Source organism: Gossypium hirsutum, chromosome A01 (genome assembly GCF_007990345.1).
Source record: "Gossypium hirsutum isolate 1008001.06 chromosome A01, Gossypium_hirsutum_v2.1, whole genome shotgun sequence".
Lineage (NCBI taxonomy): Eukaryota > Viridiplantae > Streptophyta > Magnoliopsida > Malvales > Malvaceae > Gossypium > Gossypium hirsutum.
The window spans coordinates 90171875-90243963 of record NC_053424.1 but is presented as its reverse complement, the minus strand read 5'-3'; positions in this window follow the sequence as shown (position 1 = coordinate 90243963).

The window sequence follows — 72089 nt, the reverse complement described above, 5'->3', positions numbered from 1 at the left end:
GTACAGTTTATTAGTCAAATTCTCCCATGTTACTGGGGTCGACTACACTGACCTTTGCGCATTACGACCTAGATATCTCCCTGTACAGAACTTCCATACTGATGCCGTTTGTTTCTATAGAAACTAGACTCAGAGAGAAATCTATACATATATGGTATGACTCCTAATTATCTCTGGTTAATTTATAATGAATTTCCAAAGTCGGAGCAGGGAATCCAGAAACCGTTCTGGCCCTGTCCCACGAGAACCTGATTATCTCTTAACATACTGTCCATATGATCCTTTCGTTACTTCTATATGAAAATAGACTCATCGAACTTCGATTACATAATTTATTCATCAATTAATTCCACTCCTACTATTTTTAGTGATTTTTCAATCTCATGTCACTGGTGCTGCCAGCATCTGTTACGAAAGCAACTATGCCCACTTCGTGTTTACTCCTTGATCTAACTAATAATTCATCATGCATATCACAAATTATGATCATGACTAACCATGCCAAAGGCTAATCATTGTCAAACTTCCCCCTACTACACTATTGCCATATCATGAATTTTAACACCAAAATAATCAACCATGACGTATGGCATAAAAAGGTCGAATTATCAAGATTTGCGACCTAACGTATGAATCCAAACCCAACCGAACATTTATGCCATTTTCGCATGGCTAAAAGGTTACATACCAAAGTTCAAACACAACATAATAGCCTATACATGCCGAAATGTTCTCCTAAGCCAACTAAGAAGAAAGTACCAAAACTTGCTATCCGGTGTGATGACTTCGATGACGGCCCGACCACGCAAAAAGAGACGAGTCCAAGAAACCTAGTATGGGTGACAAGGAAACACCGAGTGAGTTTATAACTCAGTAAGTCATAAGCAATACACTACCATCCATTAATAACATTATCACAAGAGGAAACAAAATGGAACGAGGCTAGTTACTCCATCCACACCGAACCATACCATAGTTCCTCCGACCTATCGGTTCAATCTCATACCAAATCATGCATTCACATTCCATATACTCATCAATAGGATATTCGAGGCATTTTCATAAATCATTTTATTCTCGTTACAATCATACAACTAAACGGCCTTTCACCCATTCCACGATAAATCTTATGTACGTGACTTCAAGTATATTCGTCACATAGGTTCAAACTTACCAAGCTCAACTCCAAATATAGACATAGCACCTATTAGCCATGAGCTCAAGATACTTACCCGATCCGCTGTCCGTGATCGACTCAATAGTGTCGCACACTTAGTGTCCATAATTATTCAAGAACATATTAAGTCCGCACACTCATTGCTATATAATCAACTCGCACACTTAGTGCTACATAATCATACTCGCACACTTAGTGCTACATAGTCAACTCGCACACTTAGTGCTACATAGTCAAACTCGCACACTTAGTGCTACATATTCAATTCGCACACTTAGTGCTGCACAATTTAAACCCGCACACTTAGCGCCAATCTCATGGTCATAAATGTTTATACCCGCACATTTAGTGCCAAGATCAACAACTCAATACATCTCACCTCTTTTCTTTTCATTCAACACTTTCATCACCACATACGTACATGCATATATATATTTATTCATTCCATTCAGCATCATTACATAAACGTTATGACCATTTGAATTAATACCAACTATATGCTTAATGACTTACTTTATGTTGGGTAAAATAATTCCGAGTCGGCTACTCGATGACCTTCGATTTCCCCTTGTTGGACGCCTCTCCTTTAGGTTCTTGAGCTTAAATAATACAAATAAGAGTATTCAATATTTAACCCAATAACATGAATTTATTTATCACATTCGGCAATCACATATCATTAAATTTTCAAACCAAAATGTCATTATATGACCACATATACACATATCCATATACTTAAGCTCAATAATTATAATGTAATATCATGTACCCACTTTAAGTATATTGCCGAATATACTTAATCATACATACACCTAACCAAAACAATTTCCTAAAATCTTTATATCATTTATACACTAAGCCGAATACTCTCACCAAGTTCACCTATATTCTTCAACAATTCCTTCATTGATCAAACACATATTCGGCTAAAGAAATGGCAATTTTAGCAACCTTCGATTTAGTACTTAACTTTTACCACATATCAAATAACTCATTTCCTTACTCATGTGACCACGTATATTCGGTCATGCATACACACATAAAATCAATTTGGAGACTCTATCAATCCAACATACATTCGGCACCTTCATCCACCATTCTACCAAGCATGTAATATTCAAACACAACCAAACTCACATTCGGCCCTAGCTCATAACAAGGTAGCCGATTCTTTTTATAGTTCAAACACTCCTCTATCATCATTCACCTAACTTTAACATGAAACAACAAAACTCACCATTTCTCATCCAAATAACATGAACAACAACCATTTCTTGAACACTTTCTCATGACCGATTGCTCATGTTACCAACAAGATTCAAGATTTGAACATGGGCTATTTAGAACTCAAGTCAATTACTAAAACATGCATGCATCTCAAGGACAACATCAAACATACCTTAGTCTAGCAAACCACCATAGCCGATTTTCTCAAGCTTTTCCCCTTCCTTTCTTTCCTCTATTCGGCCAAAGATGTTCAAGAATGAACACTTTTTTTTTGTTTTCTTTCTTCAATTCACGGCAACAAGGGGGTATGGATGAGACCATATTATTTTTTTTTCATCACCCTTCCTTTCATTATTTAATCACCATGCTCATTATTTTATTTTTCTTAACATACATCACTAGCATAACATGTTGGAGACATGTTTCCACCCATAGCATGGCCGGCCACTATGCTTTAGTTTGGCTAATTTGACATGCAAGGACAACACTTTCCCACTTTAATACTATTTGGTCCTTACTTATTTGCCTATCATAATTTTCCAAGTCTTTCAACTAGATCCTTTCAAGCAAAATTCACATTCCTAATATAAAATTAAAACATCAAATTTTTGTACAAGTACTATCACACATATAAGATATGCAAATAAAATTTTAACTAAATTTTATGACTCGGTTTTGTGGTCCCGAATCCACATTCCGACTAGGGTCGAATTAGGGCTGTTACAACTCTCCCCCACTTAAGAAATTTTCGTCCCCGAAAATCTTACCGGTAAATAGGTTTGGGTATCGTTCTTTCATCGAGCTCTCGGTTTCCCAAGTAGCTTTCTCGATCCCATGTTTGAGCCATAACACCTTCACTAACGGAACCTTTTTGTTTCGCAACTCCTTCACTTCACGAGCTAGGATACGTATCGGTTCTTCTTCATAACTCATATCGGCTTGAATTTCAACCTCTGATGGGCTAATTATGTGCGATGGATCAGATCGATAGCGTCGAAGCATCGAAACATGAAAGACGTCGTGAATCTTTTCAAGCTCAGGGGGCAAAATTAATCGGTATGCAACTGGTCCAACTCGTTCGGATACTTCGTACGGGCCGATGAATCTCGGACTCAATTTGCCCTTACGACCAAATCTAAGCACCTTCTTCCAGGGTGAAACTTTGAGAAATACTTTATCTCCAACCTGATATTCAATGTCTTTTCTTTTCAAATCCGCATACGACTTTTGACGATCCGAAGCGGCTTTCAAACTTTCGCGAATTACTCGGACTTTCTGGTCGGCATCCTTAATCAAATCAACCCCAAAGATTTTACTTTCACTAAGTTCAGTCCAAAATAATGGGGTACGGCACTTGCGACCGTATAAAGCCTCGTAAGGTGCCATCTTAATGCTTGATTGAAAGCTATTGTTATAAGAAAATTCAATCAAAGGCAAATATCTTTCCCATGAACCACAGAACTCTAAGACGCAACATCTCAACATATCCTCGAGTATCTGAATTGTTCGTTCAGATTGACCATCGGTTTGGGGGTGAAAAGCAGTGCTAAAATGCAGCTTGGTACCCAAAGCTTCTTGCAATTTCTTCCAAAATCGCGATGTAAATCTTGGGTCTCTATCTGACACAATAGAAATAGGTACTCCATGTAATCTCACAATCTGAGAAACGTACAATTCAGCTAGTTTATCCAATGAAAAATCCGTACGCACGGGGATAAAGTGAGCTGACTTAGTCAGTCGATCGACAACAACCCAAATCGCATCCTTCTTACTTGCTGACAATGACAGCCCGGACACAAAGTCCATTGTGACTCGATCCCATTTCCACTCGGGTATCATGATCGGCTGAAGTAATCCTGAAGGCACTTGATGTTCTGCTTTCACTTGTTGACATATTAAGCATCTCGAAACAAAGTCAGAGATGTCTCGTTTCATACCATGCCACCAAAACTGACGTTTCAGATCGTTGTACATTTTAGTACTACCCGGGTGGATAGACATTCGGCCACTATGAGCCTCATTCAAAATCATCGAAATAAGTTCCGAATTCCTTGGAACACACAAACGACTTCTAAACCTCAAACAATCATCATCATCCATTCGAAACTCCGATTCCTTGTTCAGAACACACTCAACCCATTTTGCAACCAATTCATCATCAACTTTCTGGGCTTCACGAATTTGATGAATCAACAATGGTTTGGCTTTTAATTTAGCTACTAACACATTGTCGGGTAGAACAGACAAGTACACATTCATCGCTCGTAAAGCAAACAATGATTTCCGGCTTAAGGCGTCCGCAACCACATTAGCCTTTCCCGGATGGTAATCAATGACAAGCTCGTAATCTTTCAACAATTCAAGCCAACGTCTTTGTCGCAAATTCAAGTCTCGCTGAGTCATCAAATATTTGAGACTTTTGTGATCCGAAAATACATGGCACTTCTCACCAAATAAATAATGTCGCCATATTTTTAAAGCAAATACGATGGCAGCTAGTTCGAGGTCGTGGGTCGGATAATTTCTCTCGTGTGGCTTCAATTGTCTCGACGCATAGGCCACAACTCGACCTTCTTGCATCAACACGCAACCCAACCCAAGTAGGGATGCGTCACTATAAATGACAAACTCTTTGCCTGATTCGGGTTGCACTAAAATTGGTGCTTCAGTCAAATGAGTTTTCAGTTGATCGAAACTTTTCTGACATTTATCCGTCCATTCGAACTTAACATCCTTTTGAAGTAGCTTCGTCATTGGTGTGGCTATCATCGAGAAACCTTTGACAAATCGTCGGTAATAACCGGTGAGCCCTAGGAAGCTCCGAACTTCGGTAACATTTCTCGGAGGCTTCCAGTTAAGTTTGGCTGAAATTTTGCTCGGGTCAACTCGAATACCCGATGCGGATACCACATGACCCAAGAAGCTAACCTCTCTTAACCAGAACTCACACTTACTGAACTTAGCATATAACTGCTTATCCCGTAAAACTTGCAACATTAATCTCAGGTGTTCAGCATGTTCGATCTCATCTCTTGAATAGACCAAGATGTCATCAATGAACACAACTACGAACCGATCCAAATATGGTCTGAAGATCCGATTGATCAAATCCATAAATACTGCAGGGGCATTAGTGAGCCCAAACGGCATCACTAAGAACTCATAGTGACCGTACCTCGTTCTGAAAGCAGTTTTGGGTATGTCCGAATCTCGAATTCGCAACTAATAATAGCCCGATCTCAAATCTATTTTTGAGAACACTGAGGCTCCCTTCAGTTGGTCGAACAAATCATCGATGCGCAGCAACGGATATTTGTTCTTTATCGTCACTTTATTCAGTTGACGATAGTCAATGCACAACCTCATGGTTCCGTCCTTCTTTTTCACGAACAATACTGGTGCACCCCAAGGTGAGAAACTTGGTCGAGCAAAACCTCTATCCGTCAATTCTTGCAACTGAGCTTTTAACTCTTTTAACTCGGTTGGTGCCATATGATACGGAGCTATCGAAATCGGCGTTGTCCCAGGTACAAGCTCAATACCAAACTCTACCTCCCGAACAGGTGGTAAACCCGGTAATCCTTCAGGAAAAACATCCGGGTATTCACAAATCACCGGCACAGATTCGGGTTTCTTTTCTAACTCTTTGTCATCAAGTACATACGCAAGGTATGCTTCGCACCCTTTTCTCACATATTTCTGGGCCAACATTGCTGATATTACAGCTGGCAACCCCCTTAAGTCCGCAGACTCAACTCGGATTATCTCGTTATTTGCGCACCTCAAATCAATAGTCTTGCTTTTGCAATTCACAACCGCATCATGCGCGGTCAACCAATCCAAACCAAGAATAACATCAAATTCGTCAAACGGCAAAAGCATCAAATCGGCCGGAAAACAGGATTCTCGGATTATTAGAGGGCATCTCTTACACACTTTATCAACAAATACGCATTGACCCAAAGGGTTTGACACTCGAATTACGAACTCAGTAGACTCAACAGGTAGAGTCTTACTGGATGCTAAGGTTTCGCATACATATGAATGAGTAGAGCCAGGGTCAATCAATGCAATCACATTAGTATCAAAGAGAGTGAAGGTACCAGTGATGACGTCAGGGGAGGATGCCTCCTATCGTGCGCGGATGGCATAAGCTCTAGCAGGAGTACGGTTCTCGGCTCGAACAGCCGTATCAGAGGCCCCTCTCTGACTACCACCCCTACCTCCCAAAATTCTCGGTGGTCTACCTCTAGTTGTCACTCCACTAGGTCTTGCACCTTGAATCTTATTCTTCTCATCAAGCTCCGTGCAATCTCTAATGAAGTGGTCCTTCGAACCGCATCCGTAACAGGCCCTGTTAATAGACTTACCCCAACATTCACCTAGGTGTCGTCTTCCGCATTGGGGACATTCAGGTTTCTCTAGACGATTATTGCCCACACTAGCTACCGAAGTAGCTCGGGAGTCCGTCGATGGTCTTGCTCTGATGGAAATTCCCGTAGTCGTCCTCGACTTATTAGTGTCCTCCCTGAACTTCTTTACGGCTGAGAACGGAGCTTTACCCGTCGATCTTTTACGATAGTCTCTAGCTTCAACTTCAGCCTTCTTCTTCTCCTTTCCAAGTTCTTCCGCCTTGTAGGCTCGTTCGACTAGTGTTACGAATTCTTTTATTTCCAAAATACCCATTAGTAGCTTTAAATCTTCATTCAATCCTTCTTCGAATCTTTTGCACATAGCAACCTCATCAGCTACACACTCTCGAGCATACCTACTGAGTCTTACGAATTCATGTTCGTATTCAGATACTGTCATACGGCCTTGCTTGAGTTCCAAGAATTCCTTACGCTTTTGATCAATGAACCGTTGACTAATATATTTCTTTCGAAATTCCGTCTGAAAGAAGTCCCAAGTTACTCGTTCGTTTGGGACTATGGAAATCAGGGTCCTCCACCAATAGTAGGCTGAGTCCCGCAACAAGGATATAGCACACTTTAGACATTCATCGGTTGTGCATGACAGTTCATCAAACACCCGAATGGTGTTATCAAGCCAGAACTCGGCCCTTTCAGCATCATCAGTAACTATGGCCCTGAACTCCTCATCCCCGCGCTTCCTAATCAAGTCTACAGGTGGCTTACTCAGCCTCACAGGATCAGTAACTGATGGCATTACTGGCTCCGGGGGTGGATTATTCAAATTTAGGAATTGTTGGACTGCCGGATTGGTTCGGGCATACTGCGCGACCCATTCATTCATCATGGTAAAGAAGGCTTGTTTAGCCCCCTCACCTTGATTATTCGCAGATGACTGAGGTTCAACAGGCGGCGTCCCTTGTGCAGGAGCAGCCGCTACGCTCTCAACGTCATCCGCTAAGGTTCCTTCTACACCGGGGTCCATTTACTAATCAAAACAAAAACATTTTAACCGTTAGAAGTCATCACACATTTAAACATTAACATTAAGGCATGTATAGCTAGACTCATACGTGCTATGGTAGTCCTAGAACCGACTAAACCATAGCTCTGATACCAATCAAATGTAACACCCCGAACCCGAGGCCGTCGCCGGAGTTGAACACGAGGTGTTAACAGACTTCAAACCACTTATTAAAATTTTTCCAGACAAGCTGTCAATCTGCGTACTAGTCGCTTTAAAAATCATATCTTGAGCTCTGGGACTCAAAATCCAGTTCCGTGAATTTTCCCTGAAACTAGACTCATATTCTCATCTACATATTTTTTTCTAGAATTTTTGGTCGGGCCAATTAGTACCGTTTATTAGTCAAAGTCTCCCATGTTACTGGGGTCGACTACACTGACCTTTGTGCATTACGACCTGGATATCTCCCTGTACAGAACTTCCATACTGATGCCGTTTGTTTCTATAGAAACTAGACTCAGAGAGGAATCTATACATATATGGTATGACTCCTAATTATCTTTGGTTAATTTATAATGAATTTCCAAAGTCGGAGCAGGGAATCCAGAAACCGTTCTGGCCCTGTCCCACGAGAACCTGATTATCTCTTAACATACTGTCCATATGATCCTTTCGTTACTTCTATATGAAAATAGACTCATCGAACTTCAATTACATAATTTATTCATCAATTAATTCCACTCCTACTATTTTTAGTGATTTTTCAATCTCATGTCAATGCTGCTGCCAGCATCTGTTACGAAAGCAACTATGCCCACTTCGTGTTTACTCCTTGATCTAACTAATAATTCATCATGCATATCACAAATTATGATCATGACTAACCATGCCAAAGGCTAATCATTGTCAAACTTCCCCCTACTACACTATTGCCATATCATGAATTTTAACACCAAAATAATCAACCATGACGTATGGCATAAAAAGGTCGAATTATCAAGATTTGCGACCTAACGTATGAATCCAAACCCAACCGAACATTTATGCCATTTTCGCATGGCTAAAAGGTTACATACCAAAGTTCAAACATAACATAATAGCCTATACATGCCGAAATGTTCTCCTAAGCCAACTAAGAAGAAAGTACCAAAACTTGCTATCCGGTGTGATGACTTCGATGACGGCCCGACCACGCAAAAAGAGACGAGTCCAAGAAACCTAGTATGGGTGACAAGGAAACACCGAGTGAGTTTATAACTCAGTAAGTCATAAGCAATACACTACCATCCATTAATAACATTATCACAAGAGGAAACAAAATGGAACGAGGCTAGTTACTCCATCCATACCGAACCATACCATAGTTCCTCCGACCTATCGGTTCAATCTCATACCAAATCATGCATTCACATTCCATATACTCATCAATAGGATATTCGAGGCATTTTCATAAATCATTTTATTTTCGTTACAATCATACAACTAAATGGCCTTTCACCCATTCCACGATAAATCTTATGTACGTGACTTCAAGTATATTCGTCACATGGGTTCAAACTTACCAAGCTCAACTCCAAATATAGACATAGCACCTATTAGCCATGAGCTCAAGATACTTACCCGATCCGCTGTCCGTGATCGACTCAATAGTGTCGCACACTTAGTGTCCATAATGATTCAAGAACATATTAAGTCCGCACACTCAGTGCTATATAATCAACTCGCACACTTAGTGCTACATAATCATACTCGCACACTTAGTGCTACATAGTCAACTCGCACACTTAGTGCTACATAGTCAAACTCGCACACTTAGTGCTACATATTCAATTCGCACACTTAGTGCTGCACAATTTAAACCCGCACACTTAGCGCCAATCTCATGGTCATAAATGTTTATACCCGCACATTTAGTGCCAAGATCAACAACTCAATACATCTCACCTCTTTTCTTTTCATTCAACACTTTCATCACCACATACGTACATGCATATATATATTTATTCATTCCATTCAGCATCATTACATAAACGTTATGACCATTTGAATTAATACCAACTATATGCTTAATGACTTACTTTATGTTGGGTAAAATAATTCCGAGTCGGCTACTCGATGACCTTCGATTTCCCCTTGTTGGACGCCTCTCCTTTAGGTTCTTGAGCTTAAATAATACAAATAAGAGTATTCAATATTTAACCCAATAACATGAATTTATTTATCACATTCGGCAATCACATATCATTAAATTTTCAAACCAAAATGTCATTATATGACCACATATACACATATCCATATACTTAAGCTCAATAATTATAATGTAATATCATGTACCCACTTTAAGTATATTGCCGAATATACTTAATCATACATACACCTAACCAAAACAATTTCCTAAAATCTTTATATCATTTATACACTAAGCCGAATACTCTCACCAAGTTCACCTATATTCTTCAACAATTCCTTCATTGATCAAACACATATTCGGCTAAAGAAATGGCAATTTTAGCAACCTTCGATTTAGTACTTAACTTTTACCACATATCAAATAACTCATTTCCTTACTCATGTGACCACGTATATTCGGTCATGCATACACACATAAAATCAATTTGGAGACTCTATCAATCCAACATACATTCGGCACCTTCATCCACCATTCTACCAAGCATGTAATATTCAAACACTACCAAACTCACATTCGGCCCTAGCTCATAACAAGGTAGCCGATTCTTTTTATAGTTCAAACACTCCTCTATCATAATTCACCTAACTTTAACATGAAACAACAAAACTCACCATTTCTCATCCAAATAACATGAACAACAACCATTTCTTGAACACTTTCTCATGACCGATTGCTCATGTTACCAACAAGATTCAAGATTTGAACATGGGCTATTTAGAACTCAAGTCAATTACTAAAACATGCATGCATCTCAAGGACAACATCAAACATACCTTAGTCTAGCAAACCACCATAGCCGATTTTCTCAAGCTTTTCCCCTTCCTTTCTTTCCTCTATTCGGCCAAAGATGTTCAAGAATGAACACTTTTTTTTTGTTTTCTTTCTTCAATTCACGGCAACAAGGGGGTATGGATGAGACCATATTATTTTTTTTTCATCACCCTTCCTTTCATTATTTAATCACCATGCTCATTATTTTATTTTTCTTAACATACATCACTAGCATAACTCGCATTTATTGTACTTAGTGTTTAGTTGTTTCTCCATCAGAATCTGTAGTACAACTCGGAGATGTGCATCGTGTTCATCTTCAATTCTCAAATACACCAGGATGTCATCTATAAAAACCACTACGAGCCGATCCAAATAGGGCTGGAACACTCAGTTCACCAGATCCATAAAAGCCGTCGATGGATTCGTCAGTCCAAACGACATCACTAGGAACTCGTAACGACCATAATGAGTCCAAAATGCTGTCTTGTACACATTAGTTTCATTAACCCTCAGTTGATGGTACCCAGATCGGAGATCAATCTTAGAGAAAACTGAAGCTCCTCAAAACTGATCGAATAGATCATCAACTCTCGATAGGGGGTACTTATTCTCTTAACAGATAGTTTTTTCAGTTGTCGGTAGTCAATGCACATACGCATGGATCCATCCTTCTTTTTCACAAATAAAATCAATGCTCACCACAGAGACACACTAGGGCAAATGAACCCTCGATCCAATAACTCTTGAAACTGAGATTTTAGCTCCACAAGCTCCTTCGATGCCATTCTATAAGGGGCAATAGACACCAGAGCTGTACCAAGTAGGAGCTCTATCCCAAATTCAACTTCACGGGTTGGAGGTAACCCAACATCAAGAAAAACATCTGGAAAGTCTTTGACTATTCTGATATCTTCAACAGAAGAAACATCAGAATTTGGAACACTGATGTAGGCTAGGTACGCCTCACAACCCTTACAAACCAATTTCTCGGTCCCCAGTGCAGAAATCACATTTGACAAATAATGTCGACGCTCCCCAATTACCACTACCTCATCACCATTCATAGTTTTCAGTATCACCCGTTTAGTAGTACAATCCAAATTCACTTGATGCTTAACCATCCAGTTAATACCCAGTATTAAGTCAAATTCTCCAAAATGGAGTTTCATTAGATCCGCCAAAAAGATCATTCCTTGTACCTCCAAAGGTACATCCTTAAACAGTTCATTTAATCTCATTGAAAGCCCTAATGGACTCAACCCAGTAACCTCACTTGCAGTGTTTTCAACCATTATACCTAAAGTCTCAGACACAGTGCACGCAATATAAGAATGCGTAGACCCAAGTTCAATTAGTGTAGTATAAGGTACATTATGGATAAAGAACATACCCATAATAACATCTGAGGCGTCTCTATCCTGTCGGCGACATACAGCATAAACCAGAGCTGGTTACCTCGCCTTAGTATGACCGGCACCTCTACCCGGTGCTCCATGACCACGGCCCATACGATTTCCACCTCGGGCCTGACCACGACCCCTCAGTGGCTGCTAAACACCTCTCGGCAGCTGAACAGTACCCATACCAATTGCTTACATCTGATCGTGCTTCAGTGGACAATCTTTGATATGGTGCTTTAATGATCTGCAACTCAAACATGCCCCAATCTTTTTCCAGCATTCGCCCTGATGGCATCTCCAATAATCCACATAGGCTGCGGTCCAATAACAGCAGCAGGGGCCCCAACTCTGACTGGCCCATTAACTCTGGCCCTTTTCTTAAGCCTTACAAATGAACTTGAGGCCTCTGAATCCCTCTTATTCCTACCTCTTTCCTTTTCATGGTTTTGGTGCTCAGAGTACTTCATATCCTCTGCGATCTTCTCCTTATCCATTAATGCAACAAAATCTCGCTACCTCTATGCAGCTATCAGAACCCTTAAACCATCCCTGAGGCCGTCCTCGAATCGAACACAAAGCTCATATTCAACTGCTACCATCCTACGCGCATAGCGACTAAGTCGTAAAAATTTAGCCTCATATTCAGCCACAGATTTATCCCACTGAGCCAAATTTAGAAACTCCCTCCTCTGGGCATCCACATAACTAGCACCCATATATTTCTCTTGGAATACAGTCTTGAAAAATTCCCAGGTCAGCCGATCGGGCTGAGTACCCTCTTTAACTGAAGCCACCACTGATAGGCTTCATCTCGCAACAGTGACACTGCACCCTTCATCTCGTAACAGTGGCCTCAATCTAATATTCATCCACATTAGAGGCAAATCTAGCGATACCCCTAAAAATCTCAACCCCATTAGACCAGAGTTGTTCCATAACCAACCCACAGCCCATAGTACCAGTATGGGCCCAACGACCCTCTCCAGAATTTGCAACATAGCTTGGGATAGTACTTTGCCCCCAGTCGCACGATCATAAGACCCAGTCTCAGTTACAAGTGAAGCCTTTGCCTCTATAGCTTCAACGTTAGCCATGTGACCAGATGCCAAAGACCCAGCTCGAGCACCTCCACGGCCTCCACTGTGGCCTCTTGTACCCCTTCCACGAGTACCTTTAGTGCTCATTATCAATTTGCATATTATCTGTTTTAACAATTTATGTATTAGTTTACATTTCTAGTGTTTATTAACAAATATCTTATGGAGAACAATATCATAAGAGTTCGTTTTTGCAGTGCGCAGTCTTACAACAGTTTTTCAGTACAGTCTACTACCTATAGTAGTCTCAGTATTTCAATTTAAATAGATAGTAGTTTCAGAGGACTTACAGAATCGATGCCGGAGACTAGGTGTACGACACATTCGGTAAAACATTTCCAAGTATTTCAAATCATTTGAAACCGTTCTTTTTCAAAATTCCAAGTTTTAAAAGAAACCCAAATCCACAGCTGAGTTTTGTAACCTGACTCTGATACCACTAAATATAACACCCCAAACCCGTCCTAGACGTTATGACCAAATCTAGTGATGCCAAATTGAAATGTTTTTCACAAACGTGATATCGAAAGAAAACCCATTTACATATTTACCTTTGTTACATGTTCTTAATGATGATTTCAAAACATTTCGTTTATCATGGATACTCATGTTAAAACGTCTTTAATTTTGAAAACGTTGTCTCTTGCGGAAGCTCTTAAATATTTACGTATTCTTTATATTTTTGGAAAACATTTATCTTTTGAAAAATCGCGTCTTATCCTATTGCTAGCAGTTATAAATCAAAATAATTAAAAACTCAAATTAAAGATTAAAAATTTATACAGGCCTTATTACCTAAAAAGATACCCAAATTAAAATACTTATAATTTAAAATCTAATAAGAAAATCCATGCAATTGTGTGGCCATCTTTGAGTCCCTCGCAGCACCGACCTACCTAAGACTGGGGATTACTTGCGCAGATAAACAAAAGGGTGAGTTTATGAAAACTCAGTGTGTTATCCTTTAAAAATATACAGTCAATCATACAGTAGGCAAACATAGTCTGGGCCAAAGACCGTATCAATAACAGTTCAGTTTCAGTTAGGGCCTTAGCCCATTATAGTAACAGTATTAGTGTGGGCCTTAGCCCTATTCAGTGACAGTAATAGTACAGATATGCAATCAGAAATCCTACTCAACCAGCCTCTACCCTCCACTCTGTCCAGCCTTACACTCCATGTGGGGATAAAATCAACCCACCCATCCCAACACTCCATAATTAGTACTGGTTACGGCACTAGACATTATTTGTAGCGGAGCTTCCAGTATAGTGCACTTCCACCAATCATAATAAACCCATCCCTATGCATTATATCATAATATCATACATGTATGCAACATATATATATGGCATGCGCGAATACAGTCACACATCTCATAAGGGAATAATAGTCATTTATCAATTTAGGGTCTAGGCATACTTACTGACCCAACAGAAGGTCCACAATCGTGTCGGGCGACCCGTGCAACCTTAATAGTGAAACAGTAAAATGGGCCCAAGGACCATATTGCAGGCCCATGTAGACCCACACGCCCGTGTGGCCCACAAAGCCCATAAACCCCCTTGGCCTTGTGAATTACACAGCCTGGCCCAATATTCTCCACACGTCTATGTTGTTTACTCGTGTGGGGCCCTCAAACCCGTGCGGCCCACACCGCTTATTTTGGCCCAACATGGCCTAAAAACGGCCTAAGCCTATGAAATCGCTCATGGTGACCTCTACGATCAAACGCCCACGTTTATGCGATCGGGCTACCACACGAGCGAGCGCACGCCAATGTGGCACTAATGGACACATTATCTGCTTTTGCTGATTTACGATTTAAGCAGTGTTTACACACCTGTTTGCGATAGTGTGCACCCCACTCTAGACTACTCCAACCTAAAGTCAAACATAACGTACCGTTAGTCCCTTCATGATAGGGTTACAAGACCCCTCATAATTAACTTATCTCAAAAGAATAAATTAACACTTGCCTTAATCAACTGATTTAGGTTTACACCCCTCCACCGTTGTAGGAAACTGTTTACAGGCCCTTCAAAAACTCCTGGATACCAACTGAAAATCTATTAACCTTAAACTTTAATGTTTGGACAAAACTTTTGGATGAACGCATGCCACTTACCAAAATACAAAGCCGGATATCGAGAAGGGAAACAATCGGCCTATTACCCTCTTAAAAGACAAAAGCTCGGCACAACACACCTTAGCATTTAATGGCAGCAAAAAGAGATTTTAAAAGAAAACTATTAGTACAATAGAAAGAGAAGGACTAAAATAGTAATAGAAAAGTTGTAGTTACCACCAAAGTCTACAGAGAGCAGTGAGGATTCGACACAGTGAGGGTGAAAGAAATAGTAGTTTTCAGTCAACCAGAAACCGATTTAGGGTGAGGGTGAGAAGGAGGATTCGGTCAAGGAATGACCATTTAATAGAGAGGGGAGAGAAGAGAAAAGAAAGAAGAGGAGAGGAGACAAGATATTCCACCAAGGAGCCACAACCGAAGAAAGGTCACAAAAATAACAAAACCCGAGAGAGAAAATTGACAAAATCGAAAGTGTGAGAGTAAAAGAGAGGGAGAACAGAGTCGTATAAGGCAGAAAAAGAGATACTCGAAAGAACCTTAGGTACCACTTGGCTTATAGAGAATAACAAGAAATAACCAAAAATGCTCATAAAAAACATGAAATAGAATACTAAAACTCACCAAAGTAAAAATTCCTGAGTACTCGCTGTTCAAAATTGACACTCTACTCCTTCTTACCACACTTCCCTTCATTTCCTCCTAAAATTTTTCCTCAAATCCCTCAACTGATCACTCCTCCCTCAACTACTTAGTGTTTCAGTCAACTTCTGCTACTCACACGACATGAGCAGCAAAATAAATCACTCTTTTTGCAATGCCAAGTCGCGAACCTCAAACCCCAAGGACACTCCACACGCCACCTATCCCTTAGACCAGCAGGCCCTTTTCTGCCATGTTTTACCCATATTTATTTAAGAAACCTACTGACTAGAGATAGGTTTAATTCATGTAAAAAAAATTTGCACAAGTTAAGGCTTGAACCCAAGACTTCTCAAACACTTCCCAGAACACTTAACCACTGAAATAGATACACAATTGTGTCAAAACCATTCAAAAATAATTATTTAAGATTTTGGGGCGTTACAACGCCCATGTCCTAAGTTCGCGTCCTCTACACAGCTGAGACACACGGTCCTGTCGTTGCCCGTGTGTTTACTACCATGCATACTGACTTGTGAAATTAGGGTGTAAGGGACACACGTCTAGACTACATGCCCATGGGGCTGAACGTGTGTCTACCCGTGTGGACAAATTTTGAGGCTAATTTCCAAGCACTCTTGTCACCCACAACAACACAAAAATTCTTGCATGCCATTGGTAATAAATTAGGCATTGGTTGGGTTACTTATACCTCTAAAACTTTACTTCATGCATGACATTCACATATCAAAGTATACATGTTTAAAACTCTCCACTTGACAAGTTCAATCATTTCATTTCTTTACCTTTGTTTATATTATGACTATGCTAATTGGTATCATTTATCTATCAAGCATGAATTCCACCTTTTATCAATCGTTATTCGCAACCAATTTAGCACAGACCACATGAATAATAACATATCCCATGCATATATCAATATTTAGGGATTTCAACCCAATAATCAACATGAGCCATGTTTTATGGCCATATACAAAATGGAATAATATACCAAAAGGGGCCATCACTTTGGCTAACAATATGACACATATAACTAAATGCTAAGTCCCCAATACATGCCTTACTTGAAAGCATTAAACCATATATACCCCAAAGGATTTGTTAATAGTGTGACTCGAGCTCCTACTTCCACGATCCCCTAGCTAGCTTGGCGATGCTAAGAAAAAAAGGAAAAAGAGAGAAGTGTAAGCACAATGTTTAGTAAGTGGCATGTAAATAATAAACAACATAAGTCAAGATATTCATGAATTAAACAAGTTATTACTTATCACCATAATATCATATTACACACATGAACATAGTCAAAATTGACATTAAACGTCATTAAACATCACGCTTAACTTACTCCATTCTACTCATGCTAAATTTCCCATCATGAATTGAGTTCAGTACTCATGGGATTCACGTACATACCTGTACTTTACATTCTTACTCATATCACTCCATTTCTTAACCCAAAATCTTGAATGGCTCGTTGAACCACCCAGAATACTAAAGGACACTCAGGATTAATGTACACCAAATAAAGTACCAATGTTATGTCCAAGAGATGGTCTTACATGAATCCACATATCATCACCAATTCCATGTCCCAGACATGGTTTTACAATGGTACATATATCATCGCCGATGCCATGTCCTAGACATGGTCTTACACAGGCACATATATCAACGTCGATGCCATGCCCCAAACATAGTCTTACACAGGCACATATATCATCACCGATGCCATATGCCAGATGTGGTCTTACACTGGCACATAACTCGGATGCCAATTCCATGTCCCAAACATGGTTTTACACGAAATCTCATTTAGCATGGTGTTACGAGATCCGAGTCCTAAGTATTCCTTTGGGTCACTCGGGACTTCTGAGATACAAGGCTTTCATCAAACTTCCATTATATCATCACAAGTTAATTTCATTAGAGTATACATACATGTATCATACAATGTCAAATATTAAATATGTAATATTGAAATTGTTGAATTACTTACACACAGTTTACCTCGGCACAAAATATGACTATTTGCAGTTTAATCCACAACCTTCCCTTTTCCACGATTAAGGTTTATTCCTCGTCCCTTTTGATATATAATAGCACATTTAGTTAGTTTAATATACACATTATTAAATTCAGTCCAAAAATAACAATACGGTAAAATTATAATTTTGCCCCTAAAGTTCACATAATTACGAAATTACCCCTAGGCTCATAAAATGAGATGTATCCCATTTTCTCATTACCCGAGCCTAGCTAAATCATTTATTCTCTTATACCATACCAAAATTTTCATTCATTCACACATTTACACATAGTTTTACAAATTTTACAATTAGGTCTTTTTTTATCAATTTTCACCAAAAACCAATTATTTATCACACATCAAACCTTCATCTTCTTCCACTAGACATCAAAACACAAGCATGCCATTCATGGGTATACTTTTGGACATGAACCCTAGCTCAAATTAAAGGTATAAATAGCTAAATTGAGTTATGAGGATTTCAAAAGTACAAAGAACATTAAAAACGAGGCTAGGATGCACTTACTTTATGCTTAAAAGATGAAAGAAACCCTAGCTATGGCTCCTTATGAAATTCAGCCGAAGATGGAGAAGATAGACTCAATTTTTGGCTATTTTTCCCTTTTAATTCTTTTAAATACCAATGGACCAAAATGCACCTCCATTAAAACTTTCATATATTATCCCTCTTATGTCCATTTTAATGACATATAATGGTCTATTTACTAAATAAGGACTTCAAATTTCAAATCCCATTACATTTAAGTCCCTAAATCAACTAGAACATATATTTTTCACTTATTGCAATTTAGTCCTAATGGTTCAATTGGACACTTTATCGCTAAAATTTCTCGTCAATATTTTTACACAGTTATTTAATCATACAATAGACCTCAAAACTTTATCAATATAAATATTTCTACCTCAGATTTATGGTTTCAAAACCATTGTTCCGTTTAGGCCCTGATTCAGGATGTTACAATTCTCCCCCTTAGGAATTTTCATTCTCAAAAATCTTACTGGTAAACAAGTGCAGGTATTGATTTCTCATGGCCTCCTCAAGCTCCCACATAGCCTCTTCTAACCCATGTCTATACCATAGCACTTTTATTAATGCGATATTCTTGTTTCTCAACTATTTGACTTCCCGAGCCAAGATCTTGATCGGCTCTTCACCATAAGTCATGTCTAGTTAAATCTCAACCCCTGTTGGTGAAATCACATGTGAGGGGTCTGATCTATAACGGCGCAACATAGACATGTGAAATATATCATGGATCTTTTTGAACTCAGACAGCAAGGATAGCCGATAAGCCAACGGTCCTATCCTTTTGGTGATTTCATAAGGTCCTATGAAATGAGGACTCAACTTTCCCTTCTTACTGAATCTCAGACCCTTTTTCCATGGGGATACTTTCAAAAGTACTTTATCACCTACTTGATACTCAATCTCATTTCTTTTCAAATCCGCATAAGACTTTTGCCTATCCGATACCGTTTTCAAACAATCTTTAATTACTTTTACTTTGTCCTCGGTTTCCTTGACCAAGTCAACCCCGTGCAACTGATTTTCATTGAGCTCTGTCCAATACAAGGGAGACTGACACTTCCAGCCATACAATGCCTTATAAGTTGCCATTTTTAAACTCATCTGAAAACTGTTGTTATAGGCAAAATCAACCAAAGGTAAGTATTTTTCCCAACTACCTTGGAATTCTAATACACAACATCTCAACATGTCTTCCAAGGTTTGTATCACCCTTTCGAATTGACCGTCGGTTTGTGGATGAAAAGTAGTACTAAAATTCAATCTCGTACCCAAAACTTCTTGCAACTTTTTCCAAAACTGTAAGGTAAACCTCGGATCTCTATTTGATATAATCGATAAAGGTATTCTGTAAAGTCTCACAATTTCAGAAATATACAACTCAGCAAATTTATCGAGTGAGTATTCGGTACGTACCAGGATAAAATGAGCCGACTTAGTCAATCAATCAACTACGACCCATACTGTGTCATTCTTACTCGGTGTCAAGGGTAAGCCCGTTACAAAATCCATAGTAATACGGTCCTATTTCCACTCGGGAACCATGATAAGCTGTAGCAATCCTGAAGGTACTTGGTGCTTAGCTTTCACTTGTCGACAAATTAGGCACCTTGCAATGAACTCATTAATATCTCTCTTCATACCATTCCACCAATATATTTTCTTCAAGTCGTGGTACATTTTCGTACTACCGGGGTGTACTGACAGATAACCATTGTGTGCCTCTTTCAAAATCTTACGAATCAACTCAGTATCCTTAAGAACACAAATCCTATCTCGGAACATCAAGCAACCATCAGAATCTACTCAAAAATCAGATTCAGAACCTAACTCACACTGAGTTCTCTTAGCTTGCAATTCATTATCATTTCTCCAGGCTTCACAAATTTCTTGTAGGAATATCGACCTAGCTCTCAATTCTACTATGGCCATACCATTATCTAACAAAGTCAAGCGAGCATCCATGGCTCTCAAAGCAAACATAGATTTTCTATTTAAGGCATCGGTAACTACATTCGCCTTTCCCAGATGGTAGTCAATTACTAACTTATAATCTTTTATCAACTCTAACCATTTTCATTGCCTTAGATTTAAGTCCTTTTGAGTTATCAGGAATTTCAAGCTCTTGTGATAAGTGAATATTCAACATGTCTCACAATACAAATGGTGTCTCCAAATCTTCAATGCAAACAAAATGGCAGCCAGCTCCAAGTCATGTGTCAGGTAATTTTTCTAATGTGGTTTCAATTGTCTAGATGCATAGGCTATCACTTTGCCTTCCTACATAAGTACACACCCTAAACCAATCAAGGATGCATCACTAGAAATTACAAACTTCATTCTCGGCTCAGGCTGGACTAGCACCGAAGCCTCAGTCAACAACGCTTTTACTTTTTTGGAACTCTTCTGGCACTTCTCCGTCTATTCGAACTTAACATCCTTTTGCAATAACCTTATCATTGCAGTAGCAATCATTGAAAGGCCTTTAACAAACTTTATGCAATAACCTGTCAAACCTAAAAAGCTTCTAACCTTTGTCACATTCCTCGACAGTTTCTAATCAACAATGGCCGAAATCTTATTCGAGTCAACTATAATACCGTCTCCCGAAATAATGTGTCCTAAAAATCTAACTTCTCGAAGCAAAAATTCACTTTTACTAAACTTGGCATACAATTGTTAATCCCTCAAAGTCTGCAAAACGGTTCTCAAGTGCTCGGCATGCTCTGCTTCATCTATTGAGTAAATCAGAATGTCATCGATAAACACTACAACAAACTTGTCCAAATATGGCCGAAATATTTGGTTCATTAAATCCATAAACACGACAGGGGCGTTCGTTAACCCAAACGACATAACAAGGGACTTGTAGTGGCCATACCTCGTTCTGAACACAGTCTTAGGCACATCTGACTCGTTAACTCACAACTGATAGTAGCCGAACCGTGGCTCCCTTCAATTGATCAAATAGATCATCAATCTTTGGCAAAGGATATTTGTTCTTTATTGTCACCTTGTTAAGCTGTCGATAATCTATGCACAGCCTCATCGAACCATCCTTCTTTTTCACAAATAGTACAGTAGCGCCCCAAGGGGAAAAGGTCAGCTGTGCAAAACCATTGTCAATCAAATCCTGTAACTGAGATTTCAACTCTTTCAATTCCGTTGGGGCCATCCTATACGGAAAAATCAAAATAGGCATAGTATTGGGAGTTAAATCAATGCCAAACTCTACTTCCCTAATAGGAGGTAACCTAGGCAATTCCTCCAAGAACACATCTGATACTCACATACTACCGGTACAGATTCAATCTTTAATTCATACTCTTTCGTGTTCAATACAAAGGCAAGGTAAGCTTCATACCCCTTTCTTACACATTTCTGAGTAGACATAGAAGAAATCACTACTGGCATACCATTTAATTAATCTGATTCAACCCGAAGAACATTACCATTCTCATATTTTAGTTTAATAAACTTTCTTCCACAATTCACTACCACATCATGAGCGGTCAACCAATCCATACCAAGAATTACATCAAATTCATCAAATGGTAATAGCATAACATTAGCAGGGAAATAATGACCCCTAATCAACAAAGGGAAATTCTTACACACCTTATCTACTAACACATACTTACCTAACGAGTTTGACACTTTTATTACGAATTTAGTAGATTCAACAAGTAAGTTCATATCAGACACCAATTTCATGCAAACATACGAATGGGTAGACCCCGAATCAATCAAAGCAACAATAGTAGTATCATAGATAGAAAATGTACCCGTGATCACATAAGGATATGAGGCCCCTTCGCAAGGGCGAATGGTGTGGGTCCTCACAGGTGCCCTACCCTCAGGTCTCACAGTAGACTCCCTAGTGCACCCTTACTATTCATCCCACTACTTGGGTTTCTCTGAGGTCTTCCCTTAGTAGTAGTGTTATCTAATCTTTTTCATTGAAAATTTCTTTTCTCCATCCTCTCGGGACATTCCCTAACAAAGTGATTAGGAGAACCACACTTAAAACAAGTTCTATCGCCCCTTCGGCACTCACCGGGGTAATGTCTCCCACACTGGAAACATCCTGTGTAACAGCCTGATTTAGACCCTATTTGGAATAGTGGTTTCGAGACCACAAATCCAAGTCAAAAAAATATTTAAAAATTATTTTATGTGTTTATTATGTGTGAATTTATATCTATGACATTTCCGTGTTTTAATTTTACTGTTTGAGTGTCGATTTAATAAAAATGGCTTAATCGCGTAAAGTGAAAATTTGATGGTTAATTGAAAAAGGGTCAAATTGATGTTGTCTTAATGGCATGAGGTATTTAAGTTGCAAATAGGCCAATAATTAGTAACATGGATGGTAGTGGACAACTATAATAAGATTTTATATTATTTATAAAGGTTAATAAGGTAATTTAGTAATAAAATGATAATAAAATAAAACATAACATGCATTTTGTCCATCCTTTCTTTTATTGTCGAATCTTAAAGGTGAAAGACACCATTTTTAAGCAAGATAGATATGACTCTTATCTTCTTTAATTAAGGTATGGATTTTGGTCAATTTTTGATAATTTTTATGTTTTTGAGATCGTTGCTCCGAATACTAGCTAGCCCATGCTTGAATTTTTTAATTGCTTGTGTATTTTGTGATTTTCCATTGATGAGAGCTTTTTTTTATGATGAAAAATAAATATTTGATGTTAGATTATCATGTTTTATTAAGTGATTTTTGATAAAAATTCTTATTAAGGACTAAATTATGAAATTTGTAAATTGAGGGGTCCAAATGTAAAATAAATGAAAATAATAGGCTACTAGGGACCTACTGTAAATTTGGCCTAAATAGGGTATGTTGAAATTTTGAATATTTTGAGTTGTTTTGAAATAGGGACTAAATTGAGAAAATTTGAAATGTTAGGGGCAAAAGTGTAATTTGCTCATTTATGTGTTTTTGGATTAATTTGATTGATTAAATGATTAAATAAGTTGAATTTTTATTGAATTAGATCAAGAAATGAGAAAAATATTATTGGATCGGGGAAAGTAAAAAATTATCGAATAGTCATTCCAGTCCATTCGTGTCCGTACGAGGTAAGTTCATAAGTAAATAAATATTGTTAAATTTGATTGTATATGTATTATATGTGCTGAATTGAATTACAATAAATATGTATATATCGAAATAATTTAAGCATTGAAGAATTAATTACGAGCTTGAACCAATCGAGTTACGACGTTTGAAAGCCCCGGATGAACCCTAGGAATAGCTAGGATACATATGTCATGACATAAGATTCTGATATGTGATGTGCAAGTAAGACCATGGCGTCGATATATGTGTGCAAGTAAGACCACGTTTAATATGTTGGCATGATATGTGATTTTGATATATGTGTGCGAGTAAGACCACATCTAATACGTTGGCTTCGGTATATGTGGTTACGAGTAAGACCATGTCTGGGACATCGGCATCGTATTTATTTTGTGTAAGACCTTGTCTAGGATAGTGGCATCGATATGTGATTAAATGTAAGACCACGTCTGGGACGTTGGCATTGTGCAATATGTGTGATTATCCGAGTGTCCTATCCAATTCTGAATGGCTCAACAGGCATTCCGAAAAATGAATTAAAATGTGAAATTGTATCTGATTCAGGTACATATTACTTGTTATGAAATTCAGAAATGAAAGGTAAGTATGTATCATATGACTATATGTGAAATATATGATAAAGAATTGTATGAATGTATATAAATGAATGATGTGTTATACATATGTTCATTATATGAAATTATGGTTCTATGTTTCGGACATAAGAATTATGAAATAAGAAACCTGGCTTTACTATATGATCTCTAGTTCAAAACTTAAATAGATAGTGATATTGAAATGGTTGAGTTGGTGTATGTTTTATATGTAATATATATTTAGTAAAATAAAGTTGATCTTGGTTAACTATATGATTCAAGTATACAAATTTGGTTTATGTGAATTTGGTTTATGCAAATTTGGTTTATGGATTTTCGACTTTGGAAGTGCTTATAAAGAAATTGATATAACTTTATGTATGATTTTTAATAAATGACTATGTTTGGTTGGCGATATAATGAATACGTGCGAGTTTGATTTATATAGTTGAGCTAATAGTTGTTACTCGAATTTGAAAGCATGATTATACGTTTATTGATAAATAAGATAAGTGGAGTTATTTAATGTAGTTATATAAACCTACGAGTACAATGAATGTTTGTATATGATTTAGATTTGTTAAATTCAGTTTAGTGATATTGGTTTATAAATATCATTGAAATGATTTATTTGCTTATGGCTTACTAAGCTTTCAAAGCTTACTCTGTGTGTTTTTCCTATGTCTATAGAATTTCAGGGACAGCTTGGGTTGGAAGCTGTTGGAGATGTCATCACACTATCCGATTATCATTTTGATAAATAATGTTTTGAGATTTGGTTAAGTGGCATGTATAGGCCAGTTTCAATTTGGTTCTTTTTTATTTGTATGTATATTTTGCCATGCAAAAATGGCAATAATGTTGTTATTGGTTGAATACTTTTGGCTATAAGTAGTTCATTTTGGAAGTATGATATGTGGTATATCTTAGTTGATGAATGTGTTTTTGCTTCATTGTATATATTCTTATAAGACAAGTTATGAGATGATATTGCTATGGCTTGTGAATTTGGCTATTTGGTGTGGTTTAATAATGACCTAATTCTTGATGTATAATTGCTATGTGAATTGAATCGAAAAATACTATGATTGATAAATTTGATTCAGTCATATTATGAGACAAACTAGGTTTATAATGAGTATATGCATTCAACTTTGTGCTAGGTATATATATGCATTTTAATTATATGCATATGTTATTGATTTAGGGATAGATATTTTAGAGACTATGGTGGTTGGTTTAATGCTCGAATTTGATATGTGTCATATATGCAGATTAAAGTCTTGATAAGGAATGGATGTGTTTTTAATTGCTAATTTGTTAGTTACTTTAGTGCATAAGTAATGGTCATATGGTTATTTTATAATGTGTTATATTTCAAAATTTGATAGTTGAATAAGTGAGAAATGATTTGGTAGAGTATATGACATTTTGGAACGAAGCATAAAATATGCAATTGACATATTTTGATTTGGCAAATACATTTAGAAAAGGACAAATGAAGTTCATGTTTTATGATGGTTGGATTTGATAATTGGAGGCCAAATTGATGACGAAAATAGGGATAATGGATTTGTTATGTTTATGTGATATTTAGCATACAAATTAGGTGTACCTAAAATATAGTTGGTCATGTATAAAGTTGTCTAATGTTTTATGTGCAAATGATTATTGAGTTGTGTGATATGGCCAAATTCATTTATATAATGTTTATTAAATATTATGTTTTTTATTTAGTTAAAGGCATGGATTGAAATGGCTTAGATGGTTTAAATCCTATAAATACGGAACATGTGTAAATTGGTTTTGTTGTATAATAACTTAGTTCTAATAATTGGAATTGATCAATAATATTGAAGTAATTGAATTGATGAAGCATGGTTCGTATATGATTTTTACTAATAAAACTTGAATGATTTCATTAGTTATGTGTTTTATATGTGATTTGATTAGTAATTTATAAATGAATCAAATGCATACATACGATTGGCTTGGAGTATACTCGATTCAGAAATGTGAAAAACATGTGGTTCGAACTATGCTTTGTAAAGGACATGTATTATAATTTTGTAAATGTTAAAATTGAAAGACTATTCTAAGTTTTGTTTTTTTCGATAATGCCTTAGAACCCTAATCTGATGACAGATATGGGTTAGGGTGTTACATCCTGGTCAATCGGGTCGAGCATTCCCAACGCTAGCAATTGAGGTAGTCTGAGCTTTCGAAAATGAGTACTGTTTCTTGCTCAAATACCCAGTAGAGATATTAGGTCGAGTAGTATACTCTCTCAACTTCTTAGATGAAGATTGAAAAGATTTGCTCAGTTGCCTCTTCTTCAAGTCTCGGGACACGAAATCAGCTTTTTGCTTTTCTTTGGCCCATTCTTCAACCTTGCATGCTCTTTTGACGAAGACTACAAATTCTTTCAACTCAAGGATGCCAACAAAAAATTAGATGTCTTCATTCAACCCATCCTCAAATCTTTTACGCATGATAGCTTCAGTAGACACACACTCTCGAGCATATTTGCTAAGCCTCACAAATTCACCCTCATACTCGATAATTATCATTTTACCCTGTTTCAGCTCGAGGAACTCCTTCCTCTTTTGATCCATAAACCTTGACTGATATACTTCTTGCGAAATTCCTCTTGGAAAAACTCCCAAGTCACTTTCTCCCTCGGCATAACCGACACAAGAGTGTTCCATCACTGATAGGCCGAATCTCACAGAAGTGATACAACGCATTTCATGCACTCTTCCGGTGTGCACGACAACTCATTAAAGACCCAGATGGTGTTCTCCAGCCAAAACTCTGCTCTTTCCGAATCATCATCTATGTTAGCTCAGAACATTTCAGCTCCTTGCATTCTAATCCGTCAACCAGAGGCCTTTCCCTTCTCAACATCTCAACACTTTGAGGAGCTACAGGGGTAGGCTGAGGAATAGGCGGGGTGGAGGAGGTTGAACACCCAGGTTTGTCCGAACAAACTCGGTGTACCAATTATTCATCATGTAGAGAAAGGCTTCTTTACCTCCTTCTCCTCTACTAACTGTCTCGGGTCTACTATTTGATGGCACTACTCCTTCAGCAGGAGCAAGGGCGTTGCGTTCTACATCGTCAGCAAATGCTCGTTCAAGATCCATTTACTATATAAAACACAATTTACATTGTCAGAAGCTGTTACACTATCATCATATACGTATGGCATGTATAGATAGGCTTCCACACTCCCTACATAGTCTTAGAACTGACTAAACTGTAGCTCTGATACCGATAAATGCATGTCCAACGCTGAGACAGTATACTAGGCATTACCAGACTTAAACATACACTACTATGTAAAATCGGCCATAAAATTTCATTCCAATTTAAAATTTATTCAAGAACATGCATGTTGTCCCTTATATTGGCCAATGAGGCCCAAAACATACATCAGGGGTGGTTCGGGACTAAACTGTGAACTTTAGAAAAATTTTCATAAAATAGGGTCAGACGCTCGTGTGCCCTTGACACGCCCATGTCCCCAGGCCGTGTAACTCTTTGTTTATGACGTCAGTATCAATTAAGGATCACACAGCCAAGTCACAAGCTCGTGTCCTAGACCATGTGGTGAATTTAATTTTCATATTTAAGGAGTAGACTTCACACGGCCTGGGCACACGCCCATGTCCTAAAACCATGTCCTCCACGCGGCTGAGACACACGATCGTGTCTCTACCCGTGTGTTTACTACCATGCATACTGACTTGTGAAATTAAGGTGCAGGGGACACTCGGACAGACTACATGCCCATGGGACTGACCGTGTGTCATACACGGTCCAGACACACGCACGTGTGTCTACCCGTGTGGACCAATTTTTAGGCTAATTTCCAAGCCCTCTTGTCACCCACAACAACACAAACACACTTGCATGCCATTGATGATAAATTAGGCAATGGTTAGGTTACTTAGACCTCCAAAACTTTACATCATTCATGACATTCACATATCAAAGTATACATGTTTAAAACTCCCCACTTGGAAAGTTCAATCATTTCATTTCTTTACCTTTGTTTATATTATGACCATACTAATTGGTATAATTTATCCATCAAGCATGAACTCCACCTTTTATCATTCATTATTCGCAACCAATTTAGCACACAACACACGAATAATGTAATATCCTAAATTAGGGCTTAATCGAAATAGTGGTTTCGTGACCACAAATCCGAGATAGAAATAATTATTTTACAATGATTTTGATGTTTATGATATGATTGCATGATTGTGTGAAAATTTCGTGATGAAATTCTATGCCTAGAGTGCTTAAATTGAAAGTAGGGACTAAATCGAATAAGTTGCAAAACTTGCATTCTAGAAGTTTTTAGTATGAAATTGTTTTGGAATATTAATGAGGAGGTCTTAAATAGAAATTTGACCAATTTTAAGTTCATGGACAAAATTAGGACATGGAAGGAATTTTTGGAAAGTTTAGTAGTGGGTATTTTGGTCATTTAGTTATTAAAATGAATTAAAAACAAAATTAAAAGCCAATTTTTGTCCATCTTCTTCATTAGGCCGAAATTTCAAGGATTCTCCATAGCTAGGGTTTGTTTCAAGCTTCCAAGCTCCATAGTAAGTGATTCCAAGCCCTGTTTTTAATGTTCTTTACGTTTTTGGAATCCCGGAAGCTCGATTAAGCTTATGCTAGCAATAATTCAACCTAGGGTTTATATTTGGAAAAATACCCATAGGTGAAATTTGTGTATTTTGATGTTTTATGATTGAATATGGGGTTTTAAATTATGTTAGACAACTTGTGCTACTCGGTTTTTAGTGAAAACGAGTAAAAGGGCTTAATCGGCAAAAATACCTAATAGTCACAAGTATTAGTTAGAGAGAGAATTTGATGTTGCCATAGAAGGGAAAAGTGATCAGCATGTTATAAAACATAAGAATAAGGAATAAAGTTTAATTCCCGAGCCTAGGGGCAAAAGTGTAATTATGCAAAAGTTTAGGGGCAAAAGTGTAATTTTTCCAAAGTTCATATTAAATGCTGTTTTGATGAATGTATGTATTAAATAAGATTAATTTGGCATTATAGATCAAGAGAAACGAGATTCAAGTCGCGATCGAGGAAAAGAAAAGACTGTGGACTAAATTGCAAATCTTTATATTTTGGTACCAAGGTAAGTTCATGTGTAAATGTAGTAACATAATTGTCATTTTAAGCAATTTAATGTTGTTTATATGATATGATGCTGATTATTATCATGAAATATTATGCTTTGTGGTTATTGTTGAATAATATGTAATTACGTGAATTACTTGATGAGTATGAACTATCACCGAAGTATCAATTTCGATATTCCGTGGAAGATGGCAAAGATGTGTGATCGAGGAAAACACCCGTTTGAACCTTAGGAATAGATTAGGATACAAGTGACATGTCACTAGGATGGTTGAGCATCCGAAGTCGTTGAGTTGAGTCCGAGTTCACTTATGGATGCGAATGTCCGAAGTCGTTGAGTTGAGTCCGAGTTCACTTATGGATGCGAACGCCTGAGCTCGTTAAGTTGAGTCCGATTTCACTTAGGGGTGGGTTACATGATTTCTTGATTACATATGAGGCACTTATGTGCAAATTATCCGTGTATCCGAATTATATTCCGATGTGTTCAACGGGTAAAATTTTACTCAAGCGGAGGAATACTCAAGATGAAAGGGACGTATTGGTAAGTGTTGTGAAATGAATACTTTGAATAGGTATGTACTTAACCCTCGAGTTGAAAACTCGATATAACAACAATATGGTAAGATGATAAATGAAAATGTGATATGAATGTCTCGGTGATGATTATGCAAATGATGTTTTATGTTTGCGTATATAGTTGTGTTACTTGTTATTTACATATGAACTTACTAAGCATTTATGCTTAATCCTTCCTTTTCATTCACTGTAGTTTTGAACAAGCCGGCTCAGGAATCGGGACAGGTCGAAAGTTCGATCACACTATCCAAAGGAATTTTATCTTGGTAAATGGCTTGTACAACTACTTAAGTATGGCATGTATAGCAATATACCTATTTTGTGTAAATAATTTTATGATATGGCCATGTTTGGTTGAGAAAATGTTTGATATTGATAAGTCATGGTGATGGCTAATTTAGATCATGTTTGATATTATGGAAGTTTAATAGGTTATCTAGTTCATAAAAATTCATGGAAAGATGAAACTTGCCTTAAAACAGAATATTGCTGCAGCAATGACATGAATTTGAAAAATCACTAAAAATAGTATAAATGGAAATAAATAATGAGTAAGTTATGAAATTGAAGCTTAATGAGTCTATTTTCATGTGGATTGAACAAAACAGGAATATAAATTATATTTTATGAGATATTTAAACTTTTGTGAAACAGGGCCAGAGTGATTTCTGGATCCCCTATTTTGAATTTAAAAATTCATAATAAATTTTAAAAAAATAATTATAAGTTTTTATTTATATGTAAAGATTCCTTATGGATTCTAGTTTTAATAAAAACAAACCTTGTAGTCATTGAAATTCTTTATAGAGAGATATCTAGTCCGTAATACACATATGTCAGAGCAGTCAAACCCTGAAACAAGGGAGACTTTAACTAATAAAATGTACCAATTTTCCCAACCAAAAATTCTAGAAAAAAATTAGTAAATAGATATATGAGTCTCATTTTAGGGAAAATTTACGGATCTTGATTTCAAGTTTAATAACTCAAGATATGATTTTTCTTGTAACTGTGACGCGAGTAGCTAGAAAGCTGTGAATGTAGAAACAAATGATTTGAAGTTCTTAAATTGATAAATTATGTTCGGTAACCCCTCAAGCTCGACTCCGGTGATGGTCTCGGGCGTGGGGGCGTTACATTTAGTGGTATCAGAGTAGGTTTAGTCGATTCTTGAACTACGTGTTGTATGTACGGATTTTGCTATACATGCCATATGTATGAATTGTGATAGTGTGCGACTTCTGACCTTTTTAAATGATTTTTATATAGTAAATGGATCCCGATCCAGCTGTGGCAGATGAAGTAGAGAGTAATACGCCAGCTCCGGCTGAAGGGGCAGCGCCGACTGACAACCCACCTCCTACTGTTGGTCAGGGAGGAGGAGAAAGGGATCGGGAAACCTTTCTCCGAATGATGAGTGTATGGTACACTGAGTTCGTTCGTACGAACCCAAATGTACGACCTCCCCCACCTCCCCCAATTCCTCAACCTATGCCTCCAATGCCTCAAGGAGTGGATATGATAAAATTTCACAGAACCCCCGTTGATAGAATTCGTAAACAAAGGGCTGAAGAATTTAGAGCAAATATTGATGATGATGCAGAGAAAGCAGAGTTCTGGCTTGAAAATTCTATCCGGGTATTTGATGAATTATCTTGTACACCTGAAGAATGTTTAAAATGTGCTACATCTATGTTGAGAGATTCAGCCTATAATTGGTGGAAGACTTTGATTTCAGTGGTACCTAAAGAGACAGTAACCTGGGAATTCTTTCAAGAAGAGTTTCGGAAGAAATATATTAGTGAAAGATTTATTGATCAGAAATGCAAAGAGTTTCTTGAGCTGAAGCAAGGTAATATGACAGTCTCAGAATATGAAAGAGAGTTTGTTCGATTGAGTACGTATGCCAGGGAATATGTTCCTACAGAAGCCAAGATGTGCCGACGATTTGAAGACGGGCTCAACGAAGACATTAAAGTAATTGTCGGGATCCTTGAACTGAAAGAAATGGTAGACTTAGTTGATCGAGCTTGTAAGGCTGAAGAACTACTTAAAGAGAAGAGGAAGGTAGAGGCTGAGACACGAATTAGAAGAAAAGGCCAATGAGTAAGGCACCTTCACAGCAACCCGGAAAGTCAAGAAATATGAATCCTCGTTCCCAAGTTTTAGCTGGGCAATCATATGGAAATTTTAAGAAGCAGAATGTGGGTCCTAAATCTCAGAATACTTCTACAGCCAGTGTAGGGAGCTCGAGATTTGTTAAACCCGAGTGCCAGCGGTGTGGTAGAAATCATTTTGGTTCGTGCAGAGCAAATGAATGTTTTCGATGTGGTTCTCTGGATCATTTTATTAGAGACTGCCCAGAGAGAGCTGAGAAAGAAAAATTTCAGAGTGTAAAAGCTAGTGGTGCAGACTTGAGGGGAAGGTATCCGAGAAAAGCTGGAAGTGAAACAAGCAGTAAGAATGTAGCCAGAGATGCACCAGTTAGATCTGAAGGAAGAGCTCCAGCTAGAACCTATGCTATTAAAGCGCGTGAAGATGCTTCCTTACCCGATGTGATTACCGGTACATTTTCTCTTTATGATACTAATGTTATTGCTTTGATTGATCCCGGTTCTACTCATTCATATGTATGCATGAAACTGGTGTCTAGTATGAATATACCTGTTGAGAACACAGAATTTATGATTAGAGTGTCGAACCCGTTAGGCAAATGCATGATAGTTGATAAAGTATGCAAGAAATGCCCTTTTATGATTCAGGGTCATTATTTTCCATCCGACTTGATGTTGTTGCCGTTTGATGAATTTGATGTTATTTTGGGTATGGATTGGTTGACACTGCATGATGCTATAGTAAATTGCAAAGAAAAGGTTATAGAATTAAAATGTGAAAGTGGTGAAATCTTGCGGATTGAACCAGACAAATCAGAGGCAATATTTAGTATGATTTCTTCGATGTCGGCTCAGATATATTTAAGAAAGGGTTATGAAGCTTATTTGGCGTATGTAATTAATACAAAAGAAGTTGAAAAGAAAGTTGAATCAGTGCCTGTTGTGTGTGAATTTACGGACGTATTTCTAGAAGAATTACCGGGTTTGCCTCTAGTCAGGGAAGTAGAATTTGGTATAGATTTGATACCGGGAACAGCTCCGATCTCAATTGCTCCATATAGAATGGCACCAATAGAGTTGAAAGAATTAAAGTCGTAGTTGCAAGAGTTGACTGATAAAGGCTTTGTGAGACCGAGTTTTTCACCTCGGGGTGCTCCCGTGTTATTTGTGAAAAAGAAGGATGGTTCTATGAGATTATGTGTTGATTATCGGCAGTTAAACAAGGTGACAATCTAAAACAAGTATCCATTGCCGAGAATTGATGATTTCTTTGATCAGCTAAAAGGAGCGACATGGTTTTCAAAGATTGACTTGAGATCTGGGCATTATCAGCTGCGAGTAAAAGAGTCAGATGTGCCTAAAACTGCTTTTAGAAAAAGGTACGGTCATTATGAATTTTTAGTTATGCCATTCGGGTTGACAACTGCTCCTGCTGTGTTTATGTATTTAATGAATCGCATATTTCGGCCATACTTGGACAGATTTTTTGTGGTGTTTATAGATGATATTTTAATTTATTCAAAAGATGAGACAGAGCATGCTGAGCATTTGAGGATAGTTTTGCAAACTTTGAGAGATAAGCAGCTGTATGCTAAGTTTAGTAAAAGTGAATTTTGGATCTGGGAAGTTGGACTTTTGGGTCATATTGTTTCAGGTGATGGTATACGGGTTGATCCTAGTAAAATTTCAGCCATTGTTGATTGGAAACCACCGAAAAATGTAACTGAAGTTAGAAGTTTCTTGGGGCTAGCTGGGTATTATCGGCGGTTCATAAATGGATTTTCTATAATTGCTGCTCCTATGACTAGACTACTCCGAAAGGATGTTAAATTTTAATGGACGGAAGAATGTCAACAGAGTTTCGAAGAATTGAAAAAGTTATTAACTGAAGCACCAGTGTTGATACAACTCGAATCAGGTAAAGAATTTGTGGTGTATAGTGATGCTTCTCTAAATGGTTTGGGGTGGGTACTCATGCAAGAAGGAAAAGTGGTGGCTTATGCTTCGAGACAGTTAAAACCTCATGAGAAGAATTATCCTACTCACGATTTGAAATTGGCTGCGGTTGTATTTGCTTTGAAGATTTGGCGACATTATTTGTATGGTGAAAAGTGCCAAGTATATACTGATCACAAAAGTCTTAAATACTTGATGTCACAAAAAGACTTGAATTTGAGACAGCGAAGATGGTTGGATTTATTGAAAGATTACGAGCTTGTTATCGATTATCATCCAGGAAAAGCGAATGTGGTTGCCGATGCTTTAAGCAGAAAGTTGTTGTTTGCTTTGAGAGTTATGAACACTCAGTTGAAAATTTCAGATGACGGTTCGATTCTAGCAGAGTTAAGAGCAAGACCGATGTTTTTACAAGAGATTTCTGAAGCTCAAAAAAATGATCAAGATTTGCTAGCCAAAAGAAAACAGTGTGAAGCTGATACGGGATCAGATTTCAGAATCAGTTCCGATGGTTGTTTGATGTTTAAAAATCGGATTTGTGTACCGAAAAATGATGAGTTGATTCAAAAGATTTTGCATGAAGCACATAATAGTTGTTTGGCGGTTCATCCGGGCAGTACGAAGATGTATAATGACTTAAAGAAAATGTATTGGTGGAGTGGAATGAAAAGAGATATTTCCGAGTTTGTATCAAAGTGCTTAGTTTGTCAACAAGTGAAAGCTGAACACCAGGTACCTTCGGGATTACTTCAGCCTATTATGGTTCCTGAATGGAAATGGGATAGGATTACTATGGATTTTATATCAGGGTTGCCGTTAACTCCAGGGAAGAAAAATGCCATCTGGGCAATAGTTGACAGACTGACTAAATCGGCTCATTTTATTCCGGTACGTATAGATTATTCTCTTAATAAGTTGGCTGAATTGTATATCCGAGAGATTGTTAGACTTCAGGGGATACCTTTGTCAATCATTTCGGATAGAGATCCGAGGTTTACCTCGCGATTTTGGCAAAATTTGCAAGAGGCATTAGGTACAAAGTTAAATTTCAGCACTGCCTTTCATCCACAAACTGATGCACAATCAGGGAGAGTAATTCAGATTCTTGAAGACATGCTCAGATGTTGCGTATTGGAATTTCAAGATAGTTGGGAAAGGTACTTACCATTGGTAGAATTTGCTTATAATAATAGTTATCAGACGAGTTTGAAGATGGCACCTTATGAAGCATTATATGGTCGTAAATGTCGGACGCCATTGTATTGGACTGAACTCAAGGAAAATTAGATTTATGGAGTTGATTTAATAAAAGAAACCGAAGAAAAGGTGAAAGTGATTCGAGATTGTTTGAAAGCTGCTTCAGATAGATAGAAATCTTATGCGGATTTGAAACGAAAAGAAATGGAGTTTCAAGTTGGTGATAAGGTATTTTTGAAAGTGTCTCCATGGAAGAAAGTCCTTAGATTTGGATGAAAGGGCAAGTTAAGTCCGCGTTTTATGGGACCGTATGAAATAATTGAAAAAGTTGGACCGGTAGCATATCGGCTAGCGTTACCACCCGAATTACAGAAGATTCATGATGTGTTTCACGTATCTATGTTATGTCGGTATCGTTCGGATCCTTCACATATAATTTCATCGACAGAAATTGAACTGCGATCGGATATGACTTATGAAGAAGAACCAATTAAGATTTTAGCTCGAGAAGTCAAACAACTAAGAAATAAAAGTGTTGCACTTGTAAAAGTGTTGTGGCAAAAGCATGGGGTAGAAGAGACTACATGGGAACCTGAAGAAACTATGAGAAACCAATACCCACACCTATTTACCGGTAAGATTTTCGAGGACGAAAATCCTTAAAAGGGGGGGAGAGTTGTAATATCCTAAATTAGGGCTTAATCAGAATAGTGGTTTCGTGACCATAAATCCAAGATAGAAATAATTATTTTACAATGATTTTGATGTTTATGATATGATTGCATGATTGTGTGAAAATTTTATGATGAAATTCTATGCCTAAAGTGCTTAAATTGAAAGTAGGGACTAAATCGAATAAGTTGCAAAACTTGCATTCTAGAAGTTTTTAGTATGAAATTGTTTTGGAATATTAGTGAGGAGGTCTTAAATAGCAATTTGACCAATTTTAAGTTCATGGACAAAATTAGGACATGGAAGGAATTTTTGGAAAGTTTAGTAGTAAGGGTATTTTGGTCATTTAGTTATTAAAATGAATTAAAAACAAAATTAAAAGCCAATTTTTGTCCATTTTCTTCATTAGGCCGAAATTTCAAGGGTTCTCCATAGCTAGGGTTTGTTTCAAGCTTCCAAGCTCCATAGTAAGTGATTCCAAGCCCCGTTTTTAATGTTCTTTACGTTTTTGGAATCCCGGAAGCTCGAAATGCTAGCAATAATTCAACCTAGGGTTTATATTTGGAAAAATATCCATAGGTGAAATTTTTGTATTTTGATGTTTTATGATAGAATATGGGGTTTTAAATTATGTTAGACAACTTGTGCTACTCGGTTTTTAGTGAAAACGAGTAAAAGGGCTTAATCGGCAAAAATACCTAATAGTCACAAGTATATGTTAGAGAGAGAATTTGATGTTGCCATAGAAGGGAAAAGTGATCAGCATGTTATAAAACATAAGAATAAGGAATAAAGTTTAATTCCCGAGCCTAGGGGCAAAAGTGTAATTATGCAAAAGTTTAGGGGCAAAAGTGTAATTTTTCCAAAGTTCGTATTAAATGCTGTTTTGATGAATGTATGTATTAATTAAGATTAATTTGGCATTATAGATCAAGAGAAATGAGATTCAAGTCGCGATCGAGGAAAAGAAAAGATTGTGGACTAAATTGCAAAATCTTTATATTTTGGTACCAAGGTAAGTTCATGTGTAAATGTAGTAACATAATTGTCATTTTAAGCAATTTAATTTTGTTTATATGATATGATGCTGATTATTATCATGAAATATTATGCTTTGTGGTTATTGTTGAATAATATGTAATTATGTGAATTACTTGATGAGTATGAACTACCACCGAAGTATCAATTTCGATATTCCGTGGAAGATGGCAATGATGTGTGATCGAGAAAAACGCCCGTTGGAACCTTAGGAATAGATTAGGATACAAGTGACATGTCACTAGGATGGTTGAGCATCCGAACTCGTTGAGTTCAGTCCGAGTTCACCTATGGATGCGAATGTACGAACTCGTTGAGTTGAGTCCGAGTTCGTGAGATGTAACTAGGCATCTGAACTCGTTGAGTTGAGTCCGAGTTCACCTATGGATGCGAATGTCTGAACTCGTTGAGTTGAGTCTGAGTTCGTGAGATGTAACTAGGCATCCAAACTCGTTGAGTTGAGTCCGAGTTCACTTATGGATGCGAACGCCCAAGCTCGTTGAGATGAGTCTGAGTTCACTTAGGGGCGGGTTACATGATTTCTTGATTACATATGAGGCACTTATGTGCAAATTATCCGTGTATCCGAATTATATTCCGATGTGTTCAACGGGTAAAATTTTACTCAAGTGGAGGAATACTCGAGATGAAAGGGACGTATTGGTAAGTATTGTGAAATGAATACTTTGAACAGGTATGTACTTAACCCTCGGGTTGAAAACTCGATATAACAACAATATGGTAAGATGATAAATGAAAATGTGATATGAATCTCTCGGTGATGATTATGCAAATGATGTTTTATGTTTGCGTATATAGTTGTGTTACTTGTTATTTACATATGAACTTACTAAGCATTTATGCTTACTCCTTCCTTTTCATTCACTGTAGTTTTGAACAAGCCGGCTCAGGAATCGGGATAGGTCGAAAGTTCGATCACACTATCCAAAGGACTTTTATCTTGGTAAATGGCTTGTACAACTACTTAAGTATGGCATGTATAGCAATATACCTATTTTGTGTAAATAATTTTATGATATGGCCAGGTTTGGTTGAGAAAATGTTTGATATTGATAAGTCATGGTGATGGCTAATTTAGATCATGTTTGATATTATGGAAGTTTAATAGGTTATCTAGTTCATAAAAATTCATGGAAAGATGAAACTTGCCTTAAAACAGAATATTGCTACAGCAATGACATGAATTTGAAAAATCACTAAAAATAGTACAAATGGAACTAAATAATGAGTAAGTGATGAAATTAAAGCTTAATGAGTCTATTTTCATGTGGATTGAACAAAACAGGCATATAAATTATATTTTATGAGATATTTAAACTTTTATAAAATAGGGTCAGAGTGATTTCTGGATCCCCTGTTCTGACTTTAAAAATTCATAATAAATTTTAAAAAAATAATTAGAAGTTTTTCTTTATATTTAAAGATTCCTTATTGAGTATAGTTTTATGAAAAACAATCCTTGTAGTCATTGAAATTCTGTATAGAGAGATATCTGGTTCGTAATACACATATGTCAGAGCAGTCGAACACTGAAACAGGGGAGACTTTAACTAATAAACTGTACTAATTAGCCCAACCAAAAATTCTAGAAAAAAATTAGTAAATAGATATATGAGTCTCATTTTAGGGAAAATTTACGGATCTTGATTTCGAGTTTCATAACTCGAGATATGATTTTCCTTTTACTGTGACGCGAGTAGCTAGAAAGCTATGAATGTAGAAACAAATGATTTGAAGTTCTTAAATTGATAAATTATGTTCGGCAACCCCTCAAGCTCGACTCCGGTGATGGTCTCGGGCGTGGGGGCGTTACAAATAATAACACATCCCATGCCTGTATCAATATTTAGGGATTTCAACCCAATAATCAAAATGAGCCATGTATCATGGCCATATACAAAATGGAATAATATACCAAAATGAGCCATCACTTTGGCTAACAATATGACACATATAACTAAATGCTAAGTCCCCTATACATGCCATACTTAAAAGCATTAAACCAAATATACCCCAAAGGATTTACTGATAGTGTGACTCGAGCTCTAACTTTCACGATCCCCGAGCTAGCTTGGCGATGCTAAAAGAAAAGGGAAAAGAGAGAAGGGTAAGCACAAGGCTTAGTAAGTTACATATAAATAATAAACAAATAAGTCAAGATATTCATGAATTAAATAGGTTATCAGTTACCACCATAATATCATATTACATACATGAACATAGTTAGAATTGACATTAAACATCATTAAACATCATGCTTAACTTACTCTTTTCTACTCATACTAAATTTCCCATCATTAATCGAGTCCAATACTCATGGGATTCACATACAGACTTGTACTTTACATTCTTACTCATATCACTCCACTTCTTAACCCAAAATCTTTAATAGCCCGTTGAACCACCCAGAATACTAAAGGACACTCGAGATTAACGTACACCAAATAAAGTACCAATGTCATGCCCCAGATATGGTCGTACATGAATCCACATATCATCGCCAATGCCATGTCTTACAATGGCACATATATAATCGCCGATGCCATGTCCCATACATGGTCTTACACAGGAACATATAACATCGCCAATGCCATCTCTCAAACATGGTCTTACATAGGCACATATATCAATGCTGATGCCATGTCTTAGACATGGTCTTACATAGACACATATATCATCACCGCTGCAATGTCCCAGACATGTTCTTACAATGGCACACATCTCGGATGTCAATGCCATGTCCCAGACATGGTTTTACACAGAATCTCATTTAGTACGGTGTTACGACATCCAAGTCCTAAGTATTCCTTTGGGTCACTTGAAACTTTCGATGTAATGCCCCAAATCTTGAAAATCGCTGTTAAAAATATTTTTGTGTGTTTATGATGTAGAGGTATGTCTGGCTTAGAAATTTAGTGCTCTGGGAGTGTCTGGTAAGTCATGGATTCAAGCCTTGGCTTGAGCAAGAAATTTTTGCTTCTACTTGAATAAATTCTTGTCTCCAGCTAGTAGATTCTTAAATTAATGTGAGTAAAGGATGACACAAAAAACCTGCTAGACTAATAGCAAAGGGCGTGTTGCTAATGCTAAGGGACTTGAGTTCGAGTCCTACTGCGCACAAGGGATGTCCTTTTACTGTTGTGTCATGTAGGTGGTTGTATATCACTCGAACTCTGAAGCTTGGATGGTTGAGGTGTTTGAGTAGAGGAATGGATCATGTAGGCAAAATTCTAGGAGAAAATTTGGGGATGTGGATAGTGGAGTAACAGGTTGAGTGATTTGAGGATGTGATCATGGAGAGTTGAGGAGTGAGGGGAGGTTGTGCCAAATGAGGACTCTAGACACCCTTTGAGTTTTGATTTTGGGCTATTGGCACACATCTCTTTTGGTGTTTTTCTCTCTTTCTTTTGGTGCTTTCGATTTTGGCAAAATTCTGAAGCTTCTCACTCTTTCTTTCCAAAACCGAATACTATTATTGTTCTTGGGGCATCTTTCATCCCCTTTCCACCTCCTTGTCAAGGCCGACTCCTTATTTCTTTTGTTCAGTTTTGGGAAATTGCTCCCTGTTTCCTTTAGTCTTTCCCTTTTCCCTAAATCTTTTCTCCTTGGCTAAATATACCATCATCTCTCTCTCTCTTTCAATTCTCGGGATTATCTGAGTTCATCTACTATTGTAACCATATCCACTTGTTTCCCTTCTTCTTCTTCTTCATCCTTCAAACCGTTCTACTGACGGTCTTTCTTATTTGGTAGCCAGGCCGGTTACTCCTTCTCATTGCGGTTTCTTGGTGTTCTTCGTCAAAGCGGTATGTAGTATTGCACTGTTTGAGGCTGAATACCCTTTTCTCTTTTGGTCGATTCTCATCTTCCTTTTTTTAGGTGTGGTGATTCTTTCAGGTTTTAGAAATACTCGAAAAGCGAAGGAGTTGTTAGTAGATACTGAAGCAATCAAAACTTTTCCCTCATCACTCAATCAAGGTATTTCTATTTGCGACTATTATAGTTAGCTAGTGCATGTCTTGTTTTGAGGGATGTTGGCCGATTGCTCTATTTTCCCCTAACCTGGGTTTTGTTTGCTCAATAAGCCATTATATAGTTTCAACTAATGTATTTATTTGTTCATTATTTTGCTGTCAATCTAGCTATTCGATTAGGAGGACAAATCAGCCTTCGTAAACGATTCAATGAGGTTAATCGCACTATTTCAACCATGGTAACTTTTGGATGTTATCTTAAGTTGGTGTTAGAAAAGGGTGATTAACAATTAGGAATCATCACACTATCGCAATTTATATATATGGAATGTATAGCTAGAATTTCACACGCTACATTAGTCCTAGAATCAACTAAATTGTAGCTCTGATAACAATAAATGTAACACCCCTAATCCTTATCTGTCGCTGGAATAGGGTTACGAGGCATTATAGGACAACATAACATTTATCAAACATTCAATATCACATTTCATTCATTCACATACACAAAGTCCCTTAAATAGGTCTACGAGGCCTTAAAACATACTTAAGAGTGGTTCAAGACTAAACCGTTCACATATAAAAATTTCATGAAATCATAGATCACACGCCCTTGTGAACAGGATGTGTGCCTCACATGACCACCAGACACGTCCATGGTGCAGGCCGTGTGAAAACAGGGCATACATACTGACTTCTACCATACGGCTGAGGACACACCCATGTGCCATGGCCGTGGGAAAACTAGGAAGGTTACTACATGGGTCACACGGTCGACCACATGCCCGTGTGTCTACCCGTGTACCATTTGAAATGGCCATACATGCCCGTGTGCTAGGCCATATGCCATTTAGGGGGTATACTGACTTATGTCACACTGTCAGTCACATGCCCGTGTGTGAGTCTGTGTGACACACACAGCCAGTAGACATGCCTGTGTGTCCAAGCCGTGTCAAACCTGTAGGGTAAACTGACTTAGTTCGTAGGGCTACCCCAGGGGACACACGACCATATAGCACGACTGTGTGTCGCACATGGCTGAGACACACGCCCGTGTCTCTGCCTATGTAGACAAAAATAAGCCATTTGTAAAGCCAATTTGCCACCCTTTCCACAAGCATACAATTCAACCAAAATAGCACCATTTCAATTCATTTTTAAGCAACCAAAAACATGCCAAATCAATCACATATCAGGCTCTATATATATATCATCAACCAATTCAATCACTAAATTCCGTATACAAATATACCAAAACCATCAAAATTTAACATTAATAACTAACCAAATCAACATCCTTTTAACTGTATCTACAACTATGGAAAACATACCAAGACAAGCCAACATATAAGGCATTATATGCATCACATAAATCACTTATCAAGCACATAACTTAAGCCCACTTATATGGCTCAAAACATACCTACATTTACATCATTAGCAAGCCAAATCACATGGCTAACATCATAGCTCAAAACATATCAAAATGATTCTAACTTATACATGCCATATACCATATATACAAGCTTTAACAGTACCAACAAATGATCGATAGTGTGACAACATTTCCCGACGATGCTCGAGTCTGAGCTAGCTTTGATTATCTATAAAACATAGACAAATAACATATAGTAAGCTTCATAGCGTAGTAAGCTCGTAGTTAAGCAATTCAATTCATCAAATAATATAATTCAACCATTTACAAATTACCAAATCAACATTACATTAATACAAAACTTATTCATGTCTCAAACACGATTAAATACCATTTCATTAAACTTTCTCAATCTAGTACTTGAATAGTTTCTGTACATACCCGTATCACCTCGTACTAACCTCTTTCTCAACCACGACATTCATTTATCCGTTGAACCATTAGGGATAGAAATCAGATACTAAAGAATCACAATCGATAAGTACCTATACCATGGCCAATAGCCAAATCAAGGTAATTCCTCTCAAAATACTTATATCATGACTTGTAGCCAAACCAAGGTATTATTTGCACCCGAAGTGCCAGTATCATGGTCCGAAGCCAATGCATTAACTTAATGATATTTCATTATCGATTTCATAACTGTACTTAAGGTTCAATCGGGAAGTTTCGCTTATCGATTTCATCGTCGAACACTTCCTTATAGTTGTGTTCACAAGTCAAACATTATCCACAATCTCATAAACACATTTTATGCAATATCAAAGCATATAACATTCATTTATAATGAATTTAACACCTACAAACTTACCTCAGTCGTAGAAACAATGAAACTAGCCGATTAATCGAGTACTTTGTTCTTGTCTCGATCTAAGTCCGAGTTCTTCTTTTCTTGATCTAGATATATTCAAAATGAACTCATTTAATCACCTATTCATTCAATTTGGGCATTTTTGCACTTCAGCCCCTAAACCTTCATATCTATTCAATTTAGTATCTATTTCACAAATACACGAAATTCACAAAATTCAATTTAACCCATGCTTGGCTAAATTACCACAATTCCCTAGTAGCCAATATTTTTCATCTATTTCACATTTCAACCCCTCAATTTACACTTTTCACAATTTACCACTTAAATGGCAATTTCTCTAAAAATCATTTTACAAAACATGATAATCTATCAACGAATACTTATTTTCCTTCATCAAACATTCAAGAACTCAAACATTCATCAATGGAAACTTTCAAAATCATCAACACTTTCAAAAATTAAGGCATGGGCTAGCTAGTACTCAAAGCAACTATTACAAAAAACATAGAAATCACCAAAAACTGAGCTAAAATCGCACCTTAATCAAGCTTCAAAAGTGCCAAATATATGAGCCCTAAAAATGGAGTATTCTCTCCTTCACAATCGGTTGAAGATAATTATTTTAATGCTTATTTTAGTTTTGTTTTATTTAATATAAGTTTAATAACAAATTTACTAATTTTATTTTAACTAAAAGCCATTAATAAACATATAATGAATGGCTATTCATGTCAATTCCCATTATCCATGGTTAATTCACAACATAAGGACTTCACATTTGATTATTCATAGCAATTAAGCACTTTAACAATTAGAATGCACCTTTTTCATTTTACACGATTAAGTCATTTCCTCAAATTAACCACTTAAACAATAAAATTAGCATACAAAATTTTCACCATATATATTCACATGTTATAAACACCAAAAATAATATTAAAATAATTTTACGACTTCAGATTTGTGGTTGCAAAACCATTATTCCAATTTAGCTAGAACCGGGCTGTTACAAAATTGGCTTTGCAAATGGCCTATTTTTGTCCACACAGGCAGAGACACAGGCGTGTGTCTCAGCCGTGTGTGAGACACTGTCATGTTACACGGCCGTGTGTCCCTTGGGGTAGCCCTTCGAATTAAGGGAGTATACCCTACAGTTTTGACATGGCTTAGACACACGGGCTGGGACATGGGCGTGTGGCCAACCGTGTGACCCAAGTCAGTAACCTGCCCAGTTTTTCCATGGCCATAGCACACGGGCGTGTCTTCGGCCGTGCGGTGCAAGTTAAAATGTATGCCCTGTTTTTACTTGGCTTATGACACGGGCGTGTCTAGTGGTCGTCTGAGGCACACGGCCTGTTCACACGGGCGTGTGACCTTTAAATGTTGGAAACTTTTATAAGTTTCTCAAAGTTTGCATATATTATTAGTTTAGTCCCGACCCAATTTTAAGCATGTTTTAAGGTCTCGTAGAGCCTTATAAAGGACAATTTGAATGTACTTGAATGGTTTTTGATTATGAATGTATAAATGTATGTGAATTAAGTGTATTATTTGGTAATGCCTCGTAACCCTATTCCAGTGTTGGATACAAGTTAGAGGTGTTACAGAATTTGTGTATAGTAACAGTTTTCAATCGAGCATAAAAATGGCACCGTATGAAGATTTGTATGGTCGCCAATGCCAAACTCCATTGTATTGGACTAAGCTTAGCGAGAAATAGATTCGCGGGGCTGATTTGGTTAGAGAAACTGAAGAGAAAGTGAAAGTAATTCGCGACTGCTTCAAAGCAGCTTTAGATTGTCAGAAATCGTATGCAGATTTAAAACGAAAAGACATTGAATTTTAGATCGGTGAAAAAGTGTTTCTGAAAGTATCTCCATGGAAGAAAGCACTTAGATTTGGTCGTAAAGGAAAATTGAGTCCGAGATTCATCGGGTCATATGAAATCATTGAAAGAATAGGGCCAGTAGCATACCGGTTATCTCTACCATCAGAGTTAGAAAAGATCCACAACGTGTTTCATGTATCGATGCTATGTCGGTATAGATCTGATCCACCACATGTGATTTCTCCGTTTGAGATTGAAATTCAACCTGATATGACATACAATGAAGAACCGGTCAAAATTCTAGCTCAAGAGGTTAATGAATTGAGAAATAAACGCATAGCTTTAGTGAAAGTTTTATGGAAACATGACGGTGTCGAAGAGGCTACATGGGAGCCCGAGGAAGCTATGAGAAAATAGTACCCTAACCTTTTCACTGGTAAGATTTTCGGGGACGAAAATCCCTAAGGAGGGAGAGTTGTAATAGCTCATTTTTGGTCAAATCAGAATAGTGGTTTCAGAACCACAACTTCAAAGTAAAAATAATTATTTTATTATTATTTTAATTTTTATAGTATGATAACATGTTGGTGTGAAAATTTCGTTAAAATTTTATCGTTTAATTGCTCAATTTGAGAATAAGGACTAAATCTCGTAAAGTGCAAAAGTGGAGTTCTATTAGTTAAAAGTATCTAATAGCTATAGAACCTTAAAGTAAAGGTCCTTGTGTTGTAATTAGACCATCCCTAGTCTAAGGGGACTTTTATGGACATATTATCATGAATTTTAATGGTTTTTGGTTAAGGTTATTTAGGTAATTTGATTATTAGTCATATAATAGATAAAACAAAGTTAAATTAAGTCTTCATATCATCTTTTTCAACCGAAAGTTAGGGATAAAAGAAACCATTTCTTTTATCTTCATTCGGTTATGCCATATTTTTCAATTAATGTAACACCCCTAACCCGTATCCGTAGCCAAACTAGGGTTAAAAGGCATTACTAGACATATCGAAACATTTCGAAAACATCATAGCATCATAGTTAAACATCAATATAGAGTCCCTTTCTAGGTCAACGAGACGTTAAACATGCTTTAAAAAGTGGTCGGGACTAAATCGAGCAGTTACAAAATATTTAAAAACTTAAACATTTTTCTAAGTTACAAAGGTCACACGCACGTATGAACAGGCCGTATGCCTCACATGGCATTAGAAATGCTTTAAAAACGTAAAAATGAACAAAAACTGAGCAAATAACGTACCTAAATCAAGCTTCATAGGTGTCGAACTTTAAAACTTCAACAATGGTTTCTTTTCTTCTCACATTCGGCCATAAAAGATGAACATGCATGATATTTTATGTTTTGTTTTATTTATTACATATTAATATTCAATTTACCATTTTAACCTTTATAATTAAATAGGAAAACCATATAACATAAGCCCATAACCATCCACTCCATTGTTAAAAGGCCAAATAACCACATAAGGACTTCACCTTTAATTAACTAAAGCAATTAAGCACTTTAACATATAATGTGCTACTTTTACACGATTTAGTCCTTTTATCAAATTAAACAACCAATCGATAAAATTATTTCGCGAAATGTTCACACATATTAATTCACTTGCTATAAACACATAAAATAATATAAAATTAATTTTACAACCTCAGATTTCTGGTTCCAAAATCACTGTTTCGATTGAGCTAAAATCAAGCTGTTACATTTGTGTATGGATCAAATTCATATATTAATTTTATCTATGTTCTCTATTTGTGTACAACAAGTTTGTACATATATACGTGTTCAATATTTAACTATCAAATTAAATTAATTCATGTGATAGCTAAATACAATACCAGATTTATTTAGATTTTGTTCACTTCAACTATAGGGTGTGACCCTGTAGGTTCTTGTAACATTAGTAGTAATACTAAAATGTTTCTAATATTACAAGAAATGAGTGGCTTCTAGCAATGCATCACTGCTAGCTAAGTTACAAGAGGTCGTGATTTGACATAACTTTTATGTGATAATCTTTTCATGTATTATATCATTTTATCCTTAATATATAGATTAGACACAAGTCATGGAATAGTCACACTTGTATAGTCCAATTGATGTCGACAAAACTAATCAAAATTTTGACTAAAGAAAGAGCACCTGTCAATTAATAGTATAGCTATGATGAGCAAAGATATTTTTCGTATGAAGACTAAAAATAATCGTAATTTCCGTCTTTCTATTATTAAATAGATAAATTCGAGTCATTGATTAAAAACTAAAATTAACTAAATAAATTAACTAACGAACACAAAATAGAACAAAGAAAGAAAATAAATGAGTAACAACCAAGAAGCGAAACAATACATGAAAGAATTCACCTAGATTTCATTTGTCACTATCAATCTAAATTATGCAATTTCTTTACTTAGTATTTTGATTCGTAGAAATCTCTAAATTATGTTAGTATCTATTCTTAGAGTAAGAGAACTTGACTTTAAGTTGATTAATTGAAATTACTTTTTAATTAAAACCCCTATTATCGCATTTAATTTATATCATTCTATTTCTAGCATTGAATGCAGCTCCAATCAATTACGCTAGATCTACTCTTATACGAGATTTATTTCTGCTCTGATTTAAGCACATCAAACATGGATCAATAATCTATAAATATCATGTAAGCTCTCAAACCTAGCCTAGACATTATGGCTAGATTGAGAAGGCTACATTAGCCACTGAAATGGCTAAGCTAACTTACGTTACTTTTGAAGACCTTAAATAAACTCATTTTAGAGAAAACCATAGCTGTACCTTGAGTTAACTTAAAAGCATTCAATCATTAGGTCATCTATACTTAGGATTCATTTTATTATTGATAGTGTTGTTTTAGAAAAACCATTTACTTGTCGCTCTTCTTTTTTTAAAAAAACTAGATGTTAAACTAATGCAACGGAAAAAAAAAATTTAAGTCATTTTGGAAACTTAGTTGCCTTACCAAATTGTTTTCCAAAAACGATTCCTTTGCAATGTAGCGGAAACTAGTGAACAATATCAAATTTTACTTAAGCCTGTTATCATGAATTTTTCGGTTATTATGCTTGAGTAATCCCTGAATGCAAAAATCCCAGAAGGAAAGTTACCAAGCCATAGACCAGAAGTCATTAAAAATTACAAACCAAAACCAGTAGAGACTAATTAATACTTATTAAAAATAGTCTGAGGTCCAAGCTGATTCTCCGTGTAACACCCCAACCCAAAACTATCGCCAAAACAGGGTTACAGAGCATTACCAAAACTTACAGATTAAATAAATAGATATTCTACAGCATACAGTATTTATGTCTGTAATCAATCATAAAGTCCCTTATATGAACCCTCAAGGTCCAAAACATGCATTAGAAATGAGTTAGGACTAAACCAGGTGCTCAGAATTCTTTTTGCAAAATCTCAAAATTTTTCCTAGATGCAGGGGTGACATGCCTGTGTGGTCAGGCTGTGTGGCTCAAACAGCCAAGGACATGTCCGTGTCTCAGACAGTGTAACTCTCTAACTTGGGTCGCACGGCTAATCCACACGCCCGTGTGCTAGGTCGTGTGTAGGTGCAGGGGTTACATGGCCAATCCACACGCCTGTGTGCTAGGTCGTGTGTCACACATGGATGAGACGTCTCTTCCCGTGTGGACATAAATAGGCTATCTTCCAAGCCACATTTCTCACCTAATTGGTATTCCTCTTACACCAATATTTAAACATATTTACAAGCCATTTTAAAACAATTAATTCAAGTCAAAACCAAGGCTCATGCATGACATATCATCACATACAACTAGTGTGCTCTTAATCACCTCAAGTGACACTTTGCCATCATGTAAACTAAACATTTTGAATTCACCTATATGTATATTTTATCAAATATGTTAGAATTAATTTTCAATATGCCAACATAATTTCTATAAATCAATCATTTAAACACATACCAAACATGTTATAGCCTCATTTATACATATCAAAACATGTTCATCACAATCCATTCAAATGGCTAGTTATAACCCAAACATTTACGTGCCAACATTGGCTAATTAACCTATACATGCTATTATAACCATAATTAATTTATCATATATACCAAGATGGGCTGATGGATAGTGTGAGTGATCTCCACCAATGCTTCCACTCCAACGAGCTTCTGAATTACTATAGAACAAGGGGAAAATTAAACAAAGTAAGCATGAAATGCTTAGCAGGTCCGTATAACATGGTAAATAGCTTACCATATATTTATGTTCAAAATAAACATGCAAGGCACTATCAACCAATTTGGTTACAAGCCCTAAACACATATCCTCATCGTGTTAGCCAAGTAATCACACATGATTGTCCTTAATCATGGATGAAAAAAGTCATCAAGTAAGTTCCACATTCCAATAACAACCAATTCATGCATCATTATATCAGATAATATTATTTCTCTGTAGTTCATGTACATACGGGTAAGAATTCATTTATAAGTCGCACTATTTCATATAAACATCAAGAAACATGTATGGACTTCATAATAACCAAATTCCTATATATGTTTCAACATCATAAATTCAAATAATATATATAATTCATACCCATGTATTTCAAGTACATTTTCATAATATTTTGTCTCAAGTTCAGATTATTTCATGTCAGGATTTTGCTCATTAAATAAATTAAAATATCAATAGAAACCTTGGAAAATACACTCGAAGTGTACAAATCAATAATCTGAGATGAACATTGTGACAGCCCAAAATTGACCCTAGTCGGGAAGTGGTTTCGGGACCGCTAAACCGAGTCATAAAAATAATTAGCTGTCATATTTGTTGCTTATTATATGTATATATGCATGTATGAAAATTTCATATTTGAATTTTGTTTAATTGTAGGTGAATTTTAGTAAATAGGACTTATGTGAGAAAATTTTGAAATGTGGTAGGTCAAAGCATAAGGATCTATTAGTGCAAGAAATAAAAAGGGGGGGACTTGCATGTCAATTCCCCCCCCCTAATTAGTAGTGGCCGGCCATGACAAGTATGGTAGACCAAGTGTGATGGGCAAGAACATGTCATAAACATGTTAAGTTAGTGTTTCATGGGAAGTATGATAAAATAAGGAGCATGGGAATAAAATAATGAAAGGGAATATGATGAAAACAAAAAAAAGTGTGTGGTTGTTCCCCCATTTTGCCGAAACTAGAAAGAAAAACAAAAAAAAAAGTGTTCATCCTTTGGTTCATCCTTGGCCAAAAATTTTAAGGAGGAAGGAAGAAGAAAGGTTGAAGAGGTTCGGCCATGCATGTAACTAGGCTAAGGTATGTTTGATGATGTTCCATGAGATGCATGCATGTTTTAGTTGTTAGCTTGAGTTCTACCTAGCCCATGGTCTAAATCTTGCTATGTGATGGAAATGACACTCGGCCATGGATGCATCATTCTTGCTTGGTGTTGATGTTGTGTTGGTGAGATACAAAGTTATTTTTGTGACCAAGTTGAGATTTGAATTTTTGGAATGAGTAAGGTTTTCGGCTATGGTAAATATAAGGGTGATGGATGTTGTGTCATGCTAAATCTAGATGAACAATGTTAGTGCTTATATCTCGATATTCATGAGTTTCTTTCTTGGTTTTACCTCAAACCCATGAAGTATTTTAATTGGTGTTGTTAGAAGTTTCGGTCATGGGATTATGAGCTTGATAGTTTTGATGATGAAATTTATGCCTTGCAAGGGTAAATGGTGTCTTGATGCATTCGGCCATGGTAGAAAGTAGAAGTGAAATGGTAGTAAGATAAAATGCAAAATGTTAGTATTTGATTACTAGTGTATAAATGCGTATTAGCCGAGCTTTGAATTTGAAACGAAACGGTATATAACTAATACAAGTAACCATACTTGTGGGAAGTATTAAGCATATAATTGGCCTCAACATATACATGCATACTCGGCCACATAAGAAGATTTGTGTTGCATGCATTCGGTTAGAGGCAAACATATTAATGCCTATATCTTGGTTAGGACAATCGGCTAAAAGGGAGTGTGGGTTAATATGTTGAGTTGATGCATGATTTCACATGAATGTGACTTTAATGTCTAATGTGTAAATATGGGCTAAGTGCCTAGTGTTCCTCTTTTCGATGCTCAAATGATTAAATCAATTTATTTGTTTAGTTAAGCTCAAGAGCAAAGGGGATCTAAATCCGATAAAGGGAAGGGAAAAGTGGTCGAATAGCCATCGAAACCGTTCGACAACATCCGAGGTAAGTTCTTGAGTAATAGAGCTTAAATTATGATTTGATTAGATCATGTTTTAAGCAAATCAAAATCATGCTCTTTGTGTGTGGCTATTGAGCCGAAATTGCAAGAATGATAAGTGTCTTGTGTTTGAGTTTTGCTATTGAAAATGAAATACGAATGTGTCATGATTTATTGTTAAATGTGCATGGTTATTTGAATGATGTTCGGGCTAAGTCCCGAAGGCTTTGTGCTAAGTGACCATATCCGGACTAAGATCCGAAGGCATTTGTGCGAGTTACTAATTCCGGGCTAAGCCCGAAGGCATTGGTGCGAGTTACTAAATCCGGGTTAAGTCCCGAAGGCATTTGTGCGAGTTACTATAACCGGGCTAAGTCCCGAAGGCATTTGTGCGAGTCACTATAACCGGGCTATGTCCCGAAGGCATTTGAACGAGTAGCTATATCCGGTTAAATTCCGAAGGTACGTGATTTGGGAATGAATGATCTTGCTGTAAAAATTTCAGTTAATACGCTTGTAACATCCCAACATTGAGGTATGTTTCGTATGTGCTTTGAATTAGTTGAGCCCTTACAAATAAGTATTCGCTTAGTTGATAAATGAGCTACCGGCCTTTGGCTAAGTTGATCTTTTGTGTATGAACATAAGGGTTGGTAATGTGAAGTAAGTATGATATTGAAAATTTGTGCATATGAAATTATCTGTTTAGCTATATGAATGCTATACTTTTGTTGTGCTGGAATCCTTTGCTCAAAACTTACTAAGCATAAATTGCTTACTCCGTTTATTTGTTTCTCTATTTTATAGATTTTGGCTCGTCAGCTATCGGACTCGGGATTTTTGGAAGTCGAAGTCTCCCACACTATCAAAGCCCTTTTGGTACACTTTTGGTTGAACTCTAAAAATGGCATGTATAGGACTACCCTTTTTGTTGTGGGTCATGGACCATTTGGATTTGTATAATTTTGGATAGCCATTCGAAAATGGTTTATATATGTTTGAGCATAATGTTATAATCATTTGGTATGGATATGGTTATTGAGAGGTGTGGATATGCTTAACAAGGATTGGCCATGGGAATGGTTAATCACTATCATAATTTGTGCTATTTATGCTAAAAGGGCTAGTTGAATCATGGAAACTATGAAATAGGTAAAGTCTACCTTAAAGGCAGATGCTGACAGCAGCAGTGATGTAGATTTGGAAAATAACTAAAAATAGTAGGAATGGAATTAAATAGTGAATAAGTTATGTAAACGAACCTTGATGAATCTATTTTCATAGGAAAGTAACGAAATGATCATATGGACAGTATGTTAAGAGATATTCAGGTTCTCGTGAGACAGGGCCAGAACGGTTTCTGGATTCCCTGTTCCGACTTTGGAAATTCATTATAAATTAACCAGAGATAATTAGGAGTCATGCCATATATGTATAGATTCCTATCTGAGTCTAGTTTCTAAATAAACAAACGACATCAGTATTGAAGCCCTGTACAGGGAGATATCCAAGTCGTAATGCGCAAAGGTCAGTGTAGTCAATCCCTGTAACATGGGAGATTTTGACTAATAAACTGTACTAATTGGCCCGACAAAAAATTCTAGAAAAAAATATGTAGATGGGGATATGAGTTTAGTTTCAGGGAAAAATTACGAAACTGATTTTCGAGTTGTGAAACTCAAGATATGATTTTTAAGGTGACAGTGACGCAGTTAGCCAACTGCCTGGAATTTTTTTTTTAAATGGACTGCGATAGTAAGCGAATTTAGTCTGTGAACCCCTTGTGTCCGACTCCGGCAACGGTCTCGGGTACGGGGTGTTACAATTTTATTGGTATCAGAGCTACGGTTTAGTCGATTCTAGGACTACCGTAATGCGTTGGGTCTAGCTATACATGCCATTTTTTGTGATTATTTGATAGTGTGGTGATTTCTGACATTTGCAAATGTGTTTATTTATAGTAATGGATCCCGATCCCGACCGAGCGGTAGCTGATGATCTTGAGAGTGTAGCGCCTGCTCCCACACAAGGGACAGCGCCGGCGGACTCTCAACCTAATGCTAGTAATCCGAATGATGAAGCTAGACAAGCTTTCTATAGCGTGATGAATGATTGGTTCAACCAATACATTCGAACTAATACGGCTGTTCCACAACCTCCATTCCCGACTAATACAACCCCCGCACCTACAATACCTCCGGAAACAGACCAAATAAGGTCAAATAAGCCCCCAGTTGACAGAATCCGAAAACATGGGGCTACTGAATTTAAAGCTACGGACAGCGATGATGCCGAGCAAGCTGAATTTTGGTTGGAAAACACTATCCGGGTACTCGACGAGCTATCTTGCACACCCGATGAGTGCCTAAAGTGTACTATCTCCTTGCTACGTGATTCTGCCTACTATTGGTGGAGTACTCTGACTTCTGTTGTGCCCCGAGAGCAAGTAACTTGGGAGTTTTTCCAAACTGAGTTTCGGAAAAAGTATATCAGTCAGAGATTTGTTGATCAAAAACGGAAGGAATTTCTTGAGCTTAAGCAAGGTTCTATGTCAGTTACTGATTACGAGCGAAAATTTGTTAGACTTAGTAGATACGCTCGGGAATGTGTTTCGTCCGAGGCTATCATGTGTAAACGCTTCGAGGATGGGCTGAATGAAGATATAAAAATGTTCGTTGGCATTCTTGAAATACGAGAGTTCGTAGTACTTGTCGAGCGAGCTTGTAAAGCCGAAGAGCTTAGAAAAGAAAAACAAAAAGTTGATGTGGGAACTGGAGAGTTTCGTAAAAGATCCTCGGGAAAGTCTCTTCAACAGGCATCGAAGAAATTTTGAGATGATGTGGGCCGGTCTAGAGGCACTTCGGGCATTTTTAGACGAGATCGTGATCGACCCCCTGTGGGTACACGAGGCACTTCGGTCGCCAGTGTTGGGAATGAACGTCGAGACAGAACGAAATGTCGATATTGCGGTAAATGGCATTCGGGGAGTTGTAGATTCCATGACCGCTCCTGTTACAAGTGCGGATCAGTTGACCACTTCATTAAAGATTGCCTGAAGTTGTCTGAACAGAATGTAAATCAGAGTGGGAAACCGGGTGCTACCACTGCTCGAGGTAGACCATCTAGAAATACGGGCAATGCTAGTGGTGGTCAGAGAGGATCTAGAGATGCTACGACCAGATCCGAGGCTCGTGCTCCTGCTAGAGCTTATGCTATATGTGCCCGCGAGGATGCTTCTTCGCCTGATGTTATTACCGGTACTTTTACTCTCTTTGATACTAATGTAATTGCTTTGATTGACCCCAGTTCTACTCATTCTTACATATGTGAAACCTTAGCATCCAGTAAGACTTTACCTATTGAGTCTACTGAGTTCGTAATTCGGGTGTCAAATCCCTTGGGTCGTTACGTGCTTGTCGACAAAGTGTGTAAGAAATGTCCCCTAGTAATTCGAGGTTCCTGTTTTCCGGCGGACTTGATGCTTTTGCCGTTTGATGAATTTGATGTTATTCTCGGGTTGGATTGGTTGACCGTGCATGATGCGGTTGTGAATTGCAAAAGCAAGACTATTGATTTGAGGTGCGCAAATAACGAAGTAATCCGAGTTGAGTCTACGGACTGGGATGGGTTGCCAGCTGTAATATCCTCAATGTTGGCCCAGAAATATGTAAGAAAAGGGTGCGAAGCATACCTTGCGTATGTACTTGATGACAAAGAATTAGAAAAGAAACCCGAATCTGTGCCGGTGGTTTGTGAATACTCGGATGTTTTGCCTGAAGAATTACCGGGTTTACCACATGTTCGGGAGATAGAGTTTGGTATTGAGCTTGTACCTGGGACTACGCCAATTTCGATAGCTCCGTATCGTATGGCACCAACCGAGTTAAAAGAGTTGAAAGCTCAGTTGCAAGAATTGACGGATAGAGGTTTCGCTCGACCAAGTTTCTCACCTTGGGGTGCACCAGTATTGTTCGTGAAAAAGAAGGACGGAACCATGAGGTTGTGCATTGACTATCGTCAGCTGAATAAAGTGACAATAAAGAACAAATATCCGTTACCGCGTATCGATGATTTGTTCGACCAACTGAAGGGAGCCTCAGTGTTCTCAAAAATAGATTTGAGATCGGGCTATTATCAGTTGCGAATTTCGAGATTCGGACATACCCAAAACTGCCTTTAGAACGAGATACGGTCACTACGAGTTCTTAGTGATGCCGTTTGGGCTCACTAATGCCCCTGCGGTATTTATGGATTTGATGAATCGGATCTTCAGACCATTTTGGATCGGTTCGTAGTTGTGTTCATTGATGACATCTTGGTCTATTCAAGAGATGAGACCGAACATGCTGAGCACCTGAGACTAGTGTTGCAAATTTTGCGGGATAAGCAGTTATATGCTAAGTTCAGTAAGTGTGAGTTCTGGTTAAGAGAGGTTAGCTTCTTGGGTCATGTGGTATCCTCATCGGGTATTCGAGTTGACCCGAACAAAATTTTAGCCATATTTAACTGGAAGCCTCCGAGAAATATTACTGAGGTTCGGAGCTTTTTGGGACTCGCCGGTTATTACCGACGATCTGTCAAAGGTTTTTCGATGATAGCCACACCAATGACGAAGCTACTTCAAAAGGATGTTAAGTTCGAATGGACGGAGAAATGTCAGAAAAGTTTCGATCAACTGAAAACTTATATGACTGAAGCTCCAATTTTAGTGCAACCCGAATCAGGCAAAGAGTTTGTCATTTATAGTGACGCATCCCTACTTGGGTTGGGTTGCGTATTGATGCAAGAAGGTCGAGTGGTGGCCTATGCGTCGAGACAATTAAAGCCACATGAGAAAAATTATCCGACCCATGATCTCGAACTAGCTGCCATCGTATTCGCTTTAAAAATATGGCGACGTTACTTATTTGGTGAAAAGTGCCATGTATTTTCGGATCACAAAAGTCTCAAATATTTGATGACTCAAAGAGACTTAAATCTGCGACAAAGACGTTGGCTTGAGTTGTTGAAAGATTACGAGCTTGTCATTGATTACCATCCGAGAAAGGCTAATGTGGTTGCGGACGCCTTAAGCCAAAAATCACTATTTACTTTACGAGCGATGAATCTGCACTTGTCTGTTCTACCCGACAATGTGTTAGTAGCTGAATTAAAGGCCAAACCATTATTGATTCGTCAAATTCGTGAAGCTCAGAAAGTCGACGATGAATTGGTTGCAAAACGGGCTGAATGTGTTCCGAATATGGAATCCGAATTTCAAATTGATGATGACGATTGTTTGAGGTTCAGAAGTCGGTTGTGTGTTCCAAGAAATTCAGAACTCATTTCGATGATTCTGAACGAAGCCCATTGTAGCCGAATGTCAATTCACCCGGGGAGTACGAAAATGTACAACGATTTGAAACGTCGATTTTGGTGGCATGGTATGAAACGAGACATCTCCGACTTTGTTTCGAGATGTTTAATATGTCAACAAGTGAAAGCGGAACATCAAGTGCCTTCAGGATTACTTCAGCCGATCATGATACCTGAGTGGAAATGGGATCGAGTCACAATGGACTTTGTGTCCGGACTGCCATTGTCAGCAAGTAAGAAGGATGCGATTTGGGTTGTTGTTGATAGACTGACTAAGTCGGCTCACTTTATCCCCGTGCGTACAGATTTTTCATTGGATAAACTAGCTGAATTGTACGTTTCTCAGATTGTGAGATTACACGGGGTACCTATTTCTATCGTGTCGGATAGAGATCCGAGATTCACCTCACGATTTTGGAAGAAATTGCAAGAAGCTTTGGGTACCAAGCTGCATTTTAGCACTGCTTTTCACCCCCAAACCGATGGTCAATCCGAGCGGATAATTCAGATACTTGAGGATATGTTGAGATGTTGCATCCTCGAGTTTAGTAGTTCATGGGAACAGTATTTACCTTTGATTGAATTCGCTTACAACAATAGTTTTCAATCAAGTATTAAGATGGCACCTTACGAGGCTTTGTACGGTCGTAAATGCCGTACACCATTGTTTTGGACCGAGCTCGGTGAAAGTAAAATTTTCGGAGTTGATTTGATTAAAGATGTCGAACAGAAAGTAAAGGTAATCCGTGAAAGTGTGAAGGCAGCCACAGATCGTCAGAAATCGTATGCGGATTTGAAACGAAAAGACGTTGAATATCAGGTGGGAGATAAAGTGTTTCTTAAAGTTTCGCCTTGGAAAAAGATACTCAGATTTGGCCGTAAGGGCAAGTTGAGCCCGAGATTCATTGGGCCGTACGAAATCTCCGAACGAGTTGGTCCGGTTGCGAACTTGAAAAGATTCAAGACGTCTTTCATGTTTCGATGCTTCGACGTTATAGATCTGATCCATCGCACATAATTAGCCCATCAGAGGTTGAAATTCAAGCCGATATAAGTTATGAAGAAGAACTGATGCGTATCCTAGCTCGTGAAGTGAAGGAGTTGCGAAACAAAAGGGTTCCGTTAGTAAAGGTGTTATGGCTCAAACACGGAGTCGAATAAGCTACTTGGGAAACCGAGAATGCCATGAAAGAACGATACCCAAACTTATTTACCGGTAAGATTTTCGGGGACGAAAATTTCTTAAGTGGGGGAGAGTTGTGACAGCCCAAAATTGACCCTAGTCGGGAAGTGGTTTCGGGACCGCTAAACCGAGTCATAAAAATAATTAGCTGTCATATTTGATGCTTATTATATGTATATATGCATGTATGAAAATTTCATATTTGAATTTTGTTTAATTGTAGGTGAATTTTAGTAAATAGGACTTATGTGAGAAAATTTTGAAATGTGGTAGGTCAAAGCATAAGGATCTATTAGTGCATGAAATAAAAAGGGGGGGCTTGCATGTCAATTTCCCCCCTAATTAGTAGTGGCCGGCCATGACAAGTATGGTAGACCAAGTGTGATGGGCAAGAACATGTCATAAACATGTTAAGTTAGTGTTTCATGGGAAGTATGATAAAATAAGGAGCATGGGAATAAAATAATGAAAGGGAATATGATGAAAACAAAAAAAAAGTGTGTGGTTGTTCCCCCATTTTGCTGAAACTAGAAAGAAAAACAAAAAAAAAGTGTTCATCCTTTGGTTCATCCTTGGCCGAAAATTTTAAGGAGGAAGGAAGAAGAAAGGTTGAAGAGGTTCGGCCATGCATGTAACTAGGCTAAGGTATGTTTGATGATGTTCCATGAGATGCATGCATGTTTTAGTTGTTAGCTTGAGTTCTACCTAGCCCATGGTCTAAATCTTGCTATGTGATGGAAATGACACTCGGCCATGGATGCATCATTCTTGCTTGGTGTTGATGTTGTGTTGGTGAGATACCAAGTTATTTTTGTGACCAAGTTGAGATTTGAATTTTTGGAATGAGTAAGGTTTTCGGCTATGGTAAAGATAAGGGTGATGGATGTTGTGTCATGCTAAATCTAGATGAACAATGTTAGTGCTTATATCTCGATATTCATGAGTTTCTTTATTGGTTTTACCTCAAACCCATGAAGTATTTTAATTGGTGTTGTTAGAAGTTTCGGTCATGGGATTATAAGCTTGTTAGTTTTGATGATGAAATTTATGCCTTGCAAGGGTAAATGGTGTCTTGATGCATTCGGCCATGGTAGAAAGTAGAAGTGAAATGGTGGTAAGATAAAATGCAAAATGTTAGTATTTGATTACTAGTGTATAAATGCGTATTAGCCGAGTTTTGAATTTGAAACGAAACGGTATATAACTAATACAAGTAACCATACTTGTGGGAAGTATTAAGCATATAATTGGCCTCAACATATACATGCATACTCGGCCACATAAGAAGATTTGTGTTGCATGCATTCGGTTAGAGGCAAACATATTACTGCCTATATCTTGGTTAGGACAATCGGCTAAAAGGGAGTGTGGGTTAATATGTTGAGTTGATGCATGATTTCACATGTATGTGACTATAATGTCTAATGTGTAAATATGGGCTAAGTGCCTAGTGTTCCTCTTTTCGATGCTCAAATGATTAAATCAATTTATTTGTTTAATTAAGCTCAAGAGCAAAGGGGATCTAAATCCGATAAAGGGAAGGAAAAAGTGGTCGAATAGCCATCGAAATCGTTCGACAACATCCGAGGTAAGTTCTTGAGTAATAGAGCTTAAATTATGATTTGATTAGATCATGTTTTAAGCAAATCAAAATCATGCTCTTTGTGTGTGGCTATTGAGCCGAAATTGCAAGAATGATAAGTGTCTTGTGTTTGAGTTTTGCTAATGAAAATGAAATACGAATGTGTCATGATTTATTGTTAAATGTGCATGGTTATTTGAATGATGTCCAGGCTAAGTCCCGAAGGCTTTGTGCTAAGTGACCATATCCGGACTAAGATCCGAAGGCATTTGTGCGAGTTACTAATTCCGGGCTAAGCCCGAAGGCATTGGTGCGAGTTACTAAATCCGGGTTAAGTCCCGAAGGCATTTGTGCGAGTTACTATAACCGGGCTAAGTCCCGAAGGCATTTGTGCGAGTCACTATAACCGGGCTATGTCCCGAAGGCATTTGAACGAGTAGCTATATCCGGTTAAATTCCGAAGGTACGTGATTTGGGAATGAATGATCTTGCTGTAAAAATTTCAGTTAATACGCTTGTAACATCCCAACATTGAGGTATGTTTCGTATGTGCTTTGAATTAGTTGAGCCCTTACAAATAAGTATTCGCTCAGTTGATAAATGAGCTACCGGCCTTTGGCTAAGTTGATCTTTTGTGTATGAACATAAGGGTTGGTAATGTGAAGTAAGTATGATATTGAAAATTTGTGCATATGAAATTATCTGTTTAGCTATATGAATGCTATACTTTTGTTGTGCTGGAATCCTTTGCTCAAAACTTACTAAGCATAACTTGCTTACTCCGTTTCTTTGTTTCTCTGTTTTATAGATTTTGGCTCGTCAGCTATCGGACTCGGGATTTTTGGAAGTCGAAGTCTCCCACACTATCAAAGCCCTTTTGGTACACTTTTGGTTGAACTCTGAAAATGGCATGTATAGGACTACCCTTTTTGTTGTGGGTCATGGACCATTTGGATTTGTATAATTTTGGATAGCCATGCGAAAATGGCTTATATATGTTTGAGCATAATGTTATAATCATTTGGTATGGATATGGTTATTGAGAGGTGTGGATATGCTTAACAAGGATTGGCCATGGGAATGGTTAATCACTATCATAATTTGTGCTATTTATGCTAAAAGGGCTAGTTGAATCATGGAAACTATGAAATAGGTAAAGTCTACCTTAAAGGCAGATGCTGACAGCAGCAGTGATGTAGATTTGGAAAATCACTAAAAATATTAGTAATGGAATTAAATAGTGAATAAATTATGTAAACGAACCTTGATGAATCTGTTTTCATAGGAATGTAACGAAACGATCATATGGACAGTATGTTAAGAGATATTCAGGTTCTCGTGAGACAGGGCCAGAACGGTTTCTGGATTCCCTGTTCCGACTTCGGAAATTCATTATAAATTAACCAGAGATAATTAGGAGTCATGCCATATATGTATAGATTCCTATCTTAGTCTAGTTTCTATAGAAACAAACGACATCAGTATTGAAGCCCTGTACAGGGAGATATCCAAGTCGTAATGCGCAATGATCAGTGTAGTCGATCCCTGTAACATGGGAGACTTTTACTAATAAACTGTACTAATTGGCCCAACCAAAAATTATAGAAAAAAATATGTAGATGGGGATATGAGTCTAGTTTCAGGGAAAAATTACGAAACTGATTTTCGAGTTGTGAAACTCAAGATATGATGTTTAAGGTGACAGTGACGCAGTTAGCCAACTGCCTGGAAATTTTTTTTTTAAATGGACTGCGATAGTAAGCGAATTTAGTCTGTGAACCCCTTGTGTCCGACTCCGGCAACGGTCTCGGGTACGGGGTGTTACAAACATATTCATAAAACATGTTCCATGTTCATATATCACCATTTCATACTTCCATATATCATGTGTCATCATTTTCATATATTTCAAGCTGATACATGTAATAATTCATCTTGTGTTCATATTTTCTCATGTCAGGATTTTGCCTATTGAATTTATATGAAATATTAATGGATACACATGTAGCACACTCCAAGTGTTCAAATCAAAAACCGTCAATTCATATTCAGGGGTACCCCTTAAGGGCACATAATCAGGAAGCACACTCTCGAGCCATATATCAGGATGATCATGTAAGCGATGTAACAGAAAGCTTATCTGGGCTATACCAGGAAACTCATAAGAGTCTATAACAGGAAGTTCACAAAGAACTTTTAATCAGAAAGCTCACGAAGAGCCATGTAACAGAAGCTCCGAATAGCACAACAGAAAGTTCAAGCGAGCCATGTCAGGAAGCTCATAAGAGCTTATATCAGGATGCTCATAAAGAGTTGTGTTTGTGTCCGCAATAAATGTTGAATCACAACTGATCGAATCATGTAACAGGACTCTCACAAAGAGCTGCGGTAGTGCGCAACACATGCAGGATCACTACCGATCAGGATGCTCGCAAGAACCATGTATCAGGAAGCTCGAGAGGGCTTATAACAGGATTGCTCATTCAAAGCTGTGGTGTGTCCGCAACATATGCAGGACTACAACCAATTTGGAAAATCCTGTATACATCTAATTCCATTATTCAAACGGGATTTAATATTTATCGGGCTTTGTCAGATATGTAATCAATTTCATATGCATGACAACTAGTACTACACAATTCTCATACACAATATTCAATTCAAGCATACAAATGTACAAGTTTAGTTACACGAACTTACCTCGACAAATGTTCGTATACGTAAAATCTACTAATCTGACATTTTCTCTTTTCCTCATTCTAACTTCAAATTCGGTCTATCCGGACCTATTCGAGTAAATTTACCATCAATTTAATACAATTTATACTCAATTCAGTCCAATTCATATCTTAGGCAAAATTACTATTTTGCCCCTAAACTTTTAATTAATGACGATTTCGTCCCTAGGCTCGGAAAATGAAATTCATGCAATTTAAACCTTCTTCCAAGCCAAGCCAAATTTCTCATATAATATTTATAGCCCATGTATTTCATAAAAATTTAGAATTTTCCATAAATTTTACAACTTTACAATTTAGTCCTAAAATCAAAATTTCATCAAAATTCACTTTACAAAAGTTGTTTATCTATCAACAACTTTCATTTTCTACCATAAATTTAAAAATTTCAGCATTTACATCCATGGAAAAACTTCTATACTTTGATAACTTTACAAATTAATCCCTAAAATAGATAAATTAAGCTATTTCAATCTCGAAAATATAAAAATTACTAAAAACGGGACAAGAAAACTTACCCAATTAAGCCAAGAAGGCTTACTTTCTCTCTTCTAGGGTTTCCATGTATTTTTGGGGAAGAAGATGATAAAATTGATGATATTTTCATTTTTTTAATCATTTATCATCTTTTATTATTTCACTTTCCAATTTCATCATTTTCTTTATTTTATTTTCCATGGATGAATCAACATCCTTAACAACTAAGCATTTTTAATGGTCAATTTACCATTTAAGGACCTCAAATTTTGAATTCCATAGCTATGTAATCCCTTTAGCTATTAGAACTCAACCTTTACACTTTGTGCAATTTGGTCCTTTATCAAATTAAACATATAATCAGTAAAATTTCTTTATGAAATTTTCATACGGCATTATTATCATACTGTAGATCATAAAAAAATATTAAAATAAAATTTCTTTTCGGAATCGAATTTGTGGTCCCGAAATGACTGTTTTGATTTTATCGAAAACGATTTGTTACACTCCGGATGCTGAGTCCAGTCATAATTTTGAGGTTTATCTGAAAAGATAAACACTATTGGGGGTGGTCTTATGAAAAGCTTCGTGTTAATCAAACATTTATTTAAACGGACAAAAACATCAAAAGAGAATAGAACTATCATAGGAATTTCACATCATTACATAGTCATTATCAAATTGTTGTCAAACGATGTATGAGCATGGGACATCATTCATTTGAGTAAAAATCATTAATTTCGATACCATTCAATACAACACATATCATAAATTAATAACATTCGGATATGTCATGAGTATGATGCAATGCAAAAAGGTTCTTACCCATACCATCCGTTACACACCACGAGTTCCCCAGAACCCATCATCCGAACTCCAAAACACTATGGGCTTAAGCCTGTTGTGGTTAGATGTAACACCCCAAACCCGGCCTGGATGTTATGGCCGAATTTGGAGATGTCATATTGAAGTATTTTTCGTAAAGCATGATATCGTTTGAAAAGCCCAATGTTTATTTAGCCTCTTTGTATGATCTAGAAAATAATTTTAAACCTTGCGTCACTATCAAATGCATTTACTTTAAAACATTATTAATTTGAAAATCTTGTTTATCGTAGAAGCTTTTGAAATGGTTTTGCGTATTCGTGGTATTTTGTTAAATCATGCATATCTTTGGAAAACCCATATCTTACTACTAGCAGGTATAAATCAAAATAAATAAAACCCCAAGATTAAAAATTATAAAGGCCTTATTACATAAAAATACCCAATTAAAACTACTTATAAATTAAAAATCCAATAAGGAAGCAAGAGCGGTTTGTGCCACCTTCGAGTCCCTCGCAACACCAATCTACCTAAGGATTACCTGTATAGTTAAAACAGATGGGTGAGTTAACGAAAAATCAGTGTGTAATCCCATACAAGCAAACAATCAGAGTAACACAATCTGGGCCTAAGCCCCTTCAATTCTAGATTCAGTTCCAGTTAGGGCCATGCCCATTTCAGGATCAAAAATAATGCGGGCCTGAGCCCAATTTAGTAACAGTATCAGTGGGGCCTAAGCCCATTATAGAATCAGTATAGTATGCAATCGGAAAATCCTACCCAATCCAGCCTCTACACTCCATCTCCATACCAACCCTACACACCATGTAGGATAAAATCGACCCACCCATCCCTACACACCAAGTAATAGGTCCACAACCGTCTTGTGCAACCCGTGCGACCATATCAGTACAATACACTTTCTTCAAAAAATAACAATCTGAACCTTATGCAACATGTCATGGATAGTATCATAATATCTTACATGGAAGCAACATACATAAAAAACGGCATGCTCAAATATAGTTTTTTAGCCTTTTGGCTTTTCGGCTTTTCAGGCTTTGCAGTTCCACATCTAATGACAGTGTTACACACCTACTTACGAGAATAGCACAAATCTCCACCTACACCAACCTAGATTCAAACATGACCGAATATCAGTCTTTTAATCACTAGGGTTAAACACCCTCTTATTAACACTTAATCCCTAATATGGTACTGATAAACCGTAATGTATACATATTTTTACCCCATGTTTAACTCATTTTATGGATGATTTCCCATTAAAATTGGTGAATTTGATGCTCCTAATGCTTTAATTTCATGTTTTATACCTAGGAGAGCATAGGAAAGCGAAAGGAATGAGAAACGGGCCAAAAACGGAGAAAATGGGACAAAGTATGAAATCAACACGGCCTAGACCTTCTAGCACGGGCAGACCACACGGCCATGTCAATTTGGCAGGCTTGAGCACAGCCTGAAGTAATCGCACACGGGCGTGTCACATGGGCGTGTCCCTGCCAAGCCCAAGTTGAGTCCAATTCAGAAAAGGCTAATTTTGAGGGCTCTTAGGCAATCCAAATCCTATAAATACACCCTAGAGGAGAAAGAAAAGGGACACACAGAATAAGGGGCAAGGAATTACCTCAAGAAAGTCGATTGATGCATCTCAAAAGTCGGATTCATCATCAAGACTGAAGATCTCTCCTCAATTTCCCTTCAGGAGTTTTGGGTTTTCTTTATGTTTTGTATTCTTTATTATTCTGAGATGTTTTCTTGTTTAGTTATGAACTAAAAACCCTAAATACCTAAGGGGAATGAAACCTAAGATGAATCTTGTTATTATTTTTTGAATCGTATGATAAATATTTAACTTGTTCTTAATTATGTGTTCTTAATTCTTATTTTAATATCCCAGGATACTGATTCAAGATAAGCTCTTATTCAGAGGATAGACCCTATTTAAGAGTACATTTGTCATAATTAAGCAGAGTTGATTGTGCGCCTAGACATAAGGTGACAAGATTTTGCGGGATTAGCGTGAAACCTTATAAGGGGATCCATAGATCGAGTTAATACAACCATAGAGTGTTAATTAGAGAAAAGTCTCGGTTATTCAATCTAGGGATTAGATGTTATTAGTCTTGAATAGGGATAATAACATAACTTAGGGATCTCTGCGGAAAAAGTTAAATGAATAAATCGTCCGATTCGGAGCCAGAATAACAAAGTACAGTCTAGGTGGATTTTTCCTTAGGTATTGCCTTCATTCAATCGATTTTGCCAAAAGCAATTTCCCAATTCTATCCTCTGCGAGTTCTTAGTTTAGACAATTAGTTAGTTAAAACAAAAACCTCTTTATTCTTAGGCTAGATAATGAAAAGACAGCCATTACTAGTACTTTTAGTTCCTTTGGGTTCGACAATCCGGTCTTGCTAAAACTATACTACTGTTCGCTAGGTACACTTGCCTACATCGCGATAATAGTTAGTTTCAAGAATGAGTAATTATAAATATTTAAAACTTATCACGAAATCACGCGATCAGGTACATACTTCTTACCTTGGTTAAGCAAGTATGATATAATCCCTCCTTAAACCAGTGATCACCAAATCCTTGGTACAACCTGCATTGTATCTTAATCTCTTTAACTATCGCCATGAACGAAAATAACTAGATCTGAAAGAGCGACAACTTACCACTACATAGAACTAAGAACAGTTGATAGAAGTAATCAGCCTATACCCACACAAGAGTCAAAACGCTTGTACCTTTATCATGAATCGGCAACACAGGAAGATGTTAGAAGAAAAGACCACTATGGTAGAGAGCAACAAGAGTAAACCAAGAGCACTTACCGATTCGTCAGAGAACCCTTACTAGCTGAAAATAGAATAAATGAATAGAGGGAAATTATCCGGCTAACCCAACACACGAAAGGAGAAGAGAACCGAAAAAATAGAAATGAGGGGGAAGAGTATATATAATCGGTCAAAGACAAAAGAAGAGGTAAAAGCTAATGACCGATTGAAAGAGAGGGAGCATGAAGGTTTGGCAAAGGTAAAGAAAATTAAAAGAAGTAAAAGTGAGGGAGAGAAGAAAGCTGAAAGAAAAAGCAGGAAAAATAAAATACCCGAATGGTCTAAGTAGTAATTGGCCTCAGACAAAAATGAAATCAATTACCAAAGGGTAGCTACTGAAATGGAAAGCACTTGCGAGTCTCAAAGCCGAATTTTGAGTGTTGGGAGATCACAAACGGCACCACTCTCCACTCCTCTCCAAATCCCGAAAACACTGAGTGCCAACAATTCCCATTCGGCACCAACTCCTTTCCAACCACAAATCCCCATGATTTTCTCCCCAATTTCCTCTTGTCTACCAATTCAAACATTAGAAAATCCCCCTTTTTACTCCCCCAATTTGGATAACATCAAATCTATTCAAACTTATTCAAACTCTCGGTGTTTCGGTCAAACACAACTTCCTCCCATGGCCATCAGTAAAAATAATCTCCATTTCCACAAGCAGGGATTCGAACCTCAGACCACTAGCACACTCCACACGCCACTATGCATTGGACCAGCAGGCTGCTTATGACATACTTTACCATATTTTATTTAAAAGCACTACTGACCAGAGACAGGGGTTTTATCCTTAAAAACAAAATTTTTTTTGGAAGCCAAGGCTTGAACCCATGACTTCCCAGACACTTCCTAGCACACTTAACCACTAAAATAGACACTCAATTGTGTCACTTTCTTGTACAACCAACTATTTATGAGCAGCTTCCCAATTGCTCCCACGCTCAAGACCTAATACTTCTAGGCCCAAATTCAGGGCGTTACATTAGAACCACCAATGTAACACCGCTAACCCGTATCCATCGCCGGAACATAGTTACGAAGCATTACCAATGTTTACAGAACATTTACAGATAAATCATGTCAATCACTGTTCATTTTCTGAGATTATTCATAAAGTCCATTAAATGGACCCTCGAGGCCCAATATGAGCATTGAAATTGAATTCGGACTTAATCAGAAACTAAAAAAAAACATGAATTCTAAAAAATTTTCCAAGGTGCAGGGCTCACATGCCCGTGTGGTCCAAGGGACATGCCTGCGTGACCCTAGGGCACGCCCATGCTGCAGGCCATGTTCAACCTTATGTAACTCTCTGACTTGTGCCACACAGCCAGCCACACACCCATGTGAGTAGGCGTGTATCAATTTAATTTTCAAAATTTAGGCCCGGGGTTCACATGTCTAAGACTCATGCCCATGTTCTAGGCCCGTGTAGCACACACGGTCATGACACACGTCTGTGTCTCTACCCGTGTGCTCAAATCTGAGCATTTTGTTTCTTGAATTTAAGATGCAGGGGACACACGGCCTAACCACATGCCCATGTACCAGGTAGTGTGTCACACACGGTATAAACACATGCTCGTGTGTCTGCCTATGTGGACGAAATAAACTCATTTCATTTCTCACCCAAAATCATACCAATGACCTGCACTAAAACTCACACCCAAATACTAACCATTTCAGGCATTCAAATTAAGCAAACTCTATCATGAAACAAGGCATATCATTACATGCATGCATGTTTATAATCTTACCTTGGTTTAGTCCATATTTTAGACATAATTTGATCAACTACTTAACAAATATTTAGCGACCATAGTATGACATTTGAAGCATATCAACACAAACCATTACTAGCCATTCCAATGGCTAGATTACAAGCATAATTTTCAAGCTACTAATGGCCAAGTTATCCTATACATGCCATTATATCAAAATGATTTTACTATATATACCCAAAATAAACTAGTAGATAGTGTGATGATGTTCCACTGACCACCAACCTTCGCGAGCTTCTGAGAACTATAAAACAGGGAAAATAAAAACTATGTAAGCATTACATGCTTAGTAAGTTCGTATAACAGGAATTAAAACTTACCAATATACATTTATTAAAATTAAGAATTGAATAACATGCTTTTTCATCAATTTGGAAAATTTACCTATACACATACACTCAACCAAACAAGTTTGTTACATAAATATTCACACATACATCAAGTAAGCATAGATGAGCTCATCATACTATATTCTTTCAAGACATTAATGTTAGGGACATTTTGGTCATTTAGTAATTAAAATGAATTAAAAACAAAATTAAAAGCCAATTTTTGTCCATCTTCAACCCGTTGGCTGAAACTTGCATGGAGAAACCATGGCTAAGGTTTACAAAGCTTCCAAGCTCGATTATCAACGAAAACGAGATTTGGGCCTAGAATGAGGGAAAGCGAGTATTTGACAGTTCGGTCCCTATTTGCCATTTTTGGTGTCGAGGTAAGTTTTTATGTAAATAATGCATCGTTTTTAGTTACGTTATCACATTTTATTATGTTTTATAAAATGTGGCTAAATATTGAATAAAATTTACAAGTATCGAAAAGTGAGAAATTTTTCGGTTGAACATTAGGAACAAAATAGGATACAAGTGACATGTCGCTAGTGACTCAAGTGTAGTACTTTGTGAAGGCCATTTTGAGAAGAGATAGCTTGGTCACAAGTGTGGTACTATGTGAAGGCCACTTTGTGAAGAAAGATAGCTTTGGACACAAGTGTTGTACTATGGGAAGGCCAATTTGTGAAGAAGGTAGCTTTGACTACAAGGGGTGGTACTATGTGCAGGCCACCAGGCATCTGTTATTATTTCAATGTGTTCAACAGGAAATGACTAGGTGTAATTGAATATGACTATGTGATGAATAAGTGGAGGTATGTGTGTGTAAACTTATGAGCAATGTGCTTGATATGTGATCTAACTTTGGTAAGATTGATATGGAGTAGGTGTTACAATGAATGTTACTACAAAGAAAACATGAAAGAGTGAAATTTAGTAATAAAACAGTTTTGGATAGCAGTAGTTGTGTGACTTTGAAAAATCACCAAAAATGGTGGAAATTGAATTAGAGGTTGAATAAGATATGAAATTAAAGCTTATTGAGTCTGTTTTCAAATAAGGGAATGTAAGCAAAAGAATTTCATATTATGAGATATTTGAATTTTTGTGAGACAGGGTCAGAATGATTTCAGAATCTCCTATTTTTATTTGGGAAAATCATTAAAAATTGTAAAAAAATAATTATGGGTTATAATTTATATTCTTAAAATCCTTAATTGGTCTATTTTTAAAATAAACAAATGGGATCATCATCCGAATCTGGTAGGAGGAGATAATTAATTTTTAGTGAAGAAAGGTCGAAATAGTCAAGTACCATAATAAGGATGAATTTGAAGAATTAACTATACTTATTAGCTAAACCATAAATTCTAAAAATTTTATTGTAGGAAGATATTTGAGTCTAGTTTTAGAAAAATCAAGTGGATCTTAATTTAGAATTTTGTATCTCAAAATATAAATAATTTAGTGACTATGACTCAAGTGGACAGTTTTGTTATGAATATTAAATAATTGTTCTGATATGTTTAAGCCTTGATTAGGGTTGTGTTGGTAGCTTAATTTTTTTCATGTTAGGTGCCATTGAAAGTGTGTATGTGACTGTGCAAACGAGGGTGCCAAATGGCTTGGTAAATAGCCATTTTCTTGGCCACATGAGCAGTGACACGACCGTGTGTCTTAGCTGTGTGAAAGATACGGCCCCGGGACATGGGCGTGTGACTTGACCGTGTAACCCCAAATTGTGCATGGCGTGTAACACCCCAAACCCGGCCTAGACATTATGATCGAATCTGTGATGTCACATTGGAGAGGTTTTTTTCGAAAACATTATTTGATGAAAAGTCCATTCTTTAAAACAACCTCTTTAGGTTCTTAAAAAATGGTTAGAAGGCCCAGTTTATTAAGAAAACTCAAGTTGTTTAAGTAAAATAGTAAGTATACCAGTTTATTATTAAACTTTTAAACCATGTTTCATACGGAAGCTTTTAAAATGTGTTGCGTAAGTGTGATGTTTTCAGAAAAACATTTGTTTGTGTTTTCTCGAAAATACGAGTCCCATTTCTAACAGATAAAAGAATTTAAAGCAAATAAATCCCAAATTAAAAATAAAATTTTAAAGGCCTTATTAAAAAATAAAAACCCGATATCGAATAAAATCTAAATTATAGTATTTTTAAATAAATTAACTACGTCGAGTGGCCACCTTTGAGTCCTCCGTCGCCTCGATCCATCTAAGCCTGGCGATTTCCTGTACAGACAATAGATGGGTGAGTTTACGAACACTTAATGTGTGAAATCCCATGACAGAGAACATATGTTGCAGACACACTATGGCTCGAAAGAGCATCCCTTATTAGCCCTCTTAAGCTTCCTGTTATATGGTTCAGCGAGCTTCCCATTATAGCTCTTTGGAGCATCTCGATAGGTTGTGACACTACATTTGTTGTGGACACACCTTAGCTCTTATGAGCATCCCGATTAAAGGCTCTTCGTGAGCTTCCCGTTAAATTGCCTCTTTCTGAGCTTCTCGATAGTGCTCGCTTGGAATTCCCAATATTAGTTATTCGAAGCTTCCAAATATGGTTCTTTTTGAACTTCCCGATTATAACTCTTATGAGTTTCCCATTATATAGCCTGGATAAGCTTCTCAATAGGCTCTTTATGAGCTTCCCAAATTTGCTCTGTGAGCTTCTCATTACAAAGCTCAAGAGTGTGCTTCCCAATTATGTGCCCTAATTGGGTACCCCTAGAAATGAATTGACGAATTATAGTACTGTACACTAAAGTGTACTATATGAGCGTATCCATCAATATTTCTAATAAATTCAACGGGTAAAGTTCTAACATGGCTAAACTGAATTTGAAATGATTTGTCATCAAAGTATATATGAAATATGGCATAATATTATGGCAAGCATATGAATATGAAAAACATTAAATGATGAGCTCATCCATGTTCTTAGTATTATGTGAATTACTTGACTAACATGATTTGGTGAACTTGTGTTTTAGGCTATAAGCCAAATTGCTTGGATGCATTATTGTATGCTTATCTTAAATGCAAATATACGGTAAGTTAAATTCTTGTTATACGAACTAACTAAGCATTAAATGCTTAGTAGATTTTCTTTTCTCTATTTTATAGTACTCGGGAGCTCGTATAGGTTAGAGATCGGTCAGAGTATCATCACACTATCCTCTAGCTTGTTTTAGTATAAATACTAAACTCATTTTGGTATAATGGCATGTATAGGCTAACTTTTCCAATGTCAGTATGTAAATGGTTGATTGTAATCTAGCCATTGGAATGGCTAGTAATAGATTGATTTGGTATATTTATAAGATTATATCATGGTAATTACATATGTATTTAGTATGGTTTGATTGAATTATGCTAAACATATATGTATATAAAAGGTAAGATTATAAACATGATTGCATATGATGATATATCATGTTAGATGTTAGAATTGGCTTGGTTATAATGTTTGAATTGGCTGTTATATATTTGCAAGTATTGGCATAGGTTGTTGGTAAATTTGGGTGAGAAATAAAGCTAGGAAATGCCTTTATTTTGTCCACATGAGTAGACA